The sequence below is a fragment of the Xyrauchen texanus genome, chromosome 18 (genome assembly GCF_025860055.1).
Source record: "Xyrauchen texanus isolate HMW12.3.18 chromosome 18, RBS_HiC_50CHRs, whole genome shotgun sequence".
In the NCBI taxonomy this organism is placed as follows: Eukaryota; Metazoa; Chordata; class Actinopteri; order Cypriniformes; family Catostomidae; genus Xyrauchen; species Xyrauchen texanus.
Genome location: NC_068293.1, coordinates 33475542 through 33547630, shown reverse-complemented (window position 1 = coordinate 33547630; position 72089 = coordinate 33475542). Strand labels below are relative to the sequence as shown.

At 37.9% G+C, this 72089-nt stretch overlaps 3 protein-coding genes across 4 annotated transcripts; 1 reads left to right on the top strand and 2 right to left on the bottom strand.

The window, feature by feature from the left end:
• Nucleotides 1-16605: 16605 nt before the first annotated feature.
• LOC127658773 (inhibin beta B chain-like) lies at nucleotides 16606-23022 on the bottom strand. The gene is made up of 2 exons (XM_052148275.1): nucleotides 22162-23022; nucleotides 16606-18742 (listed from the first exon to the last, which is right to left on the bottom strand). Exons 1-2 carry the CDS (start codon nucleotides 22544-22546, stop codon nucleotides 17961-17963), a joined length of 1167 nt encoding a protein of 388 aa, XP_052004235.1. The 5' UTR covers nucleotides 22547-23022; the 3' UTR covers nucleotides 16606-17960.
• Nucleotides 23023-25537: 2515 nt separating this feature from the next.
• Nucleotides 25538-33419, bottom strand: LOC127658772 (actin-fragmin kinase-like). Its single transcript, XM_052148274.1, has 8 exons — nucleotides 33320-33419; nucleotides 29363-29555; nucleotides 29120-29205; nucleotides 28422-28500; nucleotides 28040-28086; nucleotides 27838-27958; nucleotides 27415-27595; nucleotides 25538-26351 (listed from the first exon to the last, which is right to left on the bottom strand). Exons 2-8 carry the CDS (start codon nucleotides 29523-29525, stop codon nucleotides 25757-25759), a joined length of 1272 nt encoding a protein of 423 aa, XP_052004234.1. The 5' UTR covers nucleotides 29526-29555; nucleotides 33320-33419; the 3' UTR covers nucleotides 25538-25756.
• A 1476-nt stretch (nucleotides 33420-34895) lies between these two features.
• LOC127658778 (ras-related protein Ral-B) lies at nucleotides 34896-58484 on the top strand. 2 transcript variants are annotated; one of them, XM_052148282.1, is made up of 6 exons: nucleotides 34896-35009; nucleotides 37848-38040; nucleotides 54624-54791; nucleotides 55305-55513; nucleotides 55622-55799; nucleotides 57418-58484. In XM_052148282.1, exons 3-6 carry the CDS (start codon nucleotides 54678-54680, stop codon nucleotides 57538-57540), a joined length of 624 nt encoding a protein of 207 aa, XP_052004242.1. In that variant the 5' UTR covers nucleotides 34896-35009; nucleotides 37848-38040; nucleotides 54624-54677; the 3' UTR covers nucleotides 57541-58484. The 2 variants fall into 2 exon arrangements, with proteins under 2 accessions (XP_052004242.1, XP_052004243.1); XM_052148283.1 differs by lacking the exon at nucleotides 37848-38040 and having other exon boundaries at nucleotides 34897-35009.
• The last annotated feature ends 13605 nt before the right edge of the window (nucleotides 58485-72089 follow it).

Here is a 72089-nt window from a genome sequence, read left to right as displayed (position 1 = left end):
GGCCTTTCCCACCCGAAATGTCCGGAAACTTGCGAGTGCTTTGCAGGAAGAGTGTGGTAACATCTCACAGCTAGACCTGGCAAATCTGGTGCAGTCTATGAGGAGGAGTTGCACTGCAGTACTTTATGCAGCTGGTGGCCACACCAGATACTGAATGTTACTTTTGATTTTGACCAAAATTGAGTGTTACTTTTATGATGAGTTTGGTTATTGAATGCGGATGCCACTTCCATAAATAACAGAACAGTGTGTGAATGTAACAATATTAAGCACTATATCATTGAACTATAGATTTTTTAAGTAAAAGGGAACAATTAATAAAATATCACTTACTATTCCCCAAAGATCTACATTAATTTGGACACCAAAATGCAAACCATTTTCCTTCTGTCTTGCAGACATATGTTTTGGTCATGGTCCAAAGAGGAGAGAACAGAAGACACATCTGTGTATCCCTCTAAAATCTGTCGTATATCCTTATTGGGAAAAGGCAATAATTAAGAACTACTAGAATTGCCCTGATATGATTTAAATCAAATGAATAAACACTTTCCGCACACCTGGGTGATCGAGGACAAATGCATAAGACAATAGAATGGAAAAATACAGAAAAAAAAATATTCTATTAATTTTTGGTCAAAGAAATTGGTCTGAGAATATATATATATATATATATATATATATATATATATATATATATATATATATAATTTTTTAATTTTTAATTTGTTAATTTTATGAAAATAACTTACAAATGTATGTCTATATATGTACAAGACATTTCCATTTATAACATGTATTTAATGGAGACATACTGATGAGGAAAAAAGGTAAAATATTGTATAACTTATTTCATTTTAAATGAAGAAAAAAAAAACGCACGGGTATGTAGTACAAGTCATCATCTACATTATATGATTTCACTGCATGCAAGGGCTGAAAATCATGTAGTGAGTTTAAAGAGACAGCCTTGAGAGCTTCATTAGGTGACACTGCATATGAGAAGTCATGGTGGTCAAAACCCACAGTGTGGCATTTTTTTTACAACAAGTTTCACATCAACATCTAGGCCAATAGTTACAACAGCTTTTATCAATCCAAACTGAGGTACTCCATCCTCGTGCATCCCAATGAAATGGTCATGCCTGGCCTGTACTCTGTCCCATTAACTACTACCCAATCAGGTACATAAATCTCAGCAAAAGAGGCAGTTTTTCAAGACCCTTCACAAATATTCCCTGTATAGCAGCAAGAAATGAGCAGTATGCTGGTCCAAACTCTGTGTTTTTGGATTAAAGACTTTCTGTCAGTAAGAGGTAGCACAACATAATCTGATTCCTGAATGCCATAGTTTTGCAAATGTTTTTAAAATGACACATTACATGGCTCAACTGTTTATAAAAATTATGTCTTGCCTCAAATCGCAGTCCAAAATTGTTTCAAAGGACCACTCTTCCGAACGGTTCATGGATAATGGAGGAGAAAGTGGTGTTTAGGTTTCAGGTGTAGATGTAGGTAAAGCTGCAAGCAGGCCAGCTGACAGTCTTGCCTGGGCCCAGGACAAGATAATCTTAGATGGGCCCCCCCATGCCCAGATCTCTCCTTTTCCCTTGCTCTTCCTCTCCTGTTCCCCTCCTCTGCTCTTCCTCTCCTGTTCCCCTCCTCTGCTCTTCCTCTCCTGTTCCCCTCCTCTGCTCTTCCCCTCCTCTGCTCTTCCTCTCCTCTGCTCTTCCTCTCCTGTTCCCCTCCTCTGCTCTTCCTCTCCTGTTCCCCTCCTCTGCTCTTCCCCTCCTCTGCTCTTCCTCTCCTCTGCTCTTCCTCTCCTGTTCCCCTCCTCTGCTCTTCCTCTCCTGTTCCTCTCCTCTTCCTCTCCTGTTCCCCTCCTCTGCTCTTCCTCTCCTGTTCCCGGGCCCCTCCCGCATCACTGTGACTCTCCCTCTCTCTCTCTTCTCTCTCACTGGTAGCCTGACTCTGTCCCTCTGCTCCGGGGCAGCGGGCCCCTCCCGCATCACTCTCTCTGTCACCTGACTGCAGCTGGATCTCTCTCCTCTCTGTCTCATCCTCTCTGACGGAGCTACCAAACTCAACTGTTTCTGTCAAAGATAACATGTTGTGTCAGGCTCTTATACTAGAGATTCACCAATTACAATTTTCTAGGCCAATTCTGATTTTAGCCGATTCCGTTGTTCTAACCACTTTACAGCAGACTTCCATTTTTTTTTTTTTTTATAAAACACCATATACTTTTACCCAAACTGAATAATAAAAACACGTTTAAATGGGTACATTTTCTATAAATGTTTTCATTTTTTTTTCTGACATAGCCTACTGCAGTTCTTGTTAAAACATACTAGACATGCAAAATCTGTGCATTTTGGGAACTTTTTGTGTGAAATCATATTTATTTTTTGTCCATCAAAAGTGTGCTTTCACTTTTAATTAAGCATGAGCAGCGCAGCAAAAATAGACTCGGATCTGGCCCATTATCTGTTCGCCGATGCCAACAGTGACGCATTTCAGCCGGCTTTTTATTTCTCATCTCCATAAATATATCTAGTAGTAAAGCTAATGCAAGGGCTAGAAATCAATGAATTCTTTGCTAATACTTCCTCGTCATCATGGAGAGAGAAGTTCGCACCGCTTTCTCCTTTCCACCGCGTGCACCTCCCGTGGCGTCTGTCGTTGCTATGCAACAATGAAATTGCGCGCCTGTAAAAATGAGCGCGCCGCGTCGCTATTATGAGCTAATATCCAAAATATTTCCATATGTGTCTCTTTCCTCCTTTCTTATCAACAAGTGGATTTACAGCCACCACATCAGCAGCAACGCCGGTCGCAATGTCTCAGCATTTTTATGAAGAGGACGCAACTGCACGCGCTTCGGGCATGCACGCGCATCAAGTACCTGGTTTGAGAAAACCTGGTATCGTGGCGTGACGTTTAAAACAAAATTAGTACCGACTTGGTACCGAAGTACCGGGTCTTTGACAACACTCATAAACGTTGGCTGCGCTGTTTCTTACCTTGCTCTACGTTGACTTTACTAACGTTAGTTCCAGCTCCGTCACCACCTTTTTAAAATATTTGTTTAGGACATCTCGAAGGCCTCTATTTTCTTCTTCCCTTCTTCTCTTTTCTTTTCTTTTCTTTTCTGAGCACCAGACTTGTGCTGACCGGACATTTTGATCGTAACGTTAGCCTACTGAACTTCAAATCAAATGACAACATCAAATTTTGATCAGTGGCCAAACCATTTTTGTTTTGGGGGTGGGCGGGGGTTCTTGACCACTATTTCAAGGACAATTAGGAAGAAAACAAATAAAAAGCTTTTATGTAACTCAAATATTAGATATTTTTTCCACAAATATGCCTATTTTATTTATTTTTTAACAATTATTCCATAATTTAATGAGGGCCCAGTTCTTTGTTGGATGACAAGTCCTCTGCATAATTCTGAGCATTAGGAACATCTCTTGGTCTTCCATAGTCTGAGTCCATATTTGCTCTTTGTGCACCTTACACCAGCGACAGCAGTGGTTCAAAAATTATATAACATTCTAGATAAAATGTTTCATATTTCCACTTTGAAGTATTTTAATGTTACACTGTAAAAATTACAATATACTTTCCTTTGAGTTGGTTAACAGTAGTACTTAATGAAAAACGGTGCCGTGACCACGACACCAGATAGTGAGTCTTAAAGCCGAGGCGTCTTACAATTTTTTCACGTGTCAGCCAAATGTATGAAATATTATGTATGATTTCCAAAAAAGTGTCGGGACAGAAATAGAAAGTGAGGGGGAGCATCCCAATTAATTGTTTCTACACCACAGTTTAAAATTGGCTGGCTTTATAGCAAGTGTTGGTGTCGGAACATGGTAGCCAAGTGAGCAGCAATACAGCAGACCCAAAATTACTCAGAAATTATTTAATTATTTTATTTACATGTATAGGAAAATCAGCTATTATTGTATGTTGATAAAGAAAACGAAAAACGTTAAAATATAATGTAATATTATTAACTTACCTCTGTATCTTCTGTTGGCTATATGTATCTATATATCTGTCTGTAGGTCAGTCGACCCATCCATATGTGTGTGTATACTGTATGAAGTTGCAGGAAAAAACCTTTTAGGTTTACCTTAATTTATGCATGAATCTCACAACCAGTCCTGGGTAGATTTCTTCTGAATTGTAATCGGGCACTGATTACAAATTGCATTACAAAAATTGCAATTGTTAATGTAATTTCGCAGATACACATTTTTGGGGTAATCTAATTCAATAACTTCTGATAACTTCCAGCCTAACTTTTTAATTTGAAAAATACAAAATTCAAAGAGGAAGGAAAATATATTTGATTCTTTATTTCAAAAAGAGCCTCAAACAACTCCTTATGGCATTGTTTAAAAGTGCGTCAAGTTACTTTTAAGTGCATAAAACAATTGAAACATTACGAACATTAATGAACATAAAATCAACATGAAATGAATGAAAAATAATCGTAAAATCAATATCAATGATGTTGCTAGGTCAAAGCTTTCCTCTCAATACAATGAAACACTTACTTGTAACCCTTCGTGCTTACTGCACAGCATTTACATCGCACAATAATGTTTTTGTCCCATGTTGCCTAAAAAAGTGAAATTATCTTTGTACATCCTGTGGTCAAATGCTGATTTAGACTGCGCCATCATCACCTGGCTAATGACGAGTATTAGGGCTGTGTGTAGTTTCACAGCCCTCCCCCTCTCCCTCTCCCTCTTTTCCAAAAGCACTCGAAGAGTTACCAAACGTATATCATAGATAGGCTGATTTAGAGTGAAAATGTTAAAAGATTAAAAAAAGACAGTGATCAATACATTTTGAAATTACCTCTGTTGCCTAATTACATGTAATTCTGTAATCCATAAAAAAGTAACTCTAGTCCATTTTACAAGTATATTAAAATGCAATTTAATCCAATTGCAGTAACTTGATTTTCAGGAAATGATTATGTAATCCAGACAACATGTAATCCGTTACTACCCAAACCTGGTCACAACAACTGAAAACAAAACAGTTTTTAAAAGGGGAATAGTTGTTGTATGCAAACAATGTCAGGTGGCCAAACACTTGTCTACAGCACAATATAGTCTTATACATAGCATATTAATTACTTTTATTAAGAAAATGTTTTATTATGTAACATGTTACTTTTAAAAGCACTGCATATGGACAAATAAATGTAAAGAATGAATGAGTAAATCACTATTGTTGGATTTCCAAAACCATTGGAATTCACTACATTTAACAAACTGTAAATGCTCTTTGCAACCCAGAATACGTTTCATAAATGTGGACAATCTAAAACTGTAAAACTATGCTGATGACATAAACGCTGTTGGTTTGAGATGAAACAATATGGTTTGCACAATACTAAATGTTTTTTAAGGATCAATGACTTTGTGTATAAAGACAAGTCGTAAAGTCGTAACGCATTATGTAAGATTTATTTACACAGTTCATTAGAAATAAACAGGATTTGTTGGTTTAATCACATTACTCTCATTTGTGCCATTATGTAGAGTCAATAAATGGCATCACTTCACGGCCAATATTCTTAGCTACTAAACGGACTTACTGGAGTTTCGGTGGAATGTGACCTCCGATAATTCAAATAAACATATATTTAAAGCAGCTTGGCAAATCTGCATAAGTGGGTAAAAGTATTCAATGTTCCCACCACAAGCTTGTATAAGCCCCTTAATGAAATGCACCATACTTTGGGCCCAGGCAGCTGCCTTCTTGACTGATGGAATCACTCATACCAAAAGATTAGTCAAATGCACACAGCGGCCTTGACCTGAGAAGGGTGTATGCTCTGCCCTCCACCATACCTTGAGTGAACATGCAACAGCAGGCAGAGGGTCCTGTCTGAGCTGTTATCAGGGCAGGATGGACCGTTCCGGCATCAACCCCGGTCAGGAATGCCGAGCTAATCTTCATGTGCTGTAGTAAATTCCAGCCTTAACTTTCTGTCTTTCTTTCTGCCTTACAGGCCCTCGGCATACAAGTAAACAAGCTAGACATTTGTGTTGCCGTTAGGTGTTTGATGCACTTATCTGTTGATGAACACATGCCACTTTGTGTATCAAGATTATTGGACATACACTTCTGCTTTGACAGAGACTTGACCTCAAAAAAGTAAATGAAAGAACTAAGAAACTGAAATCAAAATCAAGTAGTCTGTGGACCTGGCTACCTGCAACAAGCAGAAAATAACAGTTTTGCTTGTCTTTATTTTAAAGGTGATGTATGTACTGTATTATTTCTTGATCAAATAGTTTTGCCTATCCCAGTTTTATGTGCAGAGACAACATTAAGTAAGCCATTTGATGTTTGATTTTCCCGAAAACATCAACTAAATGCTCATTTGTTTACCTGATTCTTAGTGTTCCACTCTTTAAAATGTCATTAGTCATATGTTTGATTTATTCTCACTGTAATCCTGACATTCCTTTCTTGAGCTATGGCATGAGCATCAACATTTGTTCTCTGCATATTCTTGTTTGTTTACTGTGGGTAAATCACGTGCATTTGATGCATGAACAGCACAAATGTTCATATTCAGGGCTACTGTGATATAACCCTCCATACAAGCAGTCATGAAGGCAGACATCCAACATGGAAGCCTCGTCGCTATGATCAGTTTGTGGCCAGAGATCCTCACAGATGCTTTCTGTTGTCACCTGGTGCTAGGATGAGTAAATCCAATAGGTAAGTCATGGGACTTTGAAAGCTCCATTCCTTCCCTTATCTCCGTTATTGTTGCCAGAGTCTTCATGTTTACAACCAAACAGCTGACGATTTGTTGAGAAGTGTCCTCCACCCTTCTCTCTGAGTCTGACTCACTCAGTCAGAGAGGCTTGCGATCAAGGTCTAAACGATTGGTTCCAGAAAGCAAAACATAGAGCCAAAGATACTTCCATCACTTGACTGAGGCATGTTTTTACAATAGAAAGTCATAAACTAAATGATATGTCTGGAAGTAGTGATGGACCAGGCTGATTATCAGAGTATTGGCATAGTCAGATAACCGTGTCCGCTTGGCCAATTAACCCGCACCCCAACATATAAATTAGTTTTTTGGTCAGGCTGGATAAAAATATGTGCTTTATCTGCATTATATTGGCCATCGGGCACCCTTCTCTCTAGATATCCATATAATCATCACTTATTGAACAACCTATATCGGCTGACTACTAGTAAAAAGCTAAAGAACAGATGACCTTATACATTATTTGTTTTCCCTCTGGATAAGGACGTAAATGCTTTAAATATAAATGTTGTTCATCACTATTTACCCAAAAGCAATGAGTGTATGAAGTTATTATAGTTGCTTTAGACATGTCTCTACCATTCTAGAGGTTATCCTACATATATTTTATTTTAGTTTCTATGTGCCATTACCAATAATACAGCAAAGGCCTACTGCTTTCAAAGCTTGAGCCCAGACCTGAGACAGGACCACATATGTTTTTCATTGGCTCTTTTAGCGAGCAAAAAAAAAACAAAAAAAAACAGCTGCCTTATTCCCAAACTAATCTTGGCTCTTTCCTAGTACTCATCCGCCTGACTGCTGGCCCTCACATCGGCTAATATGCAGTTGGTCAACATCAGGATGTGTCTGAGATAACTGAGGGATTATTCAGTGCTGCGAGGTATTAGGTAAGATGTGTGGAATCTGTTGCCATTACCTCAGTTTGGCTTTCTTGAACAATCCACGCCCCATGCCACCTTCTTTGGGCAAATGCTCATCTCATCAATGTGGAATTGAAAAAAAAAAAAAACAGCATTAAACATTGACATGTGTTTTGTAAATGCCAGGTGGGATTGATCTTTGGCAGTTGTTAGGCTTTGGTTGCTGTAAAGTAGTAAGAAAACAATCTAAATCATAGCTAATGTGTCACCTATAGCTCAACAGGTAGAGTATAGCACAAGCAAAATAAAGGGCCTGGGTTGAATACCCAGGGAATGCACAGCCTGATAAAATGCACAACTTGAATAGTATACCCTGAAGTCACTTTGGTAAAAGCATCTGTTAGATGGATAGATTATTAATGAATGAAACGAGACAGGCCGAATACAGGACCTCTGCCTGTTAGGACCTTGACACTAATGGAACTTTTAGCCAGAAAGTTAGCCACTTTACTTTTATTGTATGGAAAAAAAAGTTGCAATAAAAGTGAATAGTGACTGAGACTAGCTTCCTAATATCTCCTTTCGTGTTCTGTGGATGAAAGAAAGTATGTTTTTGGAACAACAAGTGAGTCAATAATTGTAATGTTCAGGTGAAATATTCCTTTAGGACATGATCTACAGGATACCTCAATAGATTTTAATGGACTATGATTTTGTAAAGCCTGCCTGTTTTATCTGAACTGCTTTGTGTTCTTCTGTGATGTGCTATTATGTGATCTTCACAGCATTCTTGTTTCTCTTCGCCCCTTAAATAGTTACCTGTGGTGTGGTTCTGGCACAGTCCTCTGGAATGTACAGTATGTACCTGAAATGTCATCAGTCAAGTATTTAGAGGACATTAAATACAAACAGTGGGATCCATATTAAAACAGAGACTTTTGTTGTGTTCACTTGTCTGGTGGTAGATTACGGGCAAGGTTCCAATCTCGCATAGAGTAGCCTTTGAGAGTGGAAAAACATAAGATGGTATCTAGAGCCAAGGCGATGGGAGAACCCCGCGCTGTGTGTGGTTTTATTTTAAATTCTTAAAATCAGATAATAGTTACTGACTTTCAATGATATTATAATTACATTATTTAGGTTACGCATTTCTAGAATAATATTATTTAAATGTAACACATTTAAAACATGAATTGTGTTCACACGTATGTCTGTTTGCATTTCCAAGAGAGCCAAATACAGATTACTTTTTTTATTTTTTATTAATCCAACACTGCTTCCAGCTTTGTTCCTTAGGGTATGTGCCATGTTTATTTTGATATAGAGAAGAACAAGACTGTAAGGGATAGAAGTACAGTCTGGTCATTAGGTAGTACCATTGTGTTTGTTACCTTCCTGTCGATAGTTCTGTCATCTTTCCAAAAACTTTCTAGCTGACAAAACATTAATAGTGAAAATTAGACATGACCAAAGACTATGAATGTACGTCCATCTCTAGTGGCCTATTTTTCATTTGCATCAAATAAACATTAAACCTGGCATCTATCCTGCATGACTAAGGGGAAAAAGATTCAGGGATTTTCATTCAGTTCAGGTCAGTCAACGTTTCATATATAATTCATGGCTGAGGCCTTTATTAACGAGGCTCTGTCGAGGGGCTGAGACACTCCCATGAGGACATCATCCAGCTAAGAAAGAAATATGCATCACTGTAGATTATGTGGGTAAGCCAAATTTGAGTGATATAATAACCATATTCCTATTATCTTCTACCATTTAGAACCTTCTCTTTCTATATATTCTTATATTGACTTGGTCAACATCCTTTAGAGTTGAAGAGCATGTCAAGCATATGTGTATATTTTCATCTGATCAGACTGCCTTTCTCTTTGTGTCATTGTTTCAGGCTACCTTTTAACCAAGAGGCGTGTCACACAAGAGTGACATTCTGCTATTCATTCCACTGCCCTTCTCTCTTACACTTCGCTTCCGACATCAGTTTTTCCACACAAAAGTCTGCTTTCTTCTATCTGTGATGGAGACGGCAGCATCTTGAGACACCCACACTCAGCATCTCTGTTGTGGTAAACTCATAAAAAACCCACAGGCTGTACAATGGAAAACAATGAAGCACCTGCAATATAATGAGCCCCCAGTCATCCGTGATCAGCCACACAGGCATGATGGCTGGCTTTAAAGTTGCCTGAGATGAATGTACAACCACACCTGAAATCCCCTTCAATGGAATTCCCCTACTCTCAAACACAATGTGCTTACAGATCCGCAGCTCTGCTGCTTCCAAATATACCCTTATTTTCCCCCATATTTTCCTAATGTTGTAAGTTCAGAGAGTCGCATGGCTTTGTCTGTGAACTTGAAGAGTGGAGCGCCATTGCAGTTTCAATTCTAGGCGCATTGTCACCATCACCGTCAGCGGTTTCAGCCCTTGCATGCATCACGTCACATGAATGTGAGCAGAAACTCTGCCTTGCTGAACAAAAGACCAGCTGTTTGCTCTTGGCTCTACTTTTAACTGTGACATATGCATGGAACATTACAAGTCTTCTTTCTTTCTCTCTTTCCTGTTGTTCAAAGGTTAAAACAATCTCATCCTTCACAATACTGCCAGTTGAGCTGATTGCCAAACCAAGGCCAACATCAACATTGTGATATTTAATGGGCCTTGAATGCCAGACAGAGCAGGGTAAGGGGTGACAAGTTTGAGGGGTCTGTTCAGCAAGTCTGTTCAGACCAAGTCTGTTGCCCTTTTCAGGCCATGCACTGTGCTATCAACTCATTCACAGTGGCGACTCTCTCCTATGTTCCCCATAGAGGTGACCTTGTTGATCTCTGATCCCCCAGCCAGTACTAGGTAGAACCACAACATAAATGGATGCTTTGTGGTCTTGAATGTACTCTAGTACTCAGGAGTCAGGGGTCAATGTGGAGAGGGGGAGCAGAGGGGGGTGGTTGAGGTGGATATGGGAGTAACAATCCTTTCAGCTGTTTTTACTGTGGAGTAAAATGGGCTCGCAAGTCCATCCTTTGGACATGACACACAAACATAACAGTGTATGTATATATATATATATATATATATATATATATTAATTAGTCAGCCACAACATTAAAACCACTGATAGGTGAAGTGAATAACATTTATTATCTCATTACAATGGCACATGTCAAGGGAAGTGACAGTCAGTTCTTGAATTTCATGTGTTGGAAGCAGGAAAAATAGGCAAGTGTATGGATCATTGCGACTCTGACAAGGGCCAAATTGTGATGGATAAACGACTGGGTTAGAGCATCTCCAAAACGGCAGGTCTTGTTCCTGGTATGCAGTGGTTAGTACCTTCCAAAAGTGGTCCAAGCAAAACCGGTGAACCGGCGACAGGGTCCTGGGTGCCCAAGTTTCATTGATGCACCTGGGTATAGCTAGCCCGTCTGGTCCGATCCCACAGAAGAGATACTGTAGCAGAAATTGCTGAAAAACTTAATGCTGGCCATAACAGAAAGGTGTCAGAACACATAGTGCATCGCAGCTTGCTGCGTATGGGGTTGCATAGCCGCAGAGCACTCAGAGTGCTCATGCTGACCCCTCTCCACTGCCGAAAGTGCCTATAATGGGCACGTGAGCATCAGATCTGCACAATGGAGCAATGGAAGAAGGTGACCTTGTCTGATGAATCACTTTTTCTTTTATATCATGTGGATGACTGGGTGTGTGTGTGTGTGTGTCAATTACCTGTGCAATTGATGGCAACAGGATGTACCATGGGAAGAAGGCAGGCCGGCGGAGGCAGTGTGATGCTCTGGGCAATGTTCTGATGGGAACACTTAGGTCTTGGTATTCATGTGGATGTTACTTTGACACATACCACCTACCTAAATATTTTAGCAGATCATGTACACCCCTTCATGGCAACAATATTCCCTAATAGCAGTGGCCTCTTTCAGCAGGATAAAGCACCCTGCCACACTGCACACATTGCTATGGAATGGTTTGATGTATATACTGTATATATATCAGAATCAGCTTTATTGCCAAGTATGCTTACACATACAAGGAATATGTCTTGGTAACAGAAGCTTCCAGTGCACAAACAATACAACAAGAGAAAATAAAAAATAGAATAAAAATAAAAGGTATTAGAAAATATAAGTATATTTAGAAATACACAATAAGATGATATATAAATATATATACACTCACCTAAAGGAACACCTGTTCAATTTCTCATTAATGCAATTATCTAATCAACCAATCACATGGCAGTTGCTTCAATGCATTTAGGGGTGTGGTCCTGGTCAAGACAATCTCCTGAACTCCAAACTGAATGTCAGAATGGGAAAGAAAGGTGATTTAAGCAATTTTGAGCGTGGCATGGTTGTTGGTGCCAGACGGGCCGGTCTGAGTATTTCACAATCTGCTCAGTTACTGGGATTTTCACGCACAACCATTTCTAGGGTTTACAAAGAATGGTGTGAAAAGGAAAAACATCCAGTATGCGCAGTCCTGTGGGCTGAAAATGCCTTGTTGATGCTAGAGGTCAGAGGAGACTGGGCCGACTGATTCAAGCTGATAGAAGAGCAACTTTGCCTGAAATAACCACTCGTTACAACCGAGGTATGCAGCAAAGCATTTGTGAAGCCACAACACGCACAACCTTGAGGCGGATGGGCTACAACAGCAGAAGACCCCACCGGGTACCACTCATCTCCACTACAAATAGGAAAAAGAGGCTACAATTTGCAAGAGCTCACCAAAATTGGACAGTTGAAGACTGGAAAAATGTTGCCTGGTCTGATGAGTCTCGATTTCTGTTGAGACATTCAGATGGTAGAGTCAGAATTTGACGTAAACAGAATGAGAACATGGATCCATCATGCCTTGTTACCACTGTGCAGGCTGGTGGTGGTGGTGTAATGGTGTGGGGGATGTTTTCTTGGCACACTTTAGGCCCCTTAGTGCCAATTGGGCATCGTTTAAATGCCACGGCCTACCTGAGCATTGTTTCTGACCATGTCCATCCCTTTATGGCCACCATGTACCCATCCTCTGATGGCTACTTCCAGCAGGATAATGCACCATGTCACAAAGCTCGAATCATTTCAAATTGGTTTCTTGAACATGACAATGAGTTCACTGTACTAAAATGGCCAACATTTCTAAAGAATGCTTTCAGCACCTTGTTGAATCAATGCCACGTATAATTAAGGCAGTTCTGAAGGCGAAAGGGGGTCAAACACAGTATTAGTATGGTGTTCCTAATAATCCTTTAGGTGAGTGTATGTGTGTGTGTGTGTACGTATGTACAAATACAAGTCTGTTATATGCAGATAGTGCAAGGGAAAGTAATGGCAGAAGAGGTAGGATAGGTTGGATAAATATAAATAGACTAAGCTGTGTATTGCACATAATTATTGCCCAATGGGGCAGTTTTGAACTTTTCATGAGATGGATTGCATGATGGTTCTGGTGCTCAGTGCTCTGTAGTGCCGGCCAGAAGGCAACAGTTCAAAACGGTAGTGGGCTGGTCTAGTAGGGTTCAGGGTGATTTTCCCAGTCCTTTTCCTCACTTAAAAGTGTAAAGTACTTGAATGGATGGCAACCAAGGGAGGTTGCAGGATCAGATCAGTTCAGAGTGGGTGTGGGATGTGAGTCTGGGCTTTTCAAATCTACAGTAAAACACATTGGTTCTCAGCCAGTTGTTGATTCCCTACAGTGTTGGGTGGTGGTGTCTTGTAGATAGTAATGTCTTTCAGGCCTCTCCTCACTGATGCTTTCTTTTCAGCTTCTCGGAGTAGCTTTTTTAAGCCACTCTAATCTCTTTTTTCAGTGTGTTTATGGCCTGACTGTACAATATATTATCCCCACTTTTGTAAGCATCCTCTTTGGCCTGACGGAGCTTCCTGATTTTAGCTGTAAACCAGGTTTTACATAAAAAAATATATAATATATATTCATATTTCAATGAAGCTTTCAGCTCAGGACATATAATAAGGACATGCACTGTGTGTTCTGACACCTTTCTATCATGGCCAGCATTAAGTTTTTCAGCAATTTGTGCTACAGTAGCTCTTAAGTGAGATCGGACCAGATGGGATAGCCTTCACTCCCCACACGCATCACTGAGCCTTGGGCACCCATGACCCTGTCACCGGTTCACCGGTTGTCCTTTCTTTGACCACTTTTGGTAGGTTCTAACCACTTCATACTGGGTACACCCCACACTACCTGCCATTTTGGAGATGCTCTGACCCTGTCGTTAACCCATCACAATTTGGCCCTTGTCAAAGTTGCTCAGACCCTTTTTCCTGCTTATATATAATTTTTACAACATAAGCATAAGAAAATCACACTACCATACATCAAGGCAAGGGTCGGCTTTAAATGTGTTCTTGGGACAAATGTATTATTCAGTCAGGTCGGGCATATTGTCACTTTTTTTTATCAGGGCAAGCTGTCAGATGTTTAAATTAATTATATCAATTACAATATTTGTTGGCCAAAACAAAAACAAAACAATGTTTTCATATTACTGAATGTTACCAATTTTTTTTACAGTTTCATGCATTACTTTGTGCTTATAATTGTTTTACTTTATAAATGTAGCTGAAAAGCCTGTAATAGGCTTTTATAATGCAGGCATAGATTTAAAGAGAGGTATAAATTTGGGTTTGCTTGAGGTGGTGGTGGGTACATGTTCCCCATCAACCCGTGTTCACATGAAATGTATGCCACTGGTTTAGTAACAAGTTCTACAGTGACAACTTACTCCATATATTGTGAAAATTTGTCCTGCTATAAATAAGTAAGTAGGTCATTCAGGTTTGAAACTGAATTTTCATTTTTGAGTGAAATATTCCTTAATAGAAAACTGACCACTTATGTTGATTGTACAACTACTGTACTGATAATTTTTTCTTAATTATCCACTTTAAATGTTTGTTTTTTACTCAATACTTCCTTGAGGTTGCAGTCTTTTTAGGTTTGTTCGTCAACAGTAGCATAGCTGTACGGATGCCAAAAAGCATTGTATTAATTAACTTTCTGTTCATTGGAGTACTGCTCATTGCTTTCATGTTCCCAAGCCCCTTTACTCTAGCCTGTAATCCCCCTGTAAGAGTGCACAACAAGCCCTGTGCAGATCAACACTAGGGTCAAAATTTCAACCAGTATGTTGAAAGGAGATGTAAAGATTTTTTTCTTCTCTCCAGCCCACATGCACACAAAATTGTAGACACAATTTACAATATTTGGCTTTTGTGCCTTTAAAGACAAGGCCTATGTAGTAAGTGCAATCCCAAGAATCATGTGTTTTATCATATTTTCAGTAAATAAATCAAAGAAACTCACAAAAAACAATAAATAAATAATTTACTTTTTGGGATAGTTCACCCAAAATTAAAAATGTACACTCATGTTGTTCCAAACCTGGATACATTTCTTTTTTTCTGTGGAACAAAAAATAAAATGTAAGGCAGAATATTATCAGCAGTCAATGTGCGCTTTCAAAGCATCTTATTCCATACAATGAAAATAAATGGTGACTGAAGCTGTAATTCCCTTACATTCTGCTGAATCACCATTTGTGTTTCTTGGGGAATTTTTTTTTTAAACTAATCTTTTAACATCTTTTACATTTTCATCTATAGCTTTCTCCTATATGAAATCCTAAGCATCTTTACTTTATAATAATGGCCATATTAATTACAAGCGATGCTATGTATGTTATATGCCTATTTATCATTTTACATTCAAATTAGTCACCATAAATCTTTTGACACCTGTTAACCAGATGGTGTTAACAGATTGTATTGTATGTTTTTTGTCATGTGAATGGTTTGAGGTGTTTTAGTATGTGTGTGTGTGTGGCTTCACAAGTTTGCCTGCAGCGTAGCTATAGTGTCATTAACATTCCAGCAGTCATTTCGGCACCGTTAACACTACATGACGAGACAGCTCAGCCTGTAACACTCTACACTCTTTGCACTTTCTCACTGAATGCATCTCTTGTTTTTCCCCCCACTCATAAACACTCTCAAACACCCACTTACACAAACACACACACACATATATATATATTTGTGTGTGTGTGTCTGTGTATATATAAATATACATCTATATACATTCCAACATACATACTGTTACTAAGATAATAAAATAAAAATATTTTTCCTGTCATGTGGGTATCCATATTGACTCGTCATTCTTGTGCTGTCATTTTCAGATGACTTCTACAAACATGTCATTTTTCACACCACTTTATCTCCCTCTCTTGACAGATGCAAGACTTGTACACTTCAGGTAATTCTCTGACTGATGTCCTTGGGCCTTGTGGTATGTTTTGGAAAGCACGTTGTTTTGCACCCTTGCACAAGGATTTGCCTGAAACGCCCTGACTGTTGGTAGGTGTGCAGGCTCGTTGTGTTTGCTTACGGTATTTTAGTGAAGTGTGTTTTGCATCTGTGCCTCTAGGGCTCAGAAAAGGCAGTGCATGTTGATAGGGCTTCCAGGCGACTCACACTGATGTAATCAGTCTCTGTGGCTACATGTTGTGGAGTGAGAGCCCTCTTGCCTCTGAGCTAAGAATGCACTAAGAATGACAAATATAGAAACCATAGAACTCGATCATTACATTTGTGTGATAGGTGTTACCCAGTGCATATAAAAAGTATAATTATATTCTAATTATATACCAAATTGTTGATCAACCTAGTGTGTCAATGCAATGTTAAGGCATGTTTTCTGCTGCATTTTGTGCAGGGTAAGGTTTGTGTTGTGGTTTGATATTAAGTTAAAATCAGCTGCTTAACATTTCAAAGTATAATGCAAAGAATTTATTTTGAAGTTACAAAATATTTAAGAAATAATATTTTTATTTTACATAATCTGTAAAGAGATGACATCTGTGTAACTAAATGACTTTGTAACAACAGCAAAGAAATAACTCTTATTAAATAGAAGACTGAAATTAATGACAAGGAAGACAATGTGTTGCTGTACATGGTAGAAAAAATGAGACAGAGCTACACATGGAATCCAAAATTTTGTACCCTGATTGTTAGGCCTCTTGAGAAAGATCAATAATTATTTTACACATATTGGAATGGCTTTGCCACCATATTATAATAGCTAAAATATTGGCCTCTTTGGTACACTTATTAGGTACAATATATTTTCACGATATGCAGTTTATTACAAAACAAAAATAACATTTTCAATGGCAGTTTTTATTTTTTAACTAATCCAGCAACTTTTCAGTGCAAACATCTTAACAATCATCCGCTTTGGAAAGCAAGCGAAAGATCACATTTCAAGTATTGATACAGAGTTAAAGACAAGTAGAAAAAAAGAATTCAGTTCGTTTGAAATGACTCAGGATTACTATACATTGCATAGTTAATGCGGCACTTTATATTAAAAGGACTTTGAGCAAGGGTAGGTCCACCTCTATGTACCTTTTTGAAGGCTTTGCATTATGCAAGTGCTTTACATTGTGCATTTTGAGAGTTTTCGCAAGTGCTGTACTCGTGTAAACCAGCTGGACAGAATGGCAGCCGCTTCACCGAACGCAGAGTGCTGCAAGCATTTGTCAGCCACTGAAGTGTCCAGATGAAGGAAGATGTGAAGTTTGGAATTCAAAACAAGTTTTGAAAGTGGTTTGAGTTCCAATTTTGTCCAGAGGTTCTTGCAGTTTGAGTAAAAGCTTCATGACTAATATTTAACAATGCCACAGACAACTGGAGTCATTGCTCTTGAAATGCCTCTGGGAAGGACTGGGATGATGACATGCACTGATTATGAAATCTCCACCTCAGTTGGAATGATTTGTCATACAGTCTTGAAAAAGCTGTTGAAGTGCTGGTGTTCCGAAGTTGGAGGTACATTGAGATGTCAGTGCTTGTACAACCGCTTGAACAGTTTCTAAGTACTTCTGTTAATGGGTGACACTAGTTTGTCTCTGGTAATGATGTAAATGTCCCTCTCCATTTTTTTAAGTCTAGAAATGGCAAACTAGATATAAACCATTTGGTGTTGCCTTTCCCTTATCATCCCAAAGTCTTTTTGTTCATTAGAAGGTACTGACCTGTCATATATATTATGATCTATTGCTTGATGCACACACACGCACATGTGTGTGATTGTATTTTGTGAGTGCACAAATAATAACACAATCTATATGCATGTGGTATAAAAAGACCATAAATATGACCATAAATGCTCTTGTAACATGTCCTAACATGGAACTTCGAGTCCAGCAGAAGTCTCAGGCACAGCCACACTCCTCCACAATCATGTTAGGCACATCACGTTTGACAATGTTGTACTCATCGTCAAAGTAGAGCATGGACATGGTGCTGAGTTTGGTGGGTATGCAACAGGAGTTGACAGATCCAGGACTCATGCCTCTCATGCGGTACTGGTTCACCACTGCGGTGTGAAATGAGGAGGCAGAGCCCGGAACACCTGCCATATAAGCTGGGCAGCTACCCTCACAGTAGTTCCCATAGTATCCCGCCGGTGCGATGATCCAGTCGTTCCAGCCAATGAGTCGGAAGTCTATGTAAAACTGCTGTCTGCAGCACAAACCGCCATTGCTGCCGTCACACTCCAAGCCTCGCTTACGAATACGGTGCTTACCATCTGCCTGCTGGGCACGGACCACTAGGAAGGGTCGGTGTGAGGGGTCGCTCGGGTCCACCAGGATGGGCAGGATGTTGGCGGCCTCACAGCCCTCACAGTGGATGTCCAGGTCCTGTCGCCGACCCCCTTTCCCCAACATTTCCCTTACTGCCTCGGACAGCGGAAAGGTGTGCCAGCCACTGCGTTTCAACTCCACACGTTTTTCCAGAATGGGCCAGTGCACACTCTGCCCACCAGGCTCAAAGTAGTGCACTCTCACCATAACTTTCCGCCGCAGTCCTTTCTCCTGAGCACCTGGCAACAGCTTGAAGTAGAGCCACAAGTTTGCCCGCAACACGTAGAGGTTCTGATTCCCCTCGTTGGAGATCAGAAAGTAGAGGCTGGACTTCGATGGAGTCACATCATCTGTAGGGGACAAAGAAAAAATTATTACACAAATACTGGTTCTATGATGTGTCTCATAGACAACTGCAAACTTGCGCAAGAATGCAAAATACTACTTACAAAAACAGTGCATCCAGATTGTTTATGCTTGAGGTATATAATAGATTACATGTTGTTATTTTCTCTGATTATAACATGACAGCTCAAAACCTCTAATTAGCAACGTTCACTGACATAAAAACACCCAACTTGTCCAGATTCACTAGGTGCCACATTAGAGTCTGGCCTAAGTCCAGTTGGCCTCATGGTTTGAGGTGGGGGCGGGGGGACGGAGGACGTGGGTTTTGCCCCAGGGGGTTCACTGAGTTCACAGAGAGTCCTGTGAAAACCCTGAGCTCCTGGAGCCTCAGAGACTGACAACACAATGCTGTGTGAGAGGTATTAGGAAATTGCTGTGGCACAGCCTAGCATTGAGCGTGTGGCCTTCAAACGAAAGACATGATGATGTAACATAAAGGCCATTTACATGACACTTCCAAACATATCTGTGTAGTGATTTGTTAAGTCCAAGATTCAGAGCTTTAATTATTTATTGTAATTTCCTTCTAAAGGTTCCTTTGACCACCCAGATAATTAGAGAAAATCACTTGATGCAGAAAGTTGCAAATGAATCATATTCTCTGTAATCATCATTTGAATTCCAGAGCTGCTTGGCCCATTCTTAAATGGTAAAATGACCACATTTGCCAGCAGATTAGGTTGGTCCAATGTCAACAGCTTGCCACATAAAATAGTTCTTCATTTGAAAATCTTGCTTCATGCACTTATCCTTCCCTGCTGAAAAGAACAGCTAAGACCAGTATGAATCATTTTATGCTGGTTAGTGTGGGTGGATCAACTATAATGTTCACCAGCAATCCCTAGCTGGGGAAGTTGGTTGACCAGAAAATTTTTTTGGTGAAGCTGGTTGGCTTAACATCCTATACTGGTTGACCGGCATCTAAACCACAACATATGCTGGTGACAAGCAATGCTGGTCTTTTCAGCAGGGAAGTCAAGACTTGTTTTGTAAAGAGCCCAGCCCTTTCCTATCCCATGGTGCACACTCATAGTCAGAGTTCATCCGTGACCAATCAAGCCCTGGAGATGTGTCAGGTGTGAACAAGTATGTACCATGATGATAGGGAACCATTTGCTGAACTGAACTATTTTTACCTTGTTAACTGCCTTTATATGCCCCCTGGACACAAATATTCTTGCAAGGTCATGTGCACAAATGTTCCAGAGCCTGTCTCAACAGCTCTTACTTGAAGTGAATTTATTCACATAGGGAAAGACATTGCTCACTTTTCTTTCTGGGTTGTGACCACATAACCCACTACCTAGGACATAACTGCTCATCCACAGTCTCATTTTAGATGGACCACAGATGGACATTGAATTGCCCATCTAGCTTTATAGGAAGCCTGATAAAGATTCATTAATAAACACTCTCACAAGATAACTACTATCACCCCTCATCCAAAGTTCTATCCAAAACATCAATGTTGAGAAGATAGGTATCAGGTTTTTTTCACTAGTTCACTGAATGTTGCTCTCATGCTTTAAATGCTTAATGTGAACTGCTTGTCGAAGATCAATAAGATCAAGACCATGGCATGCTGCCTGATTAGATTTTGACTGCCTGCCAATCAGTTAACACTATAGGCTCTAATTTCGTTCCTTGGATCAAATGTCAAAAAACAAAGAATTTCTAAAGAGATCAATTTGGCTCTTTGACCTCGAGGACACTGTGCCACACTGAATAGTGTATAATAACGAAGTCTTAATACCCTGCACTGAAATGGTCCTGAAAAGTTCAGCGAGTCTGAATGGCTATGCTGACAAATGAGAAGCGATCATCTACCGCTCCGCTCCCGTGGCTACGGGACACCAAATACTTCTGAAATGGCCCGTAGGACAGTATCAATAGAGACCTAAAATTGGCAGCCGTCCTCTCCTGTACCTTGGCAGCCCTCTCCTTATTGCTCTCCTAAAGCATGGAGCAAAATAAGAGCCACCTTCTAGCTTATGATCGTACCACATAACACGGAGTGAGCAACATGTGAGGCAACATAACTGCCTGCAGCTGCACTGATTTGCAAATTGCATCTGACTGTACTTCACAATTCCACATTTTGCTCAGCAATAGAGCATGTAGCTCTAAGCAAAAAACATCTGGGGTTGTCCTAATGCCATGCCCTGGCTCGCAGCCTCTACTTAAGGGGTTAGTGCCAGCTGGCCTTAAGGCAGATGAGGGTTTGGAGAGCAGGAACTGAATGATGCAATGCTGCTCTGTGGTTTAAAGGTGTAATAAATATTGGGAACACTTTTTGAGGCCTGATGAAGCTTTGATATTTTAAACGCATTTTCAGAGTAGGATACAGAATGAAGACAATCCCTCACCCCAGACTCTGTCACCCACAATGACTAAAATGTCTAATGCATTATTCCGAGTGATTTCTTTTGTTTTCTATTGTTGTTTTTGTTCCCAAAGTTGACATATTGGGTTTAGAAAGAATGCCCAGTACTCTCTCAATAATTGTCTTCCTTTTGTTATGCTGTCATGAGTGTGTTCAGATCATTCTTATTGGAGCAAGAGGTTCGGAAAATGTCCAAGCTAATTGTGCTGCACAGTATGCAAGACTGGAAGATAAAGAAGGCTGTTTTACAATATGTATGCTCCATCCCTAATGTATGCATAGGTTTCTACTCAAACAGAGTTATTGGGAAAGAAATAATAATACAAAATGTATATCAAAATTTGTCATATTTGCATATCCGCTATACATCCTAATGATAGACAAAGGTTGTTGTGTTCCAAACTCCAATACGCCGCAAATGACAGACTCAATGTCCAGACTCTGGACAATGATAGATAAATAAAGAGAAACAATTATGTACAAAATTGTTCCTTAAGTTTTCTGCACAAGATAAGATGCATATATTTCGCAAGTTCCAACAATGCAGGATATGAGATCCAAGACTTCATCATAGTGCCCAGGCACAAATGGGTATTTATGTTAATGTATTGTACTTAAAAGAAACATATGTTATTATACAGAGGGCATTAAGAAGAACAAACCTTTTGTATTGTTGGTTAATAAAGAAAAAGGACATTAAGACATTCTTGCCCTCTTATTAATGTATTATCTAAAATACTTTGATTGCTGTGTTAGTGATGCTCTATGGACATCTAGGATTTTAATTGCCCCAACACCCACCTAGTAAATAGGTCATAACCTGAAAAACCTGGTGATTATTTTCTGTCAGCATATTTAATTACATGTGAAGAGATTGTGATGTTATTTTAATTGCTCCAATTAAACATAAACATAAGATCAAGGATGCACGCCCTTTAAAAGTACAGTTGTTAAACTTTTAAGCAGTTTTTAACAAACCTGACTCGGCGAAACTGATTATTTCCGACGTTTCTTCTTGCATGTCGTTATAGGCATGTCCATCTAAGTTGGGAATTTCAACCCTCCCGTCCTCACTCACTTTGCCAGCGTGAAGTTTGCGTAGTGCCGTAACCATGGCAGCTTTGGGAATGGGATGAGTGATATTCGGTCTCTCTCTCATCTGCAGTCGGTTTAATATGTGCCTTTTGACCGCTTCCAGTAAGTCTGTGTCCATTCGTGCCGACTCATCCGGATGCCCGAGTCCACACGAGACGCACTGAGACACCGGCTCAGCTCCCACAGCACACTGAACTGAGAGTATGCAAGCCATTAAATAGATTACAGTGCAGATGTAAATGCTCATTTTCATAAATAGCGTGTCCATACAACAGCCAATCAAATCAGTTCATGTATTCCTACCGAGTCAATTTGATCTATAAACAGGACAAGATTATACTTCCAACAACCTCCTTTGACAGATGTCCATTCATCATCATGCTCTCAGTCATTTTGTGAGACGTTCACAAAAAACTTGTTTTGTAGTGTTCAGTGACGGCGGTTGTCAGATTACTGACAAATTATAGCTGACGTGTATGCTACGTAAAGAATCAAAATAAATTAAACGAGTTACCAATACTTTGGAACTTTCTACAAAACAAACAAACAAAAAAAAAAAAAATAAGAAGACAAGCCAGGTATTCCTTTAAAGTGTTGTCAAATAATTATTTCTTGTTTGATGACAAAATTGAAGGTGTCTATACTTAAATGTTGCAATATATCTTCCCATCAAATATCAGGTAAAATGATGTTTGTTCCTGCGTATTTCTGTAGCCTCAGTAAGGATGTTGTCCTTTTGGTCTTTTCTCTCGTGTAATCACGACACTGAACTACCTCGCGCTTAAACTTTTTATACTTGAAACCACGTGGAACGTTCAACCAATTGGACGCGAGATTAGGTCCTAAGCGCTAAAACAAAGTTACGCTCATGAACAATGTCCTTTTGTACAACTCTAGATTTAAACTAAGGTAACTCTTTTTATTTTTCTTAATAAATAAATGAATACAAGACTGCAATTGAAGCACTATTTAAAAAATGTGGCGTCGTGTTTCATATTGATTGTCAGTGTCAAATGTTTTTGGTTAGGCAATTAAATGTTGTTTCTGTCAAACAGTTAAAAAGTTTGCTCATAATATGACTATAATGTGTGCAACTACAAACTCTCCGTTCTCGTCAGGTTACACACCAAAAAGTTTTTTTTTTTTTCCAAACCAGTAATGCATAAAATGTATCGTTGTGATTTTTTTAACTATCTCTATTGTTCGTTTAATATTTATGAAATAATAAATAGATCTATATGCTTTGCCAGGCTCGAGACAAGTTTGTCTCGCTTTGTTTGCAAGACAGAGATTGCCACCGGTAGGATGGCAATGACAACCTTGTTTTTTCTTCAATGTTATGGCGCCATCTATCGTTTCACAAAAATAAGTACACTTTACTTTCTATAGGTGCCATTTCTTTCTTTACAGTATACAGCGATCAGTCACAACATTAAAACCACCTGCCTAATATTGTGTAGGTCCCCCACGTGCCGTCAAAACAGCGCCAATGCTATGCTATGGTGTGAATAGCATTCAGAGATGCTATTCTTCTCACCACAATTGTACAGAGCGGTCATCTGAGTTACAGTGGACTTTGTCTGTTCGAACTAATCTGGCCATTCTTTGTTGACCTCTCTAATCAATAGGGCCATAGCAAGGAACTCTGGGTCCCATGAATAGATATTGCTCTGGGCCCCTTATAAATTAAAATAATACAGTTTCACATTTGTTTTGAGTCATTACCAGCTTTCACTCCACCAGCTATGGTCCTGCTCATCAAGGCATTTCTATCAACAGTTGATCATAAAAAACAAAAGAACCCACTCACTGGATGTTTTTTGTTTTGTGATCTCAGTGATTTGGATCAGTGATCAGAAATTTACTATAAAAAATACGGTAACCACACTTCTTTACTTTACAGCTTTACGGGATGTTAATTTGATGCCTTTTATAATTGTATTATTTTAATTACTTTATAATGTTTTGTTACTCACCATAGTATTTACAGAAAGGCACATGATGCCATAAAGTTCATCAGTAGTGGAGTTTCCAACAGCAATGACCAATAAACATGCAAAGACAGTGCTTAGTGTCACTCACAAACAACACCATCAGGGTAACACATGTAAAATTAAAAAAATGCAATAAACATTAACTAAACTACATCAAATATAAAACAGAACATCTCAATGTAGATAAGTGATGTTACAAATAAGAAGAAACAACTATTCCCATAAAATATAATTAAATGTGATGGGTAACAGTGTGTATAGTGTATATATATTTATATATGAATGAATGAATGATTTATTTGCTACAATTTACATACTATTTATTACTGATATAGCTGTCATGCTGATATGTGAAGATGAATATGCTGTTTGTCCTAATGTAATTAATCCAGTTCACTACCATCTGTAAACAGTTTAATACCACATATGGCACCCTTCATAATGATTGTAATGTCTGGTTCTTTTTTTTTTTTTTAAATGTACAGTGATTTATGTGCACATATTTATTCCACTTAAATCTTACCAAACAAAATTCACTCACATTTTTTCTACATGTATGAAAATGTTATAATATAAGATTTTACATGGTTTTGCCCCACAACCTCTTAAACAATTGGAATCACATCACTATTGCAACAATGTTGACTAGGTCCTTTTATAGAGGTGACTTTTACCTTAAATATAAACAAACACAATTTGGTAGATCAGTCTTTTCAGTTAAAACAATAGAATATTGGGATACCCTGCCGAGAAATATTAGAGTGTAGTGCTTTAAAATGATTTTAATTAGGTGTTAAAAATAGCTGAAAGAAAACATGTGTCATGTGAACATGTGTCATGCTGTGTGCATATGGGGTTCTATTATTTAGAATGTTCATTTATTTATTTCAGTGTCTTGTATAATAAAGTGTAGGTTAATAATATTAATAATTATTTTTGAATGTTCAATTGTGAATACAGTGTTTTCCAGGGCAGTACTATAACTGCTGTCAAGAGACAACGGTTGAACTCTACTGTCACAATATACAGTGTGTATATATATATATATATATATATATATACAATAAATAAAAAAAACAGCAAACAAACATGTACTTCTCACCTATAATAAACTTAGAATAATGACCCTTTCATATTAGACTTTGATACACAGTAAAATAATGAGGATAAACCAACATTTGTGAAGTACTGCTCTTAGACAATATACAAATCCTATAAAAAATAGAAGCCTCACTGGAATAAGTTAATTGTGAAATATGTCATTTCAATTAAAAATTAAATTTCCTGTATGAGTTTTATTTATTTTTATTTATGTGTATAAAAATACAGTTTAATTACAGACACTGTACAGAGATTGCACAAAGCTGAATTCAATTTTAACATAACCATTCTGCCACAGGATGTGGGTATTGTTGTGAAGGCCCTTTCATTTCTCACAGAGAAAGTGTGATACTTTGAAAAAACATAGCCCTATTCTTTCAGATTCATGCCACTGTCATATGCCACACTGAAATAACATGCTGTCCTTGTAAAGGTTTACCCCCCAGGACTAAAAGCAAGTCAGGCATATGGAGAAACATGGTGTCGTCGGTTTCCTCTGCCATGTCACCACTTTTCCACTTCTCACTAACAGCTTCCTGGTCCTCAAAGGTTAGACAGCTCCCTTTAGGCTTTGCTTCTTTTAGTGCAAAACTAATATCTGGTAAAAACATCCTATCATCCGCTCGGAGAGTCTGGAGCTCAATACAGTTGTCTTGTAACGTGGAGTGGGACGGTAAGCACTTGTTCTTAAAGGGTCTCAGCTTGTTAGTGATGTTGTGAGAGTTGGGTATTTCCTTGCAGAGGATGCTGTTTGGTGCTGTGGGCTGGAAACTGAGGCCTAGGCCAATGCTGCAGTGATAGATCCGGCATGGGGAGGTGGATTCATGCAACAATGGCAGCTTCTTCCAGATATTTGTTTTCAGGTTGAAACTCCATAAGCTGTTCTGAGGGGTACCCTGGGTTTCTCCTCCACCAAAGATGAGCATGCTATCTTTATATGGCACAGCAGAGTGGCCAACCAACTTTGATGGACCTGAACTGCACAGTACAGAATAAAGGAATGTATTAGAATGAACAAGAAAAGGGAGATAAACAAGTAAAAAAAATTGGGTTCTGACTAGTGTTATGATAGGCAGACAGCTATTTTAAGGGGATGGAAGACAGCTGAACAGCCCTCATTTTGGGAGTGGTGTGCAGAGATGGGAAGGGTGGCAGCTTTCGAGAAGGTGTCATGTAGAAGGCTGGGGATTTGTGATTTGTTTGATGGGAAATGGGGCAGTTATTTGGCAATTTGTGGGAACTCTCAGGGAGGGGCTGTGGAGAGAGAAGTATAGTTTTAATGTGTACGATTATTATATTATTTTTCGGTTGTTATTTTTTTTGTGTGTGTATATATGTGACTACAGGGATATTCATTGAGGGTCAGGGTGGGGTTGGTGATTGGGGAGGGGTATTAGTGGGGGTTAAATATTGATTCAGTGTATACACACACACACACACACACACACACACACACACACACACACACACACACTTGTCACATATTCCCTGTTGTCTTTTGTTTTTGTGCTGAACAAAGCTGCACTTAGATCCTCATTCTTTGCCTGCCTCGTCACAGAAGAAAACTCAGAATAAAGAAAAACACAGGGAACCGAGCATAACAAAACTTGCAAGAACTGACAAATAAACTGGGGGAAACAAGGGCTTAAATACACAAGGGAAAACAAGGAAAACCTGGGGAAACAATCAGGGAATGAGAAACAATGGGGGGAAAACCAATCATAAAATGAAACTACAAAGAACTACAAAAACCTAACAGGAACTAAACAAGAACTACAACATAAAAGCACAAAAACAAAAGACAACAGGGAATATGTGACAACACTCATATTAATATAATATGTTTCATTTTCTTTGTTATATCTACAAATCAATAAAAAATGTCAATCTAAAAAAGAATGAATCAGAAAATGCAATAGATGGATAGATAGATAAATGGATGATAGATAGATAGACAGATAGATAGATATTAAAATAGACACTCACTCATGTTGTGGCTGATTGGTGTATACTGTAAAGAAAAGAAAGAAGTGGCACTCACTGGAACTTTATGCAGCTCCAGTTTTGACTAGCAGAACTCCATCTCCACAGGTCCTTCTGTTCTCTCAAGCCTTGCAGGCCACCATAGAGGTACATGCAATCCTGGTGTGTCATTGCTGAGTGACCATGTCTGGGACCAGGACCACCTTGAACATTGCTTATTAGCGACCACACCCTGGAATCTAACATGTAGAAAATATCCTTGTTTGAGAAAGTGATTTGGCTGTATGTTAACTGTGGGAGCATTAAGATCCCTGTGGTGGATTTTACTGAACAAGAATAAACCTCATTACAGATAACTTTATAACCCTTCATAACACGTGCTTTGCTTTATTCAACATAAAAAACAGATACATCTTTACATTTAAGTTCTCAGTAGACACTAACTTACCAAATATCATTTATATCACGTGATAGCACTCACCAAAATCATATTTCCAGAATTCCTTTGTTGATCCTCTTATATCAATGTATCCACCAAAGACATACATAGATGACCCAAAGGTGACTGCACTGTGCCCCTTTCTGTTTGCTGGTGTCACTTCCTACAAAAAACAGTCCACTATTATAAAAGCCTTAGAAGTGTTTCACCTGTAGGAATGTAGGTTTCGGTAGGTTCTGTTTACCTGTACAGTTTCATTCCCTGTTTCCCAGTTAATCCAGTGCTCTTTAACTGAAAAAATATATAACATTTAAGAGCTGTACATGCAGCAAAATTACATAACACTTTCCATTGAATTCCATCCTGTGTTGCCACTCAAAAGGGAGAATAATAATGATCCAGTCATCCACTGAAGAACAGAAAATCTGACTCGATGGCACCAAAGCGAGTGCTTTTATGTAGCCTGTGACGTAGCTCCCTAGAGGCGTTGCTAAAGTGCCACCAGCCAAAAAATTGGAGTGATTGTACAAGGGCTTCATACTCAGGGTGTGTCCCAATGCGATTATGCAGCTCGAGTTCCTATGGAAGGGAACTACTGGATCTAAATGCATTGAATAGAAAATTACCTGTATCAAACACCCAAAGAGGCATTTTTCGGGCAGAATATGCAGAATCTTGCATTCCTCCAAAGACATAGATAAATCCCTGAGAAAATATTAAATCCTTAGATATTATAAACCATTTGAATATCAGCAAATAATTAGTAAAATAATCTGAGAGATCTTGTAGACAATTCGAATATGAATTTGCAGGTCACACATTTTTTGTACACAGGGGAAGAAGTAACACGCTGATTCGTGTGTGCTGCAGACTGAAAACTAGACACATGGTTAACACTCCACAATAACATGAAATAACATTGAACAATACTTTTATAGCATTAATCAGTCTTTGTTAAAGTTAATTTCAACATATACTACTACATATTAAAAATCAAAAGTTGTATTTGTTAACATTAGTTAATGCACTATTAACAAACATGAACTAACAATGAACAATTGTATGTTTATTAACTAACATGAGCTACAATTAAAAACGTAGTAAAAATAAATATATACATTGCCTAATGCTTTAACTAATGTTAACAAATGGAACCTTAAGTGTTACTGATACATGCTGAGTGTCTTGGCAACAGAAAATGCTGATGCAGCACTTCATTTATGCAGAACCAAAGCCTAAAACCTCAGCTTATGTATAACTATAACTATTATTTTGCTACTTTGCTAGCATCAGTATTTCCTTCAGGAAATGCAAATGTAGTTACCTGATATGCTACCATGGTATGTCCCTCCAGTTCTTCAGGTGCCTCTTCACTATTACTACATGGAAGCTTGACCCACTCATTACACACTGAAAAAAAAAATAAATAAATAACTTGATAAGCCATGCCAGACCACCACATCAACCAATGCTGCAGGCAATGTTGATTGAATCAGCAATACACTAACATACGGGATACTGCGATAACAAGCAAACTCATAAAGAGCAATCAGCAACAAAGACTTACCCACATTATATTTCCAGAAATCTCTCAGTGAGCATTTTTCTCTGCCACCTAGTAAGTACACATGTCCTCTGTGGGCACAAGAAGCATGCTTGAATCGATCACATGGTGCAGGGCAGTACTGAGACACTGGAATCCACAAACAAGCACCACTCCCCTGGCTCATGCTTGGACTCTGAGAGTCTTATGGGTTAACCTTGAATAGCACAGAAAGAGTAGAACAAGTATAGTTCAAAGAAAGGAATTTTAATTATGGCGTTTGGTAAAACATTAGGTAAATGTTAAGCAAATATGCGACCAGAAAACACTAGTAAGCAACACTGCAGTTTTGGGCACCGCATATATAAACGATCAGCAACAACATTAAAACCACCAGCCTAATATTGTGTAGGTCCCCCTCGTGCCACCAAAACAGTGCCAACCTGCAACTCAGAGTAGCATTCTGAGATACTATTCTTCTCACCACAATTGTACAGAGTGATTATCTGAGTTACTGTAGACTTTGTCGAACCAGTCTGGACATTCTCCGTTGACCTCTCTCATCAACAAGGCATTTCCATCCACAGAACTCACTGGATGATTTTTGTTATTGGCACCATTATGTGTAAATTCTAGAGACTGTTGTGTGTGAAAATCCCAGGAGATCAGCAGTTACAGAAATACTCAAACCAGCCCATCTGGCACCAACAACGGTCCAAATCACTGAGATAAAACATTTTCCCCATTCTGATGGTGTAAGTGAACATTAACTGAAGCTTCTGACACTTATCTGCATGTTTTTAAGCACCGCACTGCTGCCACTCGTTTGGCTGATTAGATAATCGCATGGATGATTGTTGGTGCCAGATGGGCTGGTTTAAGTATTTCTGTAATTGCTGATCTCCTGGGATTTTCACACAGAATGGTGCTCTGTACCATTGTGTTGTGAAGAATAGCATTCTGAGATGTGGGTTGGTGCTGTTTTGGTGGCACAAAAGGGAACCATGGTTCGAATTACGTGGGAGCTAGTGGGAGCTGAGCTCCCATAGAGAGAGGATGTGCTCCCATGAAAGTAGTAAAATCATACACCTGTGGGGGTCTCTAAAAATCATCAGGCACCATTATTTTAAATTACAAATAAAGCATTTTTTCCTTCAATATATTCCTTCAATGTTTATGTTAACCCTTTTGCACGTATGATCGATCAACACCGGTGTGATTAGAACGGTCAGTGCATCACGTGATCAACTGCTAAATTCAAACGTGCTTTCGCGCTTTGGCTGGCGCTGAGCCAGAGACAGACGCGCTCAGTGCTGCTGTCATGTATCACAACCATAGACAGATCAACTGTTCTGTGTTTTCAACCACATAATGTTTATTTTAGGTTTCAGACATTTAAATACACATAAGTACTAGCAAAAAAATATTTTGAGTTTGTAAAATACACACTGATGTCTAGGGAAGCGGCAATAATAATCCTTTCCATTAAGGTTACGTTACAATAAGACACGTTTTCATATCAGATACACATTGTGTAAGTAGCTTTACATTTTACTCTATTCTTCTCCCAGTTCACCGGCCACTTACTTTCATGTATTGCGTGAGAAGTTGAGGAATTGACGCGTTGTAAAATAACATAGCGCCGCCCATCGCACATACAGCTCAACTAAATTAACGCGATCGTTATAAAGGCGTTTAAACAACAAAACACATCCACTTGCACATATTTGACAATCGGAATATCAGTGTTTCATGTTATAGCTAATGCATTTGTGAATATTTGTGAGTATAAAAAAGGAAAAATGACATAAAAGCAGATCATCATTCATTCAGCGCTGTGTTGTGGTTGCGCTGTGTAACGTGACAAGCGATGATGCGTCACCATGGAAACATTAAAGTGACAGGTTCTAAATAACGGTCACATAGAATAACTCACGCTGGGGGATCAGTTAGAATATTTTAGAAATAGTGTAAAGTTCAGAACTAGCAACCATGCCACCAAAAATAAAAAGACTGCTACCAACATCAGGTACAACTTTGGCAAAATTCGGGTTTATTTCAAAAAAACAAAAAACATCATCAGAGGACAGTCTACTCGTTTCTCTACTCCTGTATTAATAAACATTGAAATCAAAAGAGTCAAGTGCAGTGTTAAGCAATTATTTATCACACACACCACGCCTGCTTATAGGCTACTTTTTTTTTTTTAAGAGACCCCCACAAAGATGAAATCATAATTCGAACCCTGAAGGGAACCTACACAATATTAGGCAGGTGGTTTTAATGTTGTGGCTCATCGATTTAAACAGGATCCAAATTAAGGGTATGTCAACATGCAACAGTACAGTTACAGTATAGAAGGTATTTAGTTCTAGAACATTTCAGAAATGTTAACACTTGAAACACTATTAAAGTAAGAAGGCATGAGAGTTACTTAAAGTGGAACATTATTACATTATTAATGCTGACAAAAAAGTCTTAAATTAAGATTAAGTTTTCCTGAGTTTAAATAATGTTATTATTCAAATTTGATTATCATATGTTTGATAATAACATAAACACATCTGTAATACTTCAGAAACAAATCTGAAAAATGTAAATAGGATTATGTCTCCCATCACTACACACAACATAATTCTATGCGGCAGCCATTCATTTAGGGGCCGTTCACACCGAACGCATCGATGTGCTAAAGAAGGTAGACGCAGCACCATGAATAGAGCCAAAGTCCCTGTCTCTGATAGAGCATACTGTGTTTAAAGGAGTTTGCCTTGTTCAATACAAGTTATGCTCAATCGACAGCATTTGTGGCAAAATGTTGATTACCACAAAAATTGATTTTGACTCGTCCCTCCTTTTCTTAAAAAAGAAAGAAAGAAAGAAAGAAAGAAAGAAAGGTTTCAGTGAGGCACTTATGATGGAAGTGAATTGGGCCAATTTTTGGAGCTTATAATTTATAAAAGTACTTACATGAATTTATCTTTTAAAACTCATGTATTATTTGAGCTGTAACGTTTGTTTAAATTGTCATTTTTTAAAGTCATATAGGGTATGTTGATATTACATTGTCATGGCTACAAAGTTGAAAAATTGGCTATAACGTTACACAGAACAGGTTAGTGTTTTATCACACTAAAATAAAATGTATATTATTTATGTCTTGTGGCTATAGTTTTGAAACAGTGAGTATTTAAACACTAAAAATTATCCCCCATTAACTTCCATTGTAAGTGCATCACTGGAACCCAGATTTGTGCTTCTTTTTTTTTAAATACAAGGAGGGGCAAGACTAAATTATTTATGTGGTAATCAATATTATGCCACAAAGGCTGTCGATTGAGTTTAATTTGTATTGAACACGGAATACTCCTTTAAAAGTTATTTTTAATTTAAAAAATGCGTCTTAAAATGCGTCGCTCCAAAGCGAGACGCACAACGGTCAAATAAAGAAAACAAAAACAGCGCGGACGACAGACACAAAACATGCTCGCTGTGTACGGCCCCTCACAATTTGTTAAGTGACGTTTAGCGGGTGCTTCGCTTCAAAGGGTCGTACTTAGCCTTTTTTAAACATACGTTTTAAACATATTTTGATCACCACACCCTTTGCCGAAAATCCACGCTTATGTCCATGTTTATTTTATTAAATCGTATGATCATTCTTGACATGTATGTCCAGTGCCTACCGTTATTCAGCTACAAAGCATCTAACGCATTTTTATGGGCATATTTGTGTAACTAAGAAACTATATATTTTTTGTTTTTGTTTTTAAGTCGTGAACGCTTCACATGACAACTGGAAAGAACTGCTGCAATACTTTATGCTACAATTTGTGGGTATAGAGGACCTCGAAAGAAGTACAAACGATCGTGCCATTTTGTTGCCTCCTTTGGCTGTCTTTAACATAAACGCTTAGATTACGCTGTTAGTGAGTAGCATTAAAGTTCCTTACCGCTCAAATGGGCGAATTTCTTACTTACCTTGATCCTCATGCGAAAGATAACCGATACTATCAAAGTATCGCTTCCAGTACTTGAAAGGGAGGGGCGAAGAATCTCCTGCTATTTTACTGTATCTTGAGCATAACACACTCCCACTTTTTTTTTTTTTAATAACAAAACTCGCGGGGCAGAACTCTAAAATGTATTGCACAATACACAAATTATTTTTTTTTTTACATTTTTTAAAGCAGAGGCTTATTCGAAGATATCAAAAAGCGCTAACAAGGATAAATCCAAAATTACGATTTTATTTCTTCTTTGCGTGGTACTGGCTGGTATTTTTAGAAGTACATTGAAGTACCATGTAAATAACAATGGTCAATTCATATTGTAATCATTCACTAAGTAGGCTACAATGCCATTAGGCCTACACTCGTTCTGCTACAGTACTTTTTGTTGTAAAGTTACATGTGTATATATATATATATATATATATATATATATATATATATATATGCCTTTGTTTGAGTACTGTTATAATGATAATTATAACGAATTACGGTAAAGTGATAGTTCACCCCCAAAAAATATCTCATCATTTACCCACCCTCATGCCATCCCAGATTTTTCTTTCTTTCTTTCTTTCTTTCTTTCTTTCTTTCTTTCTTTCTTTTGCAGAACACAAATAAAGATTTTAGAAGAATATCTCAGCTCAGTAAGTCCAGACAATGCAAGTGAATAGTGAGCAGAACTTTGAAGCACCAAAAAGCTCATAAAGATAGTATTTAATTTATCAGATTACTGATTAAATATATATCTTCTGAAGCGATATGATAGGTGTGGGTGAGAAACTGATATTTAAGTCCTTTTCTTACTATAAATCTCCACCTTTAACCAGCCCTGACCAGTAGGTGGCGATATGCACAAAGAATGTGAATCAGCAAAAAACAAAAGAAGAAGAATGTGGAAGTTAAAGTGAAGATTTATAGTAAAAAAGGACACAAATATGTATCTGTTTCTCACCCACACCAATCACATCAAGGGCTTCACACTCAGCCCACAATAAATAGCACTATATAGTAAGTTGTTGATCAGGGAGAGGCTTTGTCATTTAAAGTAGTGGATGTAGGCCTATTGTATGATGCACAAATATATGTAAGACAATATATGCATAGCAACCATCCGATTTAATTTAAAATAACAAATTATAAAATTTCAGTCAGTTGTGACCGGTATCGTCTTTCCAACAGCAGTTTATTAAATGAATGAGAGCAACAAACATATACAACCAAGACCTCATATCATACAGCTTTTTTTAAGCAGTTTCGTTTCTTTGTAGCTCCTCTAAATATTAACATTAGCGAATTAAGAAAAATCGCATGAAGATCACAGTTTGCACATTTCCATTAAAATGCTAACATTGACTAATTACATCTCACATTACATTTGTAAGTTTAACATATGACTGGCTTCAAACTCGCTCGTATAAGCGAGTGAACGGAATGTTGTTTATAACATCATATTCCGATAATTTTTCCCCCACACGCCGCACGCCGGTGGGCGGAGTCTAGTTGTATGACATCATATCCTTTTAATTTGCATGTCCTGAAGGTGGAGTTTATGGTAGGCACGACAGTGCCAGAAAAAGTAGTGGGTGTAACACTCGGAACAGGCGATTAATGCTTACAAGATAGCATCAAGAGACAGTGGAGGACAAAGTCACCGACGGGTAATATGTCTGCTTAATTTACTGTTTTTGGAGATTAATTTGTTGTTCGTTTACTGTTGACTTAAGGAAGTGATGATCATCCATCAGTATAGAGAGGGTGTAAAAGGGTGCTACTTTGTCTGTCAGTTAGTTCGACTCACGAGAGACGGGCGTTGTTTCGGATGTTGAGCTCGTTCGATTGATTGAATGCCTCAACGTACTGTAGATATGCTACAGTGTTACTGTGTTCTTTTATCATTTGTTTGTATGTGAATTGGTTTGTTTCTCGTCCTCTTGCATGCTCAAGAGCCTGCACTTCCTATTTTTACGTGAATATTTTGTCAATCATACTGGTGAAACCAGAGGACATGAAGGCATCAGTTATTTCTTATAATTGTCGAAATTGTAGTTATTTTGTTTTCTCGTCCACTTATGTTTTGTTTACACAATATTATCCAGCTTTTAAATGCAAAAATTTCATTTTGAGAAAGCATAGTAGCCCCCCCCCACCACCATTAATATGGTTGTAAAGATGGCAGTAGTTGAATGGTAAACCTTTCTGTTGTTTAATTGATGTAAAATTATGAAGTGTGGTGTCATTTCATCCAGCACATATTAACCTTGAATACAGGCCATCATGTGGGCTATCTTGAGCAGAATCTGTAATGTCAGCTTAGATACTTTGGGTTATACCTGGCTGCTTTCATCTCATATTCAAACTGAATGGTCACAATTTGTTTTGTCATAAATGTAGGTTTTTGCTAAGAATTCATAGAATTCATTTACATTGGATGTAAACTCACTCCCTGTATAAGGCTGTGCCCTCTCATCACCTTTCAATAAGGGAGGGGTAAAGTCCTGGCCCAGTAACAAAGTAGCTTTTTTTTCTATTACAGATATGTAGAAATATCTTTAACATATAAGCCTATTCATGACTACATATAAAACTTCATGATTTAACTGTTCATGATTTTGTACTGTTAAATACCTTAATATTAGCTTGTTTTAGCTCGGATATTGCAATGTGTCAGTTAAAATGTTTTAGAATCCAATTATAAGCTCTTCTGGTGCATTGACACAAATTGAAATAGCAATATCGCATTAGTTCTATGAGGCCTGTGCAACAGGTTTCTATTTGTATTTTATACAGCTTTTACTCTGATTTCTTAGTTTGTTGTAAAAACTAGCAAACCTGCCTGGGGTCAACACTGTAAATGACCTGTCTACATCTGTTAGCTATTTCAATTGTTTGCTGTACATAGTTCCTTTCAAAATGTGTTCTTTTCAATGAATCTGTAGGTCTGATGTAGCCTCAACTTAGCTAAGGCTTAACTTAGTTCTGCCGTCTCTATTTACTCCAGTTAGAAGTATTTCAGTGTCGATTAGATTTTCAGAAGTGCTGTTGGAAAATTATACATGCTCAGCATTTGTTTGTCACCTGGTCAGACAGTTCTTCAGTGTTCCTCTATAAAATATATAGCTTTAACAGTGAAGTTCTCTGTCTCTCAACAACTTATTATAGGATTACATTTAAAACGTAACAGGATTAAATCAAATTCTGGAATTTTGAGCGCAAACATTCCCATTATCTCATAGTTGCACCTCACCATGACATCTGGTACATTTTATGTTGTTGACCATATCAGTGTATTATTATTTAATTAATCACAATATTAGAGAAAATAATCAGTCAAGGCATTATACACAAGATAACTGATTCATTTTCTTTTATTATTCCAAGCAGTACCCCTCATTTGTTTTGTCTTTTATTTTTCCTGAAAAATCTCCTTTAGTTATTGCAGTCTGAGCTGAATCGGGGTACTTTCTAAATAAAAAATTAATCAAGCCTAATTTATGAATTCCTCTAGATTTATTTCTCTTTAGCCAGGACTTGTGACCTGCTAACTCAAAAAAAACAAAACAAACATTGGATAAATGGCAAGTTCTCCTTTTTATTACAGGCTGTCTCATACTGGCATTATAGTGCATACTGCATACTTCCTCAGTCATAGGAAAGAGGTACTGATTTGCTACATGCTTCAACATGGTATCTTTATATTCTTGGTCTGTAATTAATAAGTGAAGTTTATGCAAATGTTCTTTTCTCACTCTCAGGTTAACTGACAACTGATCTTTAATTTGTTACAGCAATCCTTTTCTTGAGGATACTGGCAAGAAATAGTATTATACTGGGATAATAATCTGATGTTCTTAATGTCACACAGTCAGCATAAAATATAATTAATTATTACATAATCTGGATTATAAAGGGTCATATTGGGGTATGTGGGGCCAACAGTTAGTTTTGTGATTTGTTTTCTTTATCTAGGTTTTGACTTTGTCCTCCAAAATGATGTACATATCGTGCAGATTGGCATAATGTCGCATAGTGCACCATTGCGATATCAATGCATTCATATCGTACAGTCTGACAAGCAACAATCGTAAAGGACTATTATAAATCGTACAGTGTGCACCCGCCTTAACACATCTTACAGGCATTTAAGCAGGCTTGAGTAACCCACTGCTTAAAAAAACCTGTACTTAACCCCACACAAGTAGAACACTACAGACCAGTCTCTCTCATCCCATTCATGGTGAAAATTCTTGAAACGGCAGTTTTCAATCAGATCTCTGCCTATCAGGCTTAAAAACTGAACACTCCACTGAGACTGCCCTGCTGTCTTTTACTGAGTTGCTGAGACAGGTGAGAGCTGGATCATGTTCATCCGTCCTGATTCTACTGGACCTTTCTGCAGCCTTTGACACAGTCAACCATCAGATCCTTCTCTCCACTCTCTCTTCTCTGGAAATCACAGGAACTGTGCTTGACTGATTTAATTCCTATCTCCCTGGTAGGTCCTTTAATGTTGCCTGGAGAGTTGAGTTGTCCAAGTCACATCAGCTTCTTACTGGGGTACCTCAGGGCTCACTGCTTGGGCCACTTCTCATCTTCCTCATCTTTCCAGCCAACCCTGCTGTTGAACACAACATCACTGTGCAGCTGGGTTCAGCTACAGTAACGCCTTCCAAAACAGTCAGAAATCTAAAGGTAACCATCGATAACAAATTCAATTTCACAGACCACATCTGTAAGACAGCATGATCATGTAGATTTACACTACAATATCAGGAAAATAAGACCCTTCCTTTCTGAACATGCCACACAACTTTTTGTTCATTCACTTGTCAAAACTGGACTGGACTACTGTAACGCTGATATTGCAGGCCTCCCTGCATGCACAATTAGGCCCTTGCAAATGATCCAGAATGCTGCAGCATGTCTGGTCTTTAATGAACCAAAGAGAGTTACACCACTCCTTGTCTCTCTTCACTGGCTGACAGTTGATGCATGTATCAAATTCAAGGCTCTGATGCTGGCATACAAAACAGGCAGAGCTATGTTCCCACCAGAAGCCTGCGGTCGGCTAATGAGCGGCGCCTTGTTGTACCAACACAAAGACGCACTAATACACTTTCCCGGACTTTTGGTTTCACTGTACCATGTTGGTGGAATGACCTTCCCAACTCCATCCTTGAAGCAGACTTTACACCTTGAAGCACTTAACCATGCAAAGTATATATATATATATATATTCTTGTTGCTCTCTAATCTGTCTTGAATTCTACTATTCTGATGCTAGTGAAAATTTGTAATTCAGCACTTTTGGTACCACTTTCTCCTTAAGATGAATCATCTTTTGGAAGTCGCTTTGGATAAAAGCATCTGTCAAATGAATAAATTTAATGTAAATGTCATAAATCATCCTTTCTAAATTTCACATATGCGCTAATCTGACTCGAATCATACCCGTCCAGTTATTGCAAAATCGAACTAACAGAACAAGATAAATGGAATTGCAGATTGGTTCCGCCCAGCATGTATACATGTCAGTCGGACCGCAATAGACCTCTGCGTTATGTGCATTCTCAAAGAGAATTGACTAAACCTCCTATCTGTCTGCTGAACTAACGATCATGTCATACATGTAAATGTTTATCACTCAATGTCTTATCAGCAGCAATAAATGTCTTTCTTTAATAAAACAAGTATAAAAAAATCTTTCATGCTCTTATGTGGACAATTCTATCACATTCCATCATACAATACATTAACAGAGTGTAATATGCATACTATGTCAAGATTAGCACGCTAGCATTAGCGCCATGAATACAATATGTAAACATTACAAATTACCCATTATCTACTGCTAATGTATTACTTACACTTTTCATCAAGTGGTTATAACTCTTTTACTTATTTACTTTTTCTTTTAATTCGTTATTCTTTTACTTATCTCATGTGAATTACATTCAAAGAATGCGGCAGAAAACATGATTTCTATTGAATATTCAGCCTGAAGCAAATGACGGGTACAGGACTTTCAAGTATACAGACAACAAATACTAGCGATCGCTTGGAAAATAGACAAACCATATATTTTCTTAATCATCTATTTATTCACAACATCTCTATTTTGATGCTTTACACTGAGTTTATAAGGATAATGTATTTGTGAATTGAAGGTGCTAAGTGATGCAAAGCAGAGCTAGTATAGTGAAACAATACAGGGTTAAATTGTGTCGTCTTATGCCTTCAGACATCACCATAAGCACAACGTATAATCACATCTGATTCTGCACCAAAATCAGCGTGTAAAGAATGTAATGCATGTGGCTGTAAAGTTGTCCATGTTGTTTGTGCTTGTTGTCGGAGTCTCGCTGTAACTGACTTCTTCGATTCACTACTATGATGCAAAAGGACAACCGGAAAACGTCTACGTCACTCCTCAGCTGACGTCCTCTCTTCACTTATTCAATTGTACATGGTGTCAAGTATACTTCGATAGAGAGATGAGGACTTTGAAATTGAAATATCTTTTATGTCAAATAACTTTTAATAAATTGAAAATGTAAAACAAATCTCAAATCAAAGAAATGAATAATACAAATAAAAGCAATCGTATAAATAAACTAAGGCTTTGCCTGTGCTCTTTCCTAGCATGGATTTTTTTTTACATGTTTTTTTTTTTAAAGAAATATCAGCATATCCACATTTTCCGGCAGAAGCTGAGATCTTTGTACATTCACAATGTCCCCTGCTGATGAAAAAAACCTTTAACTAGGGACAGAGGTGGCTGGTGTGGAGAGGTATGCTTTTGCTAGACTGGAGAGTAGTGGGTACTGCCTAGCATTCTCTTTCCACCACTTGAGTGGACAGCTATTGAGGGAAATGGATCAGGTTTCAGCTCTGTACTTGTTCATTTCTGCATCAATCTGACTGATGTGCTGTGCAGCTGGTTCATCTAAAGACCCTCCAAGGAGATCTTCCAATACTGTTTTCTTGGAAGGAGGTTGTTTCAGCTCAGCTCCCTCTCTGTGTGTCTGGTCAAGAGGCTGCTCTGCTGCAGGGGGGTGGCAACTGGCACCTTCTTTGCCCCCATCCTGCACAGAGGAATAGCAGAAATAAAGACTAAGTAAAATCTAAGTACAACAGTGACAGGGGTTTCACATTGTTAGGCAAGATTTTAATATCATTTGTTATGATTTGTATCATTACTCTGCAAGAGTTAACACTTGAACACATTTAGAAAAATATGCCATAATAATCAGATTTAGAGAAATAGAGAGAAAGAGAGAATAAAATAAATACAATACCTGGTTCTGCAACAACAGCACATCTTTCTCCTTCAGTCTGTGGAATACATCCTTGTGCTGGTCTTTCTCTAGATGAGGCAGAGTCTAAAATCTAGGGTCTAATGCATTGCACTCCAGCAAGTGGTTGTACTCTGAAGTGTATCTGTCTGAAAGGTTGTTCAGTATAGCTCACTTCATGTTGCTCACAGTGAGAGAGTCTTCTTCGTTGGATGCCATGTTATGCTCGATCATAAGCTTTAAGGGTACAATGAGAGAGACAGTTGATTTTTTTTTTCATCACACAGCACAGTGGTTGCCGTTTTGAATGGCTTAAGAAGCCTCACCATATCCTCTGCATCACGGATGTCTGAGCCATCCAAAGTATCGATGTCATGAACGTTTCGCGAACGTCGTTGCTCAGGAGAGTTGCTGTCACAGCCACTTGCTGTTCGAGATAGACTAACTTATGTCCTGGAAGCTCCAGTAGTATCTGTTTAGCTGCGAACACAGCTGTGGCTGTGGAGCTTTTGTGAAAGAAGGCAGCAATGCGCCACACTCTGCCCAACAAACGGCTCATGCGGGGCACACTCAAACCCGCTTGGCTGGCTAAGTTCAAAGTGGGCAAAACACCTGACATAGGGGCTAGCCCAGCCTCTCTGACAGCAACATTCATATTGCTTGCATTGTTTGTGACCACAGCAATTCCATGGTTGACCTTTTGAAGCCCCCATTCACTCACAGTGAATGCATTACCAACTCACAGCTTTCATTTTTAGGCTTCGGAAAGTCAAAATGCCACCACACCTCCGTTTTGAATAAGGATGGGGCATCCTCAACATCAAGATCTACACTTGCCACCACCATGTTTTCTACTGTTTAACGCTACAACTTGCTCGCTGCTAATGTGCCTGTAAAGCAAGGTCAAAGTATACTTTGTACATGTTTTAAACAGCGCCCCTGCTGTTTAAAACCTGTATCGCGATTCATTTAACATCTCAACCGACTTGAATCGTCACATATTTTCATCGATTTTCAACCGGCTCGGAGTGCAGCGTTACATCCCTAGTCTCGGGGGATCCGATCACATGTGGTCAGACGAGACGCATCACTGTTTACACCTGGTCGTTTAAGTGCGTCTCCTGTGACCAGTTGTGTTTGGATTTCAGGAGGAGGATCTCTGTTTAATGATGACATACATCAATCACTATATCAGTGTGTCACTGAATGACAGTGCAAGTGCAAAAAAGTAATAAAAGTCAACAAAAATAACAGGGCGCAATTTCTCCCAGATGCATCTAAAATTTTTATTTAAGCACAAACACACATTTTCAAGCAGGGTTTTCCATGATTTTAGTGAATTACCTGTATAAAAGAAGCTTCAGATGTTCATGCTTCTTATCTGTGTTGATATCAAACACTCTGAAGATCCGTGAAGTTCTCATGTTTGTGTACGTATCTGCTTGTTTAGATTTTCCGATCGGACGCTTTTCCTTTTTAAAGCTGCTCATAGCCAGCAAAGTTTACACTATTTTATTGCAGTGGTTGATTGATAGAGGAGGGGTGGTGCTTCACTGCTGTCTGGAACGCATTCAGGGTGGATTAGTGTTTACACCTCAAATGCGATGCGTTTTTATTTTAACATATTCGTATTTGGTTTTTGTGATCCAATCACAAAACATTTTTGACGCCATTTAGACCTGTATTTAGTGCTAACCACGTGTGATCAGATCACCCAAAATCACAATACCATGTGAACAATGGGGTCTTCTAGTGACCTCTCTAAACTAGTTTTAGTGACTTTGCTGTTTTAAACCTTTCATTGCTTGTAATTAGTAATCAACTGATAATGCATTTTACCAAAAACGCTAATTCAGAAAGGTTATTTTTAATGAACCTTTGTTCATATACAATGATCTGGAATAATGTTTTTCACTGTTTTCTGATATTTCTGTAATTACCATTATAATCAACATTAGGGGATTTATTTTAACTGATAGTATAAGTCTACTTATAAACTCAACATAGATTATTTTTCCTCCCTGTAAATCAAATGTAGAGACACTTGAGACATTTTATTGCACTGCAGTGTTTTTGACAAGCAATGCTGTTGAAATTAATTCCACCTTTCCCACAGACTTGGGGAGTAGCAGCAATTTGGTGAATATTTTATATGAAGAAAATTAGAAAATATATAAAAGTTTAATTTCTACCTACATTCTTTCTGCTTGAAGTAAAATGTTATTATTTATTTACTTGTTTTAATCATAGCTCCTTTTTTTGATGGGCATTATTTATTATGAGAAAAGCCATGACATGATATATTTCTATACATCCTGACCTACAGTAATCTATATACATACTATAAACATTATTTTATTATAATTATTAGTATTATCTTTTGTAAAGAGATTGCATCTGAAGAGAGCTTAACATCACTCCATGCCCAATCTGGGTAACAAGCTATTGGGTCCCAGTTCAGCACCATACCATTTTAATATCTCAATGAAGCCTCTGTGTCCCAGCTCCGAATAGTTAGTATTCAGCAGAGATGGTCACCTTGAGTGCGAAGGAGAAACAGGCTCCTCAGAGGACAGATTCTTTCCATTTCCATTCCAGACTGAAAAAACTAGTCACATTTTTGAAGTTTATTCATAAATACGAAAACCTGGCCTACCATATTTTTAATCTTTGTTTTTTAAATCTGTACCTAACATTCTTTGCATTGTAATGCACTTTGAAATTTTGTTTGGAGGAGAATCGGTGTCAAACTGTCTGCAAGCCTTGGAAGCCACCGTGGATTTCCTGAAGTAACAATAGATGATTTCTAAATAACTAAACCCTAAACCAACTTTTTTTAGTTAATGATCTGTAAGCATGGGGCTTTATTGGTACTGGTCATTGATTCAAGTAATTTTTTGACATTTGTGTATAAAGTGTTTTAATTCTACAATATATGGTGTAAAAACGTCTGAGTGCTGCCCGCTTCAGGTTGAACGGTGGCTACTGCAGTTGAATTTTCCTATTGGCTGTTGCGGTACTTCGTAAGCGGTGACAGCTGACGTAAGCAGGTTTCAGCTCACCACGCCAGATTCATGTACATGTTGTCTTGCGACCGTGTGAGGAATAATAATAACATAGAGTCTGACAGCAGCTGTCAATTAATCCGTCACTACGAGTCTCAGGTGCTCTCCCCCCCCCCCCAACTCAGCCACGCACTCGGTTCGTTCACTCCATCCCCGCCGGGGTCTGCCCACTTTTCCTGCATTTTCAAATATTTCTAGTGGGTGGAGTCAGACTCTGAGCAGGTGTTTAGTTACCCTTTAAAAAATATTTGAATGAATTTAGAAAGTGATGATAAAGTGTACCTTATGTGCATATGTGATTTGGCATGAAAGTCCCTATGAATAAATGTGAGAGGAATGGTTCATATCGGTAAACTGTGATGCCAGATGTTTTTTCAGAGCCTGAGTCATTGCTCTGCTAGTGTCTTGTTTTGATCCTTTAATTTTCAAACCCCATTGGCTGACCCACTAAAGGGGAATATTTGTTTTTTTTTTTGCATTTGTTATTGTTGCTCTTCAACTAATTTTTGGTGTAGAACCTGTTTTATTTTGAGGCATGCTGCTACTTGCTCTAACCAGAAAGTGCTGTTTATTTTGGATTTGGATATTTTTTATTATTTTTTATTTTTTTGTTAGCTACTTGCTCATTGTGCTGCATAAAGCAGTTGTTGCATGGTGATTTAAGTGTAACAGTTAAATTGGCCTGGCTGTTTTAGAAGCAAGCTTCCAGTAGCTGGTCAACTAAATAAAGTGAAGCTTTATAGAGAGTATAGATTTAACATAACAACATACAATCCTCCATCGTGAATCAACAGTCCAGGGCGCTCTCCCTCCCATTGCTCGCCGGTTTAGATGGCGTCCATTTGGTCGAACCACTTTTCCTTGATGGTTCTGTTGTCACTTAAATTTTTTAATTTAATTTAATTTATTTATTTTTAAACTTTTGTACACTGTTGGTAGGTCCGGTGGTAGCCGTGTGCGGCCAACAGATGAGACACTTCCTGAGAGACGTTTTCGTTTTGCTGCAACTCGTTTATTGACCACGGTGTGGTTTTTGGCACAGCCATTTATTTTTTCACAATTCGAAAGTCACGTGAACAAATGATACTGTTATCGCTGTTGCTAACTTTAAAACAAGCGGGTTCATGTCACGTGTCGGAAATCCAGTGACTCTAGTAGGGATGATGATGATTTTCCTTGACCAATCAGTGATCTGCAGGATTTTTACGTCACATTTAGTACATTTAGTAAAAAAGTATCAGGTACCAGGTACTATCCACTGTGGAAAACCCCCAAAAAGCAAGCAGAGTTGTACCGTACAGTGGAAAAGCCCCAAATTATTGCAGAATTGTCATTTTTGGGTGAACCATCCCTTTTAAAGAGAGCCTGTTCTACCTTACACATTTTTGTGTATTCAATAAAGCTTAATGTTTGTTTACACCTTCCTCACCAGGTCTTTCCTGCAGAATCTGTGCATATAACCTGTCTGGACTAGCACACATTGTTTATATGCATTTTCTTTCTTCCATTGAAATCTTTCCCCCAGTGAACATTCCTTTTTCAGTATTTTAGGGTTGGGGTTCATGGTGTAGAAGAGTGCTTATTTTGCTTTCCCTTTGTTGGGATTAGTCTCGAGGGATTGAGAATACACAGAGAAAGTATGCAGGGTAGTGAGCATATGATGTGGCAGGGCAGAAGGAATGTTTGACCCAGTTATCCCCCTGTTTTTCCCATCAATCTGGGCAGGAAGCTCTAATCAAGCCAGATTAGTGAAAAGGTCATCTTGTTTCCTGGAGGACAGATATTTCCTCTTGCACAGCATATGTCAGAGGGCCTATATATATATATATATATATATATATAAGTACAGTGAAATAGGGAGGAATACCCCGCTTGGACAGCTATTTTTCCACAGAGAAAATAAGATGCATTTCACCAAAATTACATTATTTTCAGAAAGCTGACTAACAGCTCAGTTAATGTTCACATCAACCATCTGAATGGGAAAAAATGTGATATCAGTGATTTGGACTGTGGCATGATTGTTGGTGCCAGATGGGCTGGTTTGAGTATTTCTGTAACTGCTGATCTCCTGGGATTTTCACTCAAAGTCTCTAAAATTGACTCTGAACTGGTATGATTAGGTGTTGGTTAAGGGTAAGGGTTTGTTAAATTTTCAGTTTTCTTTTAGGACAGTTGGTTAGGTTTAGAGTAAAGTTCTTAAGGTTAGGGAGGTACGTTTTACTCATTAAAACCTTCATATAAAATTCACCTTTAAAACATTGTCTGATTACAACCTCATTTCACTTGTTTTCGGTGCCCCTCACTGAATATTTCACTTGGAAACTGCAGATAAACGTGAAGCATGTAAGTTCAGTTTTACAAAAATATTGCAATGCTCAAATACATTTCATGAGATCAGGCTGTGCATGCAAATATGCTCAATGTTGTCAAGTAGGGTCAACATTTTTGGCAAATACTAAAACACAATCAAGGCATATTTTTCATAATTTTTAAACTTGATGACTTGAAGTTTGAAGTTTAAATCTAAAACACTATTAAAACTAAGTCCGTCTATGCTCTCTCATCCTCGCAAGTTGCGAGACAAGGTGGATCACAAAACTAGTCGAGTGATCCAAAAATCAATGAAAATGATCTAAATAAAAAGTACATTTAAATTATAGCAATATTCACTAGAGATGCACCGATCGACCGGCCAGGGACCGGAATTAGCCGATTTTCCGCATGCTCGACCCGGACCGGTAAACGGCCGGTCAGACTTGCGTCTAACCGATTCCAAGCCGGTCCGTTTTGTTGCCAGCAGCGCAGGCAATAACGTCACAGCCGCATGTAAACATGTCATTGGCGTGGGAGATCTTTACTGTGTGAGTTTAGAATACATAAAGTTTGAAATGTGTAATAATTGTAAGGCCAAAGTAAACCGTGGGGGAACCACCACAATAACTTTCATCACCCAGCTGAAAATGCGCATTTTAAAAAAGAAGCTAAAAAGTGAAAGCGGCTAAAGCTAGCCAGAGCTCAGAGCCAGTCACAAGTCAGCAGCGTCTCCTATCATTCCTTGGTATGAGCAGCGAAAATACCAAAGCAATTACGAGGACAATTATGGAATTCATGGCCCTGGATGACCAGTTGTTCTCCATAGTTGAGGACAGAGGATCAGAAATCTGATAAATTTCCTCGATACAGAGTATGAGGTACTTTCCGACGTTGCGTTGCCCGAGTTCTTTAATCTCGTGTCATGTCACACACGCAGCCTGTTATCTGTCAAAATTTGGGTACACAAATCCGGAAGAGGGGAAGGGGGGTGCTGGATGGCAGTGGCAGGCTAAATACATACAAATTGTGCCGTTGTGATTTAATGTAATTTTTCCCACTGTGTCCGATATTAAAATCAGCGCGACACACATTGCAAAAGGCGTGGGCATTGTCGATATGGCTTTGGGATATGAAATTCAATTCTTCCATCCAGCTGTTGTTAAATGTACATGTATATTTTTTTTTTTTTCACCGGAGCACCAGCTGAGTCTTCCTCTCCCCTCTACCAGTGATGCTTGATTTAACATCCCGGGTCTACTGCCTGCGCAGATATCAACAGCGCAAATGGGTTGTAGGTTGCCAGATTGTGGTCATAAATGATTTGTAATGTGTATGATGTGTCGATTGTGTGAGTAGGATGCGTTTCATTCAAGATCTGGCAACTGGACCACCTTGCAATAATATATTGATTTGATTATTCATATAACGTGGTTTGGGCCATACAAATTACAGGAGTTTTTTTTGGGAGAAATAATAAAACGGGAGACTCCCGGGAAAAACGGCATGCAAGCTGTTCCCGAAGCAGTGCTCAGTTTTACAACTGATATTTGTACATCTAACCTAAGTTGAGCGTATTGGACACTTCAGTTTTTCAGATCTTTGGAATTGTTTTGTTAGACGAGTAACAAAGAGAAAAAGGTCCATTTATAAAATTAGTGGAAAATTACATCTGTTATATAAAGCAACTCATTTGCAGTTAATTGTTATTTCTACCTCTTTCTAGTCACAGAGGACTTTATTTTGAGAGTTGTTAAGTGACAGAAAATTTAGTGCTGTTTGGGGGAAAATGTAATGTTTAATAATTAATTTTATTATGAAAATAAAATTTTGAATTGAAGAAAGGTTTTGTTTGTATATGTGCTCAATAATGGTTCTTAGAAAGAAAATCGGAATCGAAAAAAATGGTATCGGAAATCGAAATCGGCCAAGAAAATTGCAATCGGTGCATCTCTAATATTCAGTGTTGCTAAGTTTTATATCACCAACTAAATACTTGCTACTATATAGGGAAAATTCGATATATCACTAAACTTTAATCCTTACCAGAGGTAATGCAATCAAGTGTGAACACCTATTACATTAGGTAGCAAACACTACTCCTTAGTCTCAAAACTTTTTCTGTTGTAATTCGCCTTAGCTGATTTTCTAAATCGATAAAAGCATCATGTTCAGGAAACTTCTGTAAGGGTGAGATTATTAGACATATCCTCTGAATGCTTCTTCAAATGAATGAAGTGAGCTTAATGCTGGCCCTGTTCCAGTGAACTTCACCTACTCCACTAAGCTCCTGATGTGTGCTTTGATTGTACCCAGCGGCCCTGCAATCAGAGAGGGCGAGACTGAATAGGTCAGCATGCCACTCCACTCAAGCAGAGGGCATCACCCTCTCTCATGCATGAAGTCAGTGACCCTCTGCTAAACTAGCACCCATTGTGTGGTAATGCAGCAATAATAGGCTTACAATCAACATGGATTTCTCTGTTGATCTCTCTGCACTGTTCTCCACTCTTGGGTGACACAGCTGAAGAATATTCATCGCTGCTTGTGGCTCAGCAGCTCCACAGACCCTTCTCAAAGGGGCTTGTGACATACTGTACGAGTGGATTAGAATGTGGAACACATTCAGGGACCTCCTAATGAATTAAAGCAGCCCGAGGAGGAGCAGGCGGGTCGTCATCAATATTTCAAATGTTGGTCGATATCCGGCCATACTTATGAAACATGTAGGTCGGATCTGTCATCGTTTTAGGGTGCATTTTAACTGGCTTTCTCTGTAACCGAGATTACATGTGGATGTAATCCACTGGGTTGCACTGCCTTACCATTGTTGTTTTTGCACCTTTTGCCATGGGGCTGTTGTTTCCCTAGCATTCCTGGAAAGGACAGCTATTTGAGGCCATAATTTTTCAATGTTAAAATACTGTCTGCTATTACAGCGTAATATATTATATATATATATATATATATATAGCTCTTTGGCGCTATCAAATCATTGCTCTGTTTGTTTGAGCATCCCGACCAGCCAAACAAGAAAACATTGACTCATCCAATGTTGTGAATTTTGGTGGGACTATCTGATTTTGTGACTTTTTAGTTACAATTCTGTTTGGAATTCAACTTTAAGCCACTTAGTGTGATTTTCTTTTAATTTAGATTTTCTAAGACACACAGAAATCAAATACATGAATACGTACAGTAGTATCATTTTCAAATATATTAGCGAATAACATGGAACAGTGATTTCAGATGGATGATACCAGATCTTTCTTTCTTTCTTTGAGAGAATCACAATAATTGTATGAGCAATTGGTTATCTTTACTGACATGACTCTTAAGCATCTTAATAAGCATCCTAAAAGTCTTTGTTAGCAGATTCTTGTGTCTTCCTGCGTGGTGCCCCAGTTTCCTTCTGAGATTCCATTTTTGTGGGACCACCAGGAACAATAGCTGGAAGCAGTGGGTCATGTTCTCCTTTCCTTTACTGATAAATGACTGTATGGAACCTTTCTCTGTGGTCTTATTACATGGACCGATAACTTTATGAATCATAACAAGATGCAGAATGAGGCCAGCTGTTTGAAATCCTGAGTTAATGAAGTATAATTCTGAATCAGCTGTGCTTTTTAAAACTAAATGAATCATGATATACAAACTAAATGTAATGGGGATGTATCAGTATTGCTATTGCTAATACTTGGGGTTAGGAATTTGAATCAGTAGGTTCAAATTCTAACTAGGGCCAGTGGTGGCTCAGTGGTTAAGGCTCTGGGTTACTGACTGAAAGGTCGGGGGTTCAAGCCCCAGCACCGCCAAGATATCTGCTCCAGGGTGCTGTTTCATGGCTGACCCTGCGCACTGACCCTAGCTTAGTTGGGATGTGCAAAAACAATTGCATTTCATTGGTACCTGTACTCTGCACAATGACAATAAAGTTGAATCTTAATCTTAACAAATCTCTGACCCCAAGTATTAAATATTGGCCCATCATTCCATCGTTTGTGCTATGGACATGAGTGATATTTCAAATCATTTGGCTTATGAGGAGAGGTTATCAGCATAAATGTTTTTGCCTTGCAATTGAAACGGTAAAGAAAAGAAAATGCTTGTGCTGAAGGAGTGGTCCAAGCCACATCTAAGGACCAGAATATCATAGAGACTTGAGGTTGGGCTCTTTTGTCTACAGCCAGTAAGCAACTGCATAGCAATCCTCGACATTTAACAACACAACGACGCATGAAATCGAGCTTTCAAAGCAAGATGCATCTGTGTTCATGTACTTGCATAAAAATGAAATGCTCTGTGCAAGAACAAAATGTTTTCGATTTACATTGTAATCAGTGTCAAGTTAAAAAACCCCCCACCTGATTCCATTTCTAGGTCAGATTAAAGCATTTACCATAACACTTAGTTGATGCATACTCAAGTACACAAATGCTCAAAATGTGTCAGACATGCGATGGACTTTTATACAGGGTTTTCTAGCATACACTCATTTTAAGATGTATACATAGTATATGCATAGAGGACAAATACATATCAAGAGATATACAATTCTGGCATTCATAAAAATCTATATGAACAATTTATACTCCATCAAAACGTATATATATATATTATAAATTATATTACACATATAAACGGGTCAAGAACAGGTTATACGTAGCTAGCTCTAAAAAGCATATTATATATTCAAGGGAAAATCTTGAAGGCCTTAATAGATGTGCTAATGATAACAATTATCACAAGATATACTAATAACACATGATCACAAGAGACGCATCATTACAGCCAATAAAAATCAAATACATTTATACATAGTTCAGTTTGCAAAACGATATCATGAAACAGTGATTTTAGATGGATGAGATCAGATGGCAATTTCATAATTCTGAATGATTCCATAATACTGAATGTTATTTACATTGTTCTATAATGGTCTTGTATTCAGAGAAGATATGATAATTGGTAAGTGTGAAAATTGAAAATTCTCTCTGATTTTACTCACCCTCATGTCCAGTGGCGGATCTAGAAAATTTTACATGGGGGGGCAAAGGGGTGGCATGAGGTCTTGGCAGGGTGGCAAAGACGGTACAAGGGAATCACTATGTGTGAATTGCTTTAGTAAAACAAACACAAAAACACAGTAGTTATAGTTTAATCATGACCGTACACACTACAAAGGTTTTTAACACAACATGAATAAGCCCAGTGCAGTGTTCAAACACAACAAAAATGCATCTTTTAAAAATTAAAAGTATAACAAGAAAAATTAAAATATAAAAAGAAAAGTACAAGATGCAGTGGACTACAAGTAAAGAACAGTGGGCAATACTAAAGTTATAATTATAATTAAAAACGTATAATTATAGTCCACAAATGACCCATGATCACCTATCTTTTTTAGTAAAGCTTAAGGCGACGGTTGTTGTGCTTTGCAGCAAAACGTTTCACAAACAAATCTAAATCTAGTGCTTTTGCACGCTGTTTCTCGATACTGAGAACAGCCAGATTTCTCAGACGGTCATCTGCCATGGTTGAGCGCAGGTGAGTTTTTACAAGCTTTAAAGCTGAAAAGCTTCGCTCACACCCAGCAGTACTCACTGGCAAAACAATAGCGATCTTGCACAGGCGAAAAAGCTCAAAGAAAACCTCTTTAAAAGGCACCAAGAACGTCACAAACTCAGTCAAACTGGACGGGTTTACTTTGCCATTTGCTGTTTCTTTCAAGAAGTCTTTTTGCCTGGTGTATCTCAGTTTTCAAGTCTTGCAAGTCAGAGCCATATTCCTCAGCCACTAACAAAACCAATTCTTCCTTTAAGAAGTCATTGTTTGATGGGTTTAAAGCTTGTATACCCCTCATTATCTTGCTGCTAGAGTTTGAAAAGCGCCTGTCCACTTCACTGATCATTGAGTCTATATGCACACCTATTTTTTACAGTCTATGATGCACACACGTTATGTTTAGATTACTTGTATATTTGTTATTTCCCAACCCAGTTGTAACCTGGTTTCATTGCTGTGATATCTGAGAAGGAATTGGATTTATATGATTTATACTATAGGACTGCTTAGCTAATCAACTGATCGATCTCCTAACTGTATTGTGTGCTGTTGTGTGGACGTAACGGCGACCATCAGTAAACGTTATGAATACAAACAATTTATATTCTTTATTAAGCTGTTATTGTCTTTACTAAAATCAAAATTAGGCTAATCAAAGGGAAGAGTGCTCTTATAAATCACGAGGAGCGATTTGACCGCTGATAATGGCTAACGTAATAGACTCGCTGTTTTGATGATGATGTATCCTATTTACCATACAGAATACATTCATTACAAATGTAACTTCAAGTTCAAGTTAAACGTGTGTTTAAACTACGCCTTTGGAAACTCACTTCACCTGTTCAGAGGCTCTGAGTGGGGCAGCAGCTCAGTCTCTCCAGTCCAGTCGGGTTGCAGGGACACCGCAGCAGAGCAGACTCGCTGTGTGAGTGAGCCAGACTGCTGAGCGTAACGCAGCTTGTCGCTCTGTATGTTTGAATCAGTGAGAGGCAGGGGAGGGGCTGATGATACATTTAAAATTAAAAATTAAATTGTTCACTTTTGGTAAATGTATTGTTTAGTTCACTGTTTTGAGAAGCTTGTGGACGTAATAGCGGGTTGTTTTTACAAGTACAGATTTTGGATCATTAAAGTTAGGGGGGCAGCTGGGGGGGGCAAGGCTCTAGAGTGGGGGCACCTGCCCCCTTGCCCCCCGTAGATCCGCCCCTGCTCATGTCGATCCAAAGCCTCAGTAACCATTCACATTCATTGTGATTGGTGACTGAGGCTGTCAGCCACTTACCCTTTCATTCTTTCTGCCTAACATCTTTTGCTTTGCCATGATAAATTAGATTATTATTGTATATTTAGTTAACTGTGGTCCATATGAAAGTTCAAATGCAAATACAGGTGAAACTCGAAAAATTAGAATATCGTGCAAAAGTTCATTAATTTCAGTAATTCAACTTAAAAGGTGAAACTAATATATTATATAGACTCATTACAAGCAAAGTAAGATATTTCAAGCCTTTATTTGATATAATTTTGATGATTATGGCTTACAGCTTATGAAAACCCCAAATTCAGAATCTCAGAAAATTAGAATATTACACAAAATCAATAAAAAAAAAAAGGATTTTAAATACAGAAATGTCGGCCCTCTGAAAAGTATAATCCTGCATATGTACTCGGTACTTGGTTTGGGCCCCTTTTGCATTAATTACTGCCTCAATGCGGCGTGGCATGGACGCTATCAGCCTGTGGCACTGCTGAGGTGTTATGGAAGACCAAGATGCTTCAATAGCGGCCTTCAGCTCTTCTGCATTGTTTGGTCTCATGTCTCTCATCTTTCTCTTGGCAATGCCCCATAGATTCTCTATGGGGTTCAGGTCAAGCGAGTTTGCTGGCCAATCAAGCACAGTAATACCATGGTCATTGAACCAGGTTTTGGTACTTTTGGCAGTGTGGGCAGGTGCCAAGTCCTGCTGGAAAATGAAGTCAGCATCTCCATAAAGCTTGTCTGCTGAAGGAAGCATGAAGTGCTCTAAAATGTCCCGGTAGGCGGCTGCGTTGACTCTGGACTTAATAAAGCACAGTGGACCAACACCAGCCGATGACATGGCTCCCCAAACCAACACAGACTGTGGAAACTTCACACTGGACTTCAAGCATCTTGGATTGTGTGCCTCTCCATTCTTCCTCCAGACTCTGGGACCTTGGTTTCCAAATGAGATGCAAAATTTGCTCTCATCAGAAAAGAGGACTTTGGACCACTGAGCAACAGACCAGTTCTTTTTTTCTTTAGCCCAGGTAAGATGTTTGACATTTGAAGCCCATGTCCAGGACCCGTCTGTGTGTGGTGGCTCTTGATGCAGTAACTCCAGCCTCAGTCCACTCCTTGTGAAGCTCCCCACACATTTGAATGGCCTTTTCCTGACAATCCTCTCCAGGCTACGGTCATCCCTGCTGCTTGTGCACCTTTTTCTTCCACACTTTTCCCTTCCACTTAACTTTCTATTAATGTGCTTTGATACAGCACTTTGAGAACATCCAACTTCTTTTGCAATTACCTTTTGAGGCTTTCCCTCCTTGTGGAGGGTGTCAATGATGGTTTTCTGCACAACTGTCAGGTCAGCAGTCTTCCCCATGATTGTGAATTCAACTGAACCAGACTGAGAGACCATTTAAAGGCTCAGGAACCCTTTGCAGGTGTTTAGCTGATTAGAGTGGGACACTTTGTGCCTACTATACTGAACCTTTTCACAATATTCTAATTTTCTGAGATTCTGAATTTGGGGTTTTCATAAGCTGTAAGCCATAATCATCAAAATTATATCAAATAAAGGCTTGAAATATCTTACTTTGCTTGTAATGAGTCTATATAATATATTAGTTTCACCTTTTAAGTTGAATTACTGAAATTAATGAACTTTTGCACGATATTCTAATTTTTCGAGTTTCACCTGTATGTGTTTGAGTTGATGCTTCAGCTTAACCACAAAATCTCTCTCTGTGTGTGTGGGTGTGTGTGGGTGTGTGTGTGTGTGTGTGTGTATAGGTGGTGCCAGCTTGTGTGGGCATTTTCTGGTGTACGTAAGGAAGGCATTCAGATATGGCAGCCAATAAGAATAAGGGTCAAAGCTCTTTGGCCCTGCACAAGGTCATTATGGTGGGCAGCGGAGGTGTAGGAAAGTCTGCTCTTACACTTCAGTTTATGTATGATGAGGTAAGCCAACATTTACTACAAAATCTGCCTACAAAAAACTGAAACATATTGACAATGTAGAAGGTATGTTCTTTTATACAAGAGTACAATCTCTGCATAGAACCAAAAGAAAACAGAGAATCAAAGAAAACATTTGACTGAATGCTTCTCATGATCATAAAAACCATGCTCTATAGGCATATGTTTGTGATTTGAGATTAGTTTTGTACACGAATATAAATGGTCTAAAAACGTGTGACTGTTAGTCTAGATTATATTATTTATGAACAAAGTGTTTTGCTTTTGTTCAAGGCCTAATGGCTAGTAAGTCCTGCATTTCCTGTTACTGCTCTTTTCCCCATCTTTTTCTGTCTTCTATCTAGTATCCTGTGTAATAAAATGTTAAATGGGATAATAAAAAAAAGAAAAGAAAATAGGTTTTAGCTAACCTTCAAGCTAATCTTATTCAAGGTATTTCTGTGCATTGTCCCAGTTTATTCACTAGTAATATTCAGTCTATTCTCTGGTCCTCAGTTTGTTGAAGATTATGAGCCCACAAAGGCAGACAGCTACAGGAAAAAAGTTGTGTTGGATGGAGAAGAAGTTCAAATTGACATTTTGGACACAGCTGGGCAGGAAGACTATGCGGCCATTCGAGACAATTATTTCCGCAGCGGAGAGGGTTTCCTGTTGGTGTTCTCCATAACCGAGCATGAGTCTTTTACAGCCACAGCAGAGTTCAGGTCAGCAATATTCCACTTTCCTGGATTCTTCCATTGTGACCTGGTATAGTCGGAAATTTGGATCAACGTTATATGTTAAACTGTCACTGTATGTGTGTGTGTTTACAGGGAGCAGATCCTGCGGGTTAAAGCAGAGGATGATAAGATTCCACTACTAGTGGTTGGAAATAAGTCAGACCTTGAGGATCGGAGGCAGGTTTCAGTGGACGAGGCCAGGGGAAAAGCTGAGGAGTGGAGCGTGCAGTATGTAGAGACTTCTGCCAAGACACGGGCCAACGTAGACAAGGTAAAGCATGTGTCTGTGCGTTCTATGAGAACAGATGGTTAATAGATCCTCAGAGGATGAACCAGCATAGCTAGAGTTGTTATAGTTTTGCACTTGTTTTTATTTCCATTTTCATTTGAATAGTTTATTTTGTTTTCATTTTTATCTTTTGAGAATTATAATTTTAGTATACTTTTTTACTTCTTTTTTTTTTTAAGCATCGCGTCAAGTAGATCCAGTCAATATTTCAGAATGATAAATACAGAGGACACAGAATAGGGATGGTTGTGACAGTTTACTAAATGTAGCAGCTTAAAATTAGGAATTATCTTAAGTGTAATGCAGTTTCTGATGGGAGTATGGCATCAAAACATTGTCACAATGAGCTGACTTGAAAATACAAAAATAAAAATCTTTTCTCTGTAGTTGTTGTTGATATTGTTAGTCACATTATAGTTGTATTTTAATTTTCTTTTGCAAACTGCCATTTTTATTTTTTGTACTGAGAAATACGGTGACCGGGAGGGGACCTGTTCGGTTGACTTAGTTTTGTCATGACCACGACATATTAACTCATGGGAACGTGATAATATACTGTGGCCATGAGATATTCATTCGTGGGAACGTCATATTAACTCGTGTGAACGTGATAAGTCGTGGCCACGATATCATCAATAATATTCTGAGTGTTTTACAGTTGGTTTCATGTCTATATCTCAAACGGTCATTGAGTTTAATGGAATTAGATTATTATAAACATTTACACCACTATATTTATTTGAAAACATCTAGAATTTAAATTCCACAAATTCAGCTTTGTGCAAGGCAAAGAAATTCAGGCATATCTAAGTTGGTTTTGGCTTGAAAATGTGATTTGCACGGAGAGTTTAATGAGTATTGTCACGAATGTCAAATATAAAACTAACTTAACCGCAGTGCGGTATCCGTGGAGGCGTCAGGGACCTTTCAACTGGTCAATGATGAATCCGAATATTTCATTCAAGCCAGCAAATTTCCGACGGCAAAGCCCATTAAACTTAAGAATGCGCTTCAGGTGTCTTTCACTTATAACGTACCCATGTCTTAATTCCAGAGACTGCACTATATCTTTATATGACAGTCCTAATTCAAAGTAAAATGTTATTTCATTAGTTATCTCCATCTCATGCCGACTGCTGTAACATATGGTTACAATGACGGATATCGTTCCCTCAACATAAGATCTCGAGGCCGCGACTTCACATCGCGTGGCCACAACATAGGGATGTCGTTACCTCGACAAAATGATATCGTGGCCACGACTTATCACGTTCCCATGAGTTAATATGTCTTGGTCATCACAAAACCAAGTGAACCGAACATGTCCCCTCCTGGTCACCGTAGAGAAATACTTGTTTTTTAAAGGTTTTGTTTTTATCTATATAGGGAGGTTCGAATTAAAAGGAGTCATAAATAAGAAAAAGGATGAAAGTGTTTTTCTCTTTAATTGTACTTGGTTGTTGTTAATATTGCAAGTCGCATTTTAGTTTTTGTTGTTTTGCAAACTTAAATTCGTTAACGTAAAATTTTGGCAGCAATATAGTTAACCATAAAAACCTTGCTCGTTCTGAGGAATAACGAACGCTTTATTTCTCCAAAGGTATTTTTTGATCTTATGAGGGAAGTTCGGGCTAAAAAGATGTCAGAAAATAAGGACAAAAATGGGAAGGGAAAGAACAAGAAAAATAAGAAGAGCTTCAAAGAGCGATGCTGTTTACTTTGAACTACACATGGACATTTACATGCCAAATCAGCTTGCAGCTCTGTGGAAACTGAGTCAGCGCCTTTTTCTTTGTTATAATCAAGACTTGATTATTAGGCTTTTGTACTAGCCAAGGTAAGCCTTTATCACAATCTTTCATTCCCTAACTCATTCAAAAACAAGACCCAGATTGAATGTTATCCATAATTCTTTTTACGGACTATGACCACTGGTTAAAGAAGACTGTGGCACTTTAGGACTTTGAAAAATGGAGGTGGAGATCATGCACCCAACACTAACTTTATTTCTCCATAACTGTAGAAATCTTCTTTAGTAAACAAAGTTACCTTTTTTATTGCACACCTTTTCAGTATTTCTTGTTAGTTTTTTTTAATTTTTAATATCTAATCCTTTTATTAATACCGGTTGACTCCATTATGGCATAGAAAGCAAGTAATCTTAGATCAAGGTATTCCATGTTGTAGTACTGTGGTGTTAAGCTTTGAAAACTTGTTGAAAAGCACATGTGGTAATGAGGACTGAGTGAGGCAGCACAGACTAATAGTGCCACCTGGTGGTTCAAACGTACAGTCCTCAGGTGTGCATGTTACTAAAAGCTGTAAAACTGATTTTCTTCATGCTTTAATGTTTTATTAAAATATTTTTGTTGAGCATTACTTACAATTTGTTTTACATTAGTTGTAGTTACATTTCCACCACTGTCCTATGAGATAAATGTATTCTGTGTGAAAATGTGCCAACAAAGAAAATTGTAATCTTAGCATTCTCAGACTGAAATTTTATTTTGTGTTTGTTTAGCTCGCTGTTGAGGAGCTACATGTTCTCGAGTATTTTGCAACTGCTCCTTTATACATACATCACCAGACCTAGACTGCAATTTGTATTGTTGTTTTCTTTTAGAAGAAATTTAATAATAAAAAATCCTCCTTTGCATCACCTGTTCTTCGCTGAATTAAAATTGCCTAATTTTTTTATAATGTGAAGGGCTGTACAATTAATCTGAATTAAATTGAAATTGCTTTGTGGCCCAGTATGATTATAAACTGCAGGATTAGAACTGCAGCCTGTGATTTTAAGGGATATTTCACCTAAAAATGAACATTCTGTCATCTTTTTTTAAACTGAGCAAAAGTTTGGAATCATTTGCAGATTTTGCTGTTTCAGAAGGATATTGGTACTTTAATTCACCAAAGTGGCATTCAACTGATCACAAAGTATAGTCAGGACATTACTGATGTAAAAAAACAACACCATCACTTATTTTTTTTTGGCAGTGGACTCTTTATTTAAATAAATAAAGAACTGCCTATCAATGCTCCATTTAAGAAAATTGAGCACTATTTCTCGTACACTTGTTTAAATTCAAATTATTGTAGTAGTATAATACAAGTACACTAGGATAATATTCAAATCGACTGTGCTTTAATAGATAACATCCCTGAAGGAGGACAAAAGACATCAGAGTTCACCTTAAACTCCAGCGACAATATGAATGCAACCATAACTGGGTTCTTTTTCACACAGTTCACTTTTGGGTCAACTGAAAAAGAGAGTTTGGCTCTTTTGAAGAGACGTCTGAACACCCTTAAAGAGGAACTTTTTAAGAAGTAGTTTTGAAATCATCTGCTAAATTACTAAATGTAATAGTAAATTACTTGAGCAGCTTAAGCCACGGAAAATAGTATGAAGCTTCCAAACGCATCCACACATGTCTCGGAGGTAATGCGCTCAACAAGCCACGTGATAAATGTGGTAGATTGACGTCTTCGACGCGGAGGCAAATGAGATTCGTCCTCCGCCATCCGTATCGAGTCACTATGCCACCACGAGGACCTAGAGCACATTGGAAATTGGGCATTCCAAATTGGGGAGAAAATAATCATAAATAAAGGAACCAAAAGTAGTCACTTTTTTTAAACTGAAAAATAGTCTTTAAAATGGTCTATAATACTTCTAAACTCAGGAAAAACTTGTAAATAACAAAAAATAAATTTTAATTTTGATGCATTTGAGACACCTAACACTAAGAAATAATCCAAAATAGACATAATTTAGTATGTTTCCTTGACTGGCTATGGCTAAGTTTGAATCTGTTGGAATAGGGATCACTTGGTGCATCATGATTGTTAGGTAAGGTAATGATGGTAACAACCTTAATGTTCTGCTTTACTGGCACCACGAATGAACAAAGACACTTCTGTCAAATCTTAATGGTACTGATAAGACCTGCATTGTGCCACTGGATGGCAGTCTTGATGTTTCCACATACGCTTCTTATGTGCTGCTGGCTGCAAAATGCAATAGTCTCTGAATATGTTAATTAGTGGTTCAGTTTTCTAGTGTGCATGCCAGTAGTTGCACGTATATGTTATTTATAGTAACCATGGCCAAAGGGTGTTTAATGGTTTCTACAGTTTGATATGTTTCAGGCTAATTATAAGAAAAATCATTATCCCATTAACAAAGAGTTAAAAAGTTTAGTTTTTTATTTATAAAGCACTATTAAAACAACAGACCATTGACCAATGTGCTGTACAATAATAAATGTAAATAATATAAAACCCCAAGAGAACGACAAATAAACGAATAACAAAGTAAACCGCACACACTCCATAAAAAGGAAAATCAAATGTTACCAGAAAAGAAAAAACTAAAATGTACAGCAAGTCATCAAAACTTAATTTACCCAAATGCTAGAGAGAAAAGGTGCGCTTTCAGCTGACATATAAAAAATATTTAAAGTTGGAGCTAATCTAATGTGGAGTGGTAATTCATTCCAACTTCGGGACAGCTACTGCAAATGCACAATCACCCCTTAGCTTCGTCCTAAACCTGGGAACACTCAGAACCATCTCGTCAGAAGACATAAGAGACCTTGAAGGCGTATGTATGTGCAGGAGTGCCGACATTCAGAGATTTAAAAACGAATATAAGAATCTTAAAATCGATTCTGTATCGGACTGGTAGCCAACACAAAGAAGCTAAAATAGGGGAAATATGCACTCGCTTACAAGTGCCCATTAGAAGCCTAGCAGCAGCATTCTGGACTAATTGCAGCTGAGATGATGATTGGCTAACACCAACGTATAAAGAGTTACAGTAATCTAGCCTTACTGAGACGAAGGCATGAATCGCCTTCTCAAAATCACTAAAAGAAAGAAAAGGCTTCATTTTTGCCAATAATCGTAAATAAAAAAAACTCGATTTGACAACTGAGTTAATCTGTTTGTTACATTTCAGAAAGTTGTCAAACAGAACACCTAGGTTGTTCTCCACCAGTTTACAAAAAGGGGCCAGTTTACCTAGTTTCAAAAAGTCAGGGACATCAGATCCCCCAAACCAAACAATCTCCATTTTACTTTCATTTAGATAAAAATTTTTTTTACAGACATCCATGCTTTAATGCCATTTAAACAATTAAAATGTGAATCTAGAGCACCATTATCATCTTTTCTCAGGGGCATATAGATTTGCGTGTCAGCTGCAAAGCAGTGAAAATAAATACCATGCTTATTAAAAATAGACCCTAAGTGCAGCATATATAGCAAAATCAAGTTAGGTCCAAGGATGGACCTGCTAGTATGAGTGGCTGAAGAAGAAAAAACCTGACCAATATTGACCAAAAACTTCTATTTGACAAAAAACACTTGAACCATTTAAGAGCAGGACCCTGAATACCCACCACCTCCTCAAGGTAGGAGATAAGGATCCCATGATCTATAGTATGAAACATTGCACTAAGGTCTAAAAGCATAAGGATCACAGAGTGTCCTGAATCAATTAATATAAAGATGTTAAGTACGTTTAACAAAGCTGATTCTGTACTATGGTGAGCATTAAATCCTGACTGGAAAGCCTCAAAAACAGCATTCCAGTCCAAGAAACTTTGCAATTCGCTAAGAGTGACTTTCTCTAGGACCTTAGAAAGAAATGGCAATTTAGAAATCGGTCTAAAGTTTGCTAAAACCTTTTGATCCATGGCTGCACTGCAGCATGTTTAAGATACAGTGGTGCTGATCATGTTTCAAGACTATTAATTATAGCCAGGATACTAGGCCCATTAACGTCAAAAACCTGTTTGAAAAGCCTAGATGGTATGACATCATAGAGACAATTAGTAGGCTTCATTTGGCCTACAATTTCGACCAGAAAAAGGATAGAAGCCGCTTCAAATTGATTAAAAACAGCAGAACATATTAAAGGGGCTGATATGTCATAAGTAAAATGCACAATATGTGATCAATTATCAACATTATTTTCAAAAGAATTAAGAAAATTTTCACAGGTATCAAAAGACACGTTGGTGCATGAAATATTAGTCGGATTGATCACAGAGTTAATAGAACTAAATAAAACTCGAGGCTTGTGACGGTTTTTGGTAATCAAATCAGAAGAATGTTGTTTCCTAGCCTCTTTCACCGAATCCTGATAAATATGCAATGACTCTCTTAAAATGTCATATGACACCTGGAGTTTATTTCTTCCATTTTCACTCAGCTCTTCTGCAAACCTGTCTAATGCCACGAGTGACCTCATTTAGCCAAGCCCCCAGCTTATGTTTATCATTTTTAACACTTAAATGAGCAACAGAGTTCAAAATAGAAGAACAAGAAGAATTAAACAGTTTGAGCAGAGCCTCCACATCCAGGTGAGATGGGGGACTTTTAAGAGTAGAGGTAATAGGAGCACTATTAAATACATTTTCGAAGCGCTCCATAGCTACAGAATTTAAAGTATGGATGAGGCGAGCAGAGACACCAAAAATTACCAACTTATGGTCAGAAAAAGTTATATCATACATTTCAATATCACAAGCAGACAGACCACAAGATAGAACAAGGTTTAAGGTATGACCATGATCATGTGTAGGCCCTTGCACATGTTGCAATAAATTAAAACTGTCAATTAGATTTAAAAATCTTTTGCCAGAGGGTTGGACGAGCAACAAACATAAATATTAAAGTCCCCAAGTAATAAGATTCTATAAAATGTTGGTACAATTCCACCCAGAAAGTCTGCAAACTCCTGAATAAAGTCCTTATTAAATTTAGGAGGCCGGTATATCATTGCAAGTTTTGAGAGGAAAGAGCGAGGATGAAAGACCCAGGGGGACATCAGGCAGGACTTCACTCTAGCTGAAATTCCACCTTTCTTACTACGTTTTCTACGATGTTTCCTCCGACGAGGGACGCAAGGCATCTGGCAAAGGTATGTTGGACATGAAGACATAACGGGAAGGTTTTTAACACCTGGTCCACTCAGCACAAACTTGAGCCACTCTTTCACGCTAGTTTTAATTTAAAGAAGCGTTTGGCAATAATTAACCAACAGAGCCCATGAAGTTTGTACAAAAAAGAACACAAACAAAGACAAGACCAGACAAAAAAGAAACAAACCAGATAATCGACGGCTCGCCACGCACACTGGCTCCATCTAAAAATCTGATTGCTAGCTAATCACCCATATATCACTCATTTTCCATAGAAAACATGTTTTGGGATTATGTTACCTGAGTGATTACATGTTATTTTATGTTAGATGTTCATCCAGCGTAATGCTCCAACTTCAATAAGACAGATTTCATTGGAAACTTTAAAATTACATCTTGCATTTGTGTACAGAAATATGAAGATAATAATGGTCTGTAAAAAGTGTCTGACTACCAGTGTGTTACTGCTTTCTAGAACTTTGTATGACAGACCATGTACTGTAAAACTTTCACCCAGCTCTTTTTTTCATAGAAATGGGACATAGAGTACATACCTAATTAAGCTTCAGATGAATCTTCATTGCTCATAGCACAGGGAAATCCCTGTGGGAAGTTTTGACAGAACACCTCAGCAGGGACTATTATTGAGCAGCTGAACTAAATGAAAAGGGCAGAGACAGGAAGCAACTTAGTTTACTCAGTCCAACTAGCATTTCTTTAAACATCCACTTAATCCATTTTCCAGAGAAACTCAGTGGTATCCGTAAACAGGAAATTATGAAAGCTTTGGTATTAATTACATATAAATAAATCATCACTCATGAGTCAAATAATCTATGATCAACATGCAACTATTATTCAAACTATGAAATTGTTTGAGCATATTTAAAAGATGAGCAACTTTCAGTATATTACTGTGGTCAAAAATATTACATTCAAAATGATGATACTTTCTTTCTTTGTGAACAGAAAAGTACAACTCGGCAGGTGTGCAGACATGCCTTTTATCTTTCCCACCTTTTTGGTTTTTGATAGACTTTGTGATGCCTTTTTAGTAGTAAAGTTGTTGTCTTATTTTTTGAAAAGGAGATCTTCAAAGAAACTGTTTTCTGAAAAGCAGTCATTCTGTATTAATGAATACTACAATGAGGAAACATAGGAAGGTCTAAAAGTTGCATATAACAGCAATATAATAAGGATAGGCCCAGTCCGCTGCAATAATTTAAATAATAATTACGATGCAATTTGCTAAAGCATTTGAAACAATGCTTTCGATAATGTTATTGTTTGTATGCCAATAATAAGCAATCAAATCTGATATTTCAGAAAGAAAAGCAAATGAGAAAATCATATTACACAGATTTATTTTTTAAAACATAATATTGTCTGATTTTGATCTGCTATATTTGAATTAACTATTTCTTTGCCTCCATATTGACCTTTGACCAAGGAAACTATAAAAAAATATCAAGCTCAAGGGATTGTGGGTATTCTCCATAGCCCCCATTTTGTACTTATTATTAACACTTAAAATCTAAAGTCTGTGGATTTCTAAGAAAAGATCAATTCAAGGAACTTAGATATTTGAGTTATGAGTCTAAAACTTGACATTTCAAGTAATGTTTAATAAAGACAACTTGATTTTTCCAGTAACGACTACATTAGGGTTTACAGTTTTTATAAGGTGCCTGCTTCCCATTATTGGGGCTGTGCAATTATTAACCTGAGAAGAAATTTGTTCAGAATAACAAAATATGAGGAAATACAAAATGTATAATAATTTACCTCTTTGTTTTGGTCCATTTCAAATGTTTGAAGAATAGGATTGTGTGACAGGGCGGAGGGCGGGGCCGGGTTGTGATTATACACACCTGGTCCCTTATCAAGCTAATCAATCCTCCGAGAGGGATAAATGCCGACTGTGGACGGTGGTGCGAGGGAGAGAATGTTTATGGGCAGCTGTCCGTCCTATGTGTGTTTGTGTCTTTTGGTTTCCGTTTTACATTAAACTATTATTTATGTTGTCAAGCCGGTTCTTGCCTCCTCGTTGCCCATTAACTCCTTTACAGATTGCCTGTTTATTTTAGTTTTGAATAGACAAGTAGTGGGTAAGTTTGAAAGAAACATCCCAATTAATATTCCATATTGACTTTGACAATGGGAAATTGATGCAGTGCATAAACCTTGCATTTGTACATGTCTGAGGTTATTTTAGTTTCTGATGCTTCCTTAACCAACATGAAATTGTCTTGATATTTGTGAGAGCTTTTTATTACTGTGCATTTGTATTTTAAAATAACCTTAACAGCAAAAGTAAGTGCTGAGAACCGTGTGAACAGATATTAGTCTGATTTTAAGACAATCTTGGGGCACATTTGTGGTTTTAGTTCAGAGGCAGCAACACTTTGTTTCGCAGGTCTGCTTTTCATTTCAACCTCAGAATGTCTCTCAAACATCTCCCTTGGGGCACTTTTTATAGTTATATGTGCGTTTATGCTCCCATATCACCATTATGACTCCCAAGACCTTTGAACTTTTAAGAATAAGATTATAAAACAACATTTTCTTCCTTCTCCTCATTTGCATTCAGTATTTGAGCATTCTAGAAAAGCATGCTTTTTCCCTTTGCTTCTGTATGTGTAAGTGTATTTTTATGATTGATCACGCTGCCTTTGAGTAATGATTTCTGACTAAGTCTGAGCTGCAGGATAGCATAGAGGTCAGCCACTATTTCGCATATATCTGCAGGTAGAATGCAGATAATAAGGCACATGACATTTTCCCTGATACAATCACACCATGACTGTATGGATCTCTAGCACTGCTCTTAATATTCACTCAGCTGAGTGTTTGGCAGATATTAAAAAAAACAACAACAACAAATATTTGCAATATTGCAGCCATATGTTTATGTAACAGAAAGCAATATTCTATAAGCAATTATTTCACAGGCAAATTTTTCAGCCTAGAAAAGACCTGAAAATGTCTTACTGTGAAATTGGGAAAGTTGTTATCTCTTGTTTTGTTTTCTTGATATTATGCCTATGACACTGTTAAAATTAAAAGGTACTCGAGGCACCATTTGGGATTCCTCACAGTGAATTCAGAAACAGTAGGTTGACTTTTACTTGAGCTAAACCCATCTGTGCTTACCGAAATTTAAAGCACTGCCCTCAGTGGTCAAAGTGGGAAGTGTTTTTGTAACGTAAGGGCATGTGTGAGCTCCATTTTCCAGCAGCCACAGAGGGGCACCATAAGCGTGTTAGAAAGAGTTGTATTTTAGCTGTAAAGGACATAATTGAGTGATGTAATACAATTAAAAGGAATGCATATTTTATTACCTCTATCCCCAAACCCCTAAAATGTAAGGTTAGAGGTAAAATGCAACCTCTGAATCATGGTCGTCATAAAATACTCAGTTAAATAAAACTAGTTTAAAAGTCTTGGGAGACTGGATGAATCAATGAGTTATTTTGGTAAGTTCTGTTTACTGCAATTATCTGATTGGTGGATCCTTCCTGCTGGATCAAGGGTAGTGCTGTTCATCAGACATTCTGCTTATAAACATATATTTGTTTTAAATTACATTGAAATAATGCAGACTAATGGCTTCAACAGAAAAATATACCATCAAATAACAACCTCAGATCTCATGACATTAGGAATAAAGGTTTCCTTGATTTTTTGACATACAGTATACTTTAAGAGATCATTGTACTATAAGAACATACTGTAAGTTTTAGAACTCAAAACTTCCTCCACACTGCAAAAAAAACAAAAAAACAACAAGCTCCCAAAATGACTCGTTCTCTGCTTCCTGTGATGTCACATTGTGCATGTGACCGCTCCACAACAACACATCAATGCCTACTTTACCTTATAACTTCTGTAGCCCAGCCCAGTAATGGTGAGCAGTGAGATGGCATTGAGAGAGCAGGTCAGTCAAGTGCAGAGAGCCAATCATAACAGTAGGTGTTTACTGTCAAGTCGTAAATGAAAAACAGCATAAAAACTGAGCATTTCTGACATAGGGTCAGAATGAGGGTGGAAAATTATCATGTTTTACAAATATATGACCTTATTTAAATTATAAGTGAACCTCGAGGAACATATTAAATTCATTTAAAAAAGCATGTCATGACATCTTTAACGGTTTTTATGTTATCAACATTCCCCTATGGAAAAATAATTAAATAATAATAATAATAGGATATTTACTACAGTAACCAGACTGTTGTGCTCTTAGTTAGCATAATGCTTTGTTTTCTTTGGCAAGACAGAAGTTTTCTGCTGATGATTGAATCTCTGTCCATAGCGCTGAAGACTACTTTAGTCCACCAGTCCTGCAGACTGATTCTGCAGTGGATTGCAGGTGTAGAACCACAGTGTGAGCCTCATTAACGGATAGTGGCCAAGATGAATTATCAGAAGGGAAAAAGTGAATCCGTGCTTAGACAGGGGACTGTCACACAGGGGCTTGAGTCATGTGGATGTTAGATGTGAAGGCCTGTGTAGTCTTGCTAAGTTGTAACTGCCACTGACCACTTCTCACTGGAGCATATATTTCACAAAAGTAGGCCAGTAAAGCTCATACGATTTTGACACATAGAACCATAGTGAAACACCTTAGAGTTTCTGCTAGATGAGATTTCTCCTATTAGGTCAGATGCAGAGCTAGGCTAAAGAGACTGAGTACACAAAAATGAAAATTCAGTCATCATTTATTCACTGTAATAATGTCTTTCTTCTATAGAACACCAAAGAGATGTTAGAAAGAATGTTAGCCGTACTCTAGAGGTGTGCACAGGACGGTTTTTTCCATCACTCTCCCGCAAATTTCTATCCCGCACCCGAGTGCTCCCACTGAATTTTACTCCATGTTCACCTGCTTTCTGCCTGCAGTGATTTTCTTCTCGACCCGCAATCCCGCATTTATTTTCCACATAGAGCAAAAGCCATACAAATGCTATTATCAGACGATGTGTGAAAATGACACCAATTTAACTTGCCTGAAATTGGTTTCTTAACATTAAATTGACAATTTTCTAGTCTGATATTTCAAGTTCTTTAATGACGTGTTAGTGTGTATGGTTTGCTCTGCCATTCTTCTAAAGCCCTGTTGACTACCTGCCCGCTCCCGCTCCTGTCCACATCTCATGGAAGTACCACTGCTCCCGCGATCAACTCTGAAATGTAATCCCGTGCCGCAAGAAATCTAATCGGGTCCTGTGGGAGTTCCATGGAAATGCAGACCTCTACCTTAGTCACCATTCTATTTCATTGCATATTTTTTCCATACACATCTCATTTTGTGTTCCATGGAATAAAGAAACTCAGCAGGTTTGGAACGACATCACCAAATGAAGACACTGAGTTTCAACTATTGGTTGAACTATCCCTTTAAGGCAATGCATGTTTTCATTACTAGCTAAATAAAAGTACCTTCTCTGGCTTGTTTCACCTTTGTAAACTGCCTACCTTTAGGTCCTCTTTATATACTAGCTCTTAAATAAATGAGATTGGAAGGCAAAGCATTTTTTTTCACCATAAATTGTTGATTGGGCAAACACTAAATGGCTTGAAAATGATGACGCATCAACAAATATCCACAGCACAATTTAGTGTCTCAAGACAATTCTGTCTGAATTTTAGTCAATTCTGTCAAGATTAAAAATGTAAGAATATTGTCCTTCACTTTAAATTGAATATTCCATCTATTCATTTAATTGTTGTTCTAAAGACTCTGATCATGCCTCCGATGGCTCCCTCAAAATAGGGAGGATGAAATTTAATCATAGGAGCTCGCTGCTTCCTTTTATTAGGCCTGGAGGGGACCCTCTCATTTGCATATTAATAATGCTGTTCTGCATTGTTGTGAGAACTTAAGAGATGAGCTACAGCGTATAGCACTGTGAGTACAACCCTGTTCAACAACCCCCATAAACAATGTTCACAGAAACTGCTAATTACCCACAGAATCAGGTCAAGCACAAGTCCTGCGAGCTGTAACCCTCTTATGCTAAGATCTACTTACTGCATTAACTATTAACAAAGTGAAGTTAGCATTTTAATGAAAAAAAAAAAAAAAAAGCTATTAATTTAAGTATGATGCCTTGTTGATAATCTATCAAAGGTCAGTGTTGGGTCATTAGTTGTTCATAATGGAGCATCGTTCATTTAAATATTTCCAGACAGATACTTTTGAAAGTTGCTGTCAGATATCCTTTAAAAGAGCCTTGAGACTAATGATGCCTTTTACTTGCTTGGATTTGCCTTTAATCAACTGTGATGCATTTGACTGTTGTATCAAAGTTTTAGTCATTAGCCTTTGCCATGACTGATGTGAGAGACAGAGGACTAAATTAATTGGAACTCTTCCACGGAAAGAAGACAGTTTTAAAGGTATAATTCACACACAAAAAATAAAAAGTGTGCAATTATTTACTCACCCTTGTGTCGTTCCATGCCACAAAACTTATTTTCTTCTGTGGAGCAGAAAGATCTTGATTTCCTTACAAAAGCAGTGGATAGTGACTTACTTTAAACTCCTGAGACCTGAGCGTGACTGGTGTGTGCATTTTTTCAGTTCCTTTTTGATTTGTAAATTGTAGCACCTAATAAAAATGCAAAAAATAAAAACAAATACAAAAATAAAATAGTTTATCTCCGAAAGATAAATTTCACTGAGATTGGCACCACGTTGTTGTTGTTTTGTTTCCTCACATTACTCTGTGTGTAAATGATGTGTATCATATAGTGAACCCCCCCAAAAAACACAAAGCTCTATCTTCTAAAAATCTTCATTTGTGTTCTGCTGAAGAAAGACACCCATCCACATCTGTGATGGCATCTGGGCTGACGTGCTTGCATCAAGCGACAGCTGCTCCCATGAGGCACCCATGCTCCATGTAGAAAAAAAGAGCTTTATAAGGTTACTGATATGACTGAACTCTTCATCTCACATGAGTGGACATGTTTTCATACATGTGTCAATAGTACTATTCATTTCTTAAGAATTACAACTTTTAAATGAGGAAAAAAAATTACTGAGTACTTCTTACCTTTAAGAAAACTTGAAATATGATGTACGCATGGACAACTTTTATGGGAATTTTCATTTTTGGGTGAACTATATTTTAAGGCATAATTATTTTATTATTCACTCATTTCAAATGCATGTTTGTTCACATTTTAATATATACTATTAACATTATTCTACTATGTAAACAGAGCCCAAACCAAATATGCCGACATGTCAATTACATCAAACCTATTTGGATACAAAGTGATCGTATGCCTTCAGAAGACTTAGAATATGATGCACGAGTCTCATGGACTACGTTTATGATACTTTTATGTGTTTTTTTAGGCTCTAAACTTGGTCATCAACTGCTCCTGTTGGAAAACTGAAATTTCAACATTATTTAAAATTGCTTCTTTTGTGTTCCACAGAAGAAGAAAAATTATGTGTTTGGAAGGACATGAAGGTTTGTAAATAAGGATTACATTTTTTTGTCTAATTTTCTGTCCACCTTGTAATTTTGGGAGATGGACCTCTTATCCGCATGTAGAGTGATTTGATGGAGCAAGATTGCAGGTAATGTTATCTCTTCATCTGAATCTCGTAGATTGAGCTACCCAATCATGAGGTTTAAAGAAGATAAATAAATACAGCAAATTTTTCTGTTTAAAATATCATGGTGGTAGTGTTGTAAGAAACAACGCATCTCACAAATGCACTGTTTGAATGAAGAAAAAGTTCAATTAAGCCCTATAATGATAGTGAATAATAGCAACATGGAGTGATTTATAAGCAAAAAATAAATAAATCCTTCAATTTGTTCTGAGATTTCAATCACCAATGAAGACAACAAGTGCCAGAGTTAGAGCACAAAGAGAAGAAAGTTTGTTTAGGAGTAGTTGAAAAAGTGCATGATAATATTTACTAGGTATTTAGGTAGTCTATCAATGGAAGTATTGTTTGATAAATTTTTTATTAAATGTATCAGTAACTCATTACAATTAGACTGTATCTTGTGTATACATTAACATTACACAGTTAGTTAACATGAAGAATGAATACTATTTTTACACCGTATTCAATCATGGTATATGTCAATTTCTACATACATTAATACAGTTTAATATAAAAAATGTGTAATGTAGCATCATTAAGAACTAACATGAACTAACAATGAACAATATTGTATGTATAAATTAACATAAACCAAGATGAACAAATGTGTGAAAAATTATTCATTATTTCTTAAACCTAATTTGGAATGTAATACATGTTACATGTGCATGTGTTAACGTATATAACCTAAATGTATAATTAAATCAGAAACCCCAATAAAACCTCCGGACAGTGCATTATAGGTTGTCAGAGCAGTGTTAACACATAGAATGTCAAATTCCCATCAGAGCAAACAGCCAGGCATCACAAACAGATGCCCTGTTCCCAGAGGAGGTCATTACGAGATGGCGAAGTTTCATGTTCAGCAGTCTGCAAAAGATATTTGCAGAGTGGGTGACAAAAACTAGAGTGATGTAGATTGAACACAAAAAGATTGGATTACAATGATGTTAAATATCCTGAAGGGTTGTCAGATGTTATATCTAGACGGGTTTGAAATGTGATAAATCCAGGAGACAGAGTAGCCCAGACCTTTAGGGATTCTAATTTGATGGCAACTAATGTTGAAATTTCACAAACCATAGTGGAATATTGTGGGATTTGTAGAATAATTGGCATCTTTCCCTGTCTAAGCACTTCCTACTCTGGAAGTTACTCATTCATTAATGTTAACATAATACTAGATGCAAAATGTTATGTTGGATAACAACTATTAATCAGACAGAACTGATTTTATACCAAAACAAATAAAAAATATAGCTGCAAGCAACATTCAATGGGCTCAAGCACAGTGAGCCCATTTCCTCCTGGCGGCTATAGAACAACAATGCATCAAATATTTTGAAACGATTTGTTTAAATGTAAATGGATTTACATGCTTCCTGCAGCCAGTTGGTGGCGCTACGACGATGACACACAGTAGATACATTAATGTGATCAGCCCTCAAGGCCAAACATACTGGTCAAATTTTATGTAAATCACACAATGTACGCAGAAGATATGAGACAATTCTTTATTCCCATTTTTTTGTTCATTTATCGCGTCGCCATGGATACACCATTATTTGTATTGTTCATTTAGCTAAACAAATATTGGTTAGTGATTTCACTTGGTTGTCTCTTTTCTATTGGCAGAGATCTTCCAAACAGGTTGATAGCATGATGAACATGGATGGCACAGGGCCAAAGAAAGCCTTTGGCAAA

Excerpts from the sequence above, each read along its gene's own strand:
- LOC127658773 (XM_052148275.1), bottom strand. The coding sequence starts at position 22,546 with ATGGACACGCTATTTATGAAAATGAGCATTTACATCTGCACTGTAATC. Across the intron at positions 18,743-22,161 it reads AATCAGTTTCGCCGAGTCAG|ATGATGTGACTCCATCGAAG; the intron begins GTTTGTTAAAAA and ends TGTCCCCTACAG.
- LOC127658772 (XM_052148274.1), bottom strand. The coding sequence starts at position 29,525 with ATGAGCCAGGGGAGTGGTGCTTGTTTGTGGATTCCAGTGTCTCAGTAC. Across the intron at positions 28,501-29,119 it reads ATACCATGGTAGCATATCAG|GGATTTATCTATGTCTTTGG; the intron begins GTAACTACATTT and ends ATATTTTCTCAG. Across the intron at positions 28,087-28,421 it reads TCTTTGGGTGTTTGATACAG|TTAAAGAGCACTGGATTAAC; the intron begins GTAATTTTCTAT and ends ATATTTTTTCAG.
- LOC127658778 (XM_052148282.1), top strand. The coding sequence starts at position 54,678 with ATGGCAGCCAATAAGAATAAGGGTCAAAGCTCTTTGGCCCTGCACAAG. Across the intron at positions 55,514-55,621 it reads ACAGCCACAGCAGAGTTCAG|GGAGCAGATCCTGCGGGTTA; the intron begins GTCAGCAATATT and ends GTGTGTTTACAG. Across the intron at positions 55,800-57,417 it reads CACGGGCCAACGTAGACAAG|GTATTTTTTGATCTTATGAG; the intron begins GTAAAGCATGTG and ends ATTTCTCCAAAG.